The sequence below is a fragment of the Phodopus roborovskii genome, unplaced genomic scaffold (genome assembly GCF_943737965.1).
Source record: "Phodopus roborovskii unplaced genomic scaffold, PHOROB, whole genome shotgun sequence".
Taxonomy (NCBI): Eukaryota; Metazoa; Chordata; class Mammalia; order Rodentia; family Cricetidae; genus Phodopus; species Phodopus roborovskii.
In genome coordinates, this window is record NW_026126769.1 from 91,668 (window position 1) to 163,756 (window position 72,089).

Consider the following 72,089-nt stretch of genomic DNA (forward strand, 5'->3'; position numbering starts at 1 on the left):
GAATTTCCAGAAGACTTGACCTCCTGGACGTGCCATAAATGAAAGCTTCTAACTTTCCACATACTATAACTGGTTAAAACTCACATATTACTCACTAAGATGACTTCAATGTTTTTCTTGTTTCATTCTATTAACCTATGCACATGAAGGATGATCCACTACAAACAGAAAATGGATTATGTCATACCTCTGCCAGTCTACTCACAGAGCCCCAAACTACTGAAAGCAAAGGAAACATTATATTGTCCTATCAAGGTACCATGACATGAATTTGCAAAGCCTCTAGTTCTCTCCTGGGCTCATTCAAATCCATTCTGAGATCTGTCCTCTTCCTATCTACACATAGCAGGTTGTATCTGATGTTTCTGATGCTCAGAAGGACTGAAGCCTAGTCTTCTCTAGGCACACCTACTTGCTCACTAGTTCTGCCTAGTTCTTCAACTTTTTGTTATGCACCAGCTATTCTGTATGAACCCTTATTACCCAATTGTCTGCATGTTTATTACCCATTCACATGGGAATCTCTTCTTCCTTTCTGTCATTTTCTCTACAGTACTAATCACCATCTAAAACATTACATGTTTGACTTATTAAATTATTACTTGAGTCTGTACCTACATATAAATTCCCTCCTTATATTCCCACAACGTTTGAAGCTGTCAAAAAGCTCTTTGGTAATTAGAATATTTTTGAATGGGATGTTCAATGTTTTATCCATCATCTGTTTGATACTTAGTTTTACATTGCAAATGTTTGACATATATAAATTTAAAGAAGGAAAGATTTACTTTGTTTCATTTTCAAAAGTTTCAGTTTGTAGTCACTTAATGCCCTTTCTATGAGTTTACAATGAGACAGTAAATCATGGCATAGAGGAAAGAGCAAGGTAGAACTTACTTCCTGGTGGCCAAGTAGAGAGAGCCAAGTAGGTCCTGGGGTAGCGTGAATATTTCCAAGCCATGTTCCCAGTAACTGAATTCCCCAGCAAAACCTCACCTTCTCTAATTTCCAGCATCTCCTCAAAAAGTATTATCAGCTGGGGTGGATTTCAAGACACAAGCCTGTGGAAGACTATGTACACATATGCAAATGTAGTGTCTGATTCTGTTGCTAAGCATTAATGCTTTTTAAAACCCTCCAGCAAAGGCCTTGGTGAGGTGCAGCCTGCTGTATCTACAGGGTTAAGGTCTTCTGCTTAGGAGAATCAGAACTCTACTTACTGCTCTGTTGTTGGAGGACTCATATTCCAGTGTATTTGCCGAGATTCACTTCTCTGAAGGAAATTCCAAACTCCTGATGTGGGGATGGGACATATTCTTTGCAGGGTAATATGGGAATTACCACGGCATAGGTTTGTCAGTGAAATGAGTAAAAGGGGGGGGTGGCGAGTGTAAGACTGAAGATCATGTCTGAGGGTTATATTCATGGAATACTCCAATGTCCTCTTTATTCACTTAATTCAGTAGAAGCGTAACCCAGGGATGGCATCTGGCAAGAGGAAACAGGAATCTCTTCAACTTCCTCATGGACAACTGATGACTGGCTTTCTACATAGACAGAGAAAAAGACATGGAAGCCCTAAGTTTTCTCTTCCAAAAGAGAAGATGTAGGCTAACGAGGCACACAAACATTCCTTCAAGACTCTTTACTTGACTTCTCTTCTTCCCACCACAACAGATGACAACTCTCATTGTCTCTTTAATATTCACTGATTTATTTCCTGAGCCTGGCACCCAGTAGGGATGCAGTAATGATTGCAGAATAAATGCACAATTAAACACTGAACATGAGCATAAAAGCAGAGATGAAATCAAACTTACTTAAAGACAAACTGTCCCCAGATGAGTTCAAAGTGGCTTTGAAAGGAGGAGAAAACAAAAGTTACAGTATAATTTGAGAAGAGCAGCAGACAGGAGCCAAGGAACATACCTGTTCAGAGTTTGGTTTTGAGCAAAAATCTGTACCCATGAAAGCTTATTCAAGAAGTACAAAGATGGATTCTGACAAGCTAAGAAATAAAAGAAGGAGAGACACACACGTTTTCTGTTTTCTTAGTTCTGTCAAATGATCTCTTCCTTATTGTCATTACTGACTCACATAAATATGATTTCATCTTGATAAAGGAGCATCCCAGAGATTACTATTTGATCCTCATGCTTTCTAAGTATTTTGTTCAATTAGTAGAGAACTATCAAGCCCCCACAATGACCAAGGAATGAATAGGGTAGAGAAGGAATTTACTCTCTGTTATGAGAGGAAAGAGAAACCAATAGGTATATCCCAAGATTAATGAGTATACTGTGGTCTAAGCTCCTGGAATGCGATTTCTCCCTCCAAACAACAAAGAGTAGAGGTAGAGAGATTTTCAACAGGAAAGACCAAGTATTACTCAAATAAGAATAGAACTAAAAATTAAATTAAAAGTAGGAGCCTTACTACCAAATTTCTCTCCCAATGTATTTGGACAGAATGTGGAAGAAATTGAAAAAGCAGAGATCAAGAAGACCTCTAGGAAAGTGATATTAAAATAGTCTACAGTCTGTGTTAATGTGATATTTCTCTCATGTATACACCCTCATGACTTGACCTTAGATAGTTTCATATACTGTGAAGTAATGACCGCTGGCTCAAATAACATTTAAGAAGAGGGTCTTGTGAAATGGCTCAGTGGGTAAGAGTATTTGGTCCAAAACGAAGATGATTAATAATCCTCAGCACCCACTTAAAAAGCCAGGCATAAATGCATATACTTCAGCATTGAGAAGCAGAGAGACAGATGCGGTGAGCTCTGGCCACATATCCTAAAAAAGGCAGTTTTCATATTCAAAAAAAGATCCATTTTCAAGACAATAAAGTAGAATATTGTAGAAATCAATTGATGACCTGTTGTGAACTCCATGTGTGTATGAACAGGTGTGTCTATCTGTACACTTGTGTTCATGTACCTCACACATTTACAAATATAATAAAAACCTAACCAGACTAGAAGAGAAAGCTACAAATCCAGCTTTACATACATGCTTAAAATATTAATGCATAGTACTACTGACAGCAAAACCAAGAAAATGGTTCAAACTTTCCAAAACCCATAGTCTTTTTACTACCTCCCAGATGTTCTCAGCAATAAAGTCATCATTTGTTACAAAAAGGAAGACAAGGAGGGAGAGGAGGAAGAGGAGGAGTTGAAGGACGAAGAGGAAGCAGCAGCAGCTTCGTATGTGCATATCTCTACATATCTATATCAACATTTGGGAACTGGAATGGAAGGGATCAAGTAGGGATGGAAAAAAAGTGACAATGGAGAGATACAAAAGGATACAATAAAATCAAAGACCATATGAAGGGCAGTATAGAAGCACAAAACAGAAGAAACATCCTAAAATACATGAAGCCAAAGAATGGCTATATATTCTCAACAAATGAAGCCTCCATTACCATGAATGTGTTACATCTAACTGTGCTGTTGGCCCCACGGGGAAGCCACACACAACCCAGACTGTTGTCAAGACTATAGGTTGTTCTTCCCATCATGACAGCTGGACCCCACTGAACATTTACACATAGAGCTACTGCCACCATAGAGCCTTCACCCCAATGAGCTAATGACTTTGGTGCATGAAAGTACTGAAAATATTCTGCAAACTACCCAATGAGAAATATAGACATCAACCCAGCTACAAACCATTTGATCAATAATGGTGTCCTGCCTTCAAACAATGTAAGTACAATGGTGGTACAAAATTTGTGGGGGTAACTAATCTAAACTATATCTGATTTGAATTAAGGTCCTTCTCACAAGGTGGAACCCATATGCGGTACTGCCTGAGTAACCAGGAATCTGAGACTAGACAGCCCAGAGACTGAGGGTAAAAGCAAACACTACTGTTCTCCTGAAAGAACATGACAAAATGACTCCTGGGGACAATTCGTTCTACTCATTGATCAGTGCCTTTCTCAGCTATTATCAGAGAAATTTTTTCCTGAAGCATATGGGAACAAACCCAAATGTGCAGAGAGTGTGAGATCTTGTAACACTTAGCGCTGGATATGATATCAAATCCCAGGGCTCAGAGAACCCTGCAGAAAAAGAGGGGCACATAATGTCAAAGCCAGAGCAGAGGGAGGGAGAACACCAATGATACAAGGCCTCTAAATCAAGACAATGGACTCATATGTGAACCACAGAGACTATGGCAGCATGCACATAGCCCGCACAATGTCTGATTGATAGAGTCGAGCTGAAAAGTGAAATAGACACCTTCCCTATCCCATCCCATCACTAATCCAGCCACTACCAACAATTGATGAACACTTGTAACTGAAGGTTTGGTGTTCTCCAAGGGAATCCCACTAGAGAAACCACACTTAATGCCAAGCACTAGTTGACCAAGAGGAAACAAATTCAGTGGATGATACTTTTCTCATAACAGCCCTGTATCCAGGGCTGTTATTTGTTTGTTTTCTATTTTTATACTTTTTCTATTTGCTATGGTTTCCCTTTTGTATGAAATCCCTGAGTGTGTGACCAATTGAGTCTATGCACCTTTGTCACCTGAGCATTTTCTTGTGCTCTCTACCTTACGTTTGATTTTATTGTCCTATTCAAATATGACAGTTTCTGTTCTATCTTGTTGTGCTAGTTTTAATTTAATTATTATCCCTCAGAAGACTGTTTTCTCTCTAAGAGAGATGATAAGGTGGTAGATCTCGATGAAAGTGTAGATGGCAAGGAATTGGTAAGAGCACAAGGAGGGGAAACCACAACCAGAATATAGTATATGTGAAAAAATAAAAAAATCATAATAATTTATCAATACAAGGAAAAATTAAAATTTAAAAATATACATAGAAAAAGCATATCAACATTTGATCATCTGCACTCGTACAGCCATTTTGCAGATCAGTATGGCGGTTCCTCAAAAAATGGGAATTAGTTAACCACATGACCCAGAAAACCCTCTCTTAGGCATATAGCCAAATGATCCGCATCCATGCAACAAAGACATGTGCTCAACTAAATCATAGCAGCATTATTTGTAATAGCAAGAACCTGGAAGCAACCTAGATGCCCCTCAACTGAAGAATGGATAAAGAAGTTGTGGCACATCTACACAATGGAATACTACTCTGCAAAAAAAAAAAAAAAAAAAAAAAAAAAATGGAATCTTGAAACTTGCAGGCTAGTGGATGGTACTGAAAGAAACCATCCTGAATGTGTTAACCCAGTCACAAAAATAAGAACATGGTATGTACTTGCTCATATATGGATTTTAGACCTAGAACAAAGGATCAGCAGCCTATAATTCACACCAACAGAGTAACTAGGATACAAGGAGTATTCTAAGAGATTCATATAAAGTCCTTCACATAAGGGGGAAGGGACAAGTCCCCCAGAGCACATGGGAAGTGGGGGGCATTGAATGGAGAGAGATGTAGGAGAAAGAGAAGGGGAGGAGAGGAAACGTGCGACTAGGAAGATTGAGTAAAGGTAGGAATTGAAAACAGAAGAAAGAGAGAGAGAGAGACAGAGAGACCCACACAGAGAGAGATAGAGAAAAAACATAAAAGAGGGAGCCATTATTGGTTGAAGAGAAAACTGAAACTAAACAAAGGTCTAGGGATCTATAAGACTGACCCCCAACTAACAATTTGAACAACTGTGGAAAGGCAACCATAAATGCTCTTCCCAGATAGTGAGATCAACAACTAACTTATCCACCATCATGGACCCATCATCTAGTACCTGTCAGAAACAGAAGCAAACACCCATAACTAAACACTGAGTTGTACTAGAATCCAGATGCAGAGGGAGAGGACAAGAACAGGTTGCAGAAACTGCTGACCTGAACAAGGAGGATCTAATGGGCTCCCAGACTGATAGCTGGGAATCTAGCATGGGACTGACTCAGGCCCCCCCTGAATATGGGTCTCAGCTAGAAGGATTGAGCAGTCTAAGCGAACTCAGTCAGTGGAACCAGGGTGTATTCCTAGTGCACAAATAGACCTTGTGGACACATCCCCCATGGATGGATACTGACTGAACCTAGAGACAGGAGAGAACTCCTAGTCCCTACTTCAAATGACTTGACAGATCTACAAGACCGCACCTGGATGGCATTGCACTACCTGTGGAATTGGGGTGGGGGAATGGGATGGGAGGTTGGTCAAGGTGCACATGAGGGGGCAGAGAGTGTAAGAGGGAGGAAAGGTAGGAGGAAGGGAGGGAGGGAAGGAGAGGGAACTGTGATCTACATTTAAAAATTATACATAATTATTTGCTAACTATGAAGTCTCCTAAACTTGGTTTTTCTATGAACATGCATTCGGTCTCTTCAGTTTCTAAAGTAAAGCAATATTTAGTTTTGCTTAACTACTTTGAAATTAGAGCTGACTTTCATTTTTGTGATTTCTTATTGACACTATCATTAAGCTCATATGACACTATCATTAAGCTCATATCCAGACTATCGCTCAATGGCATGTGCTTGCCTGCCACATAGAAGGCTCTAAAGTCAATCCCAACATCAACATTAAAAGCAAACTAACACTGGCTGAGAAAATGGCTCAATGAGTTAAACTGCTTGACTTGCAAACCTAGTCATCTGAGTTCAACCCCTGCTATTGAAAGTGGAAGGAGAGAATTGACCTCAGAATTTTTCTGATGCTCGCATGCATACTATGGTATATACATGTATACAAACACACACACACACACACACACACACAAACACACACACACACACACACACACAGAGATCATGGTCAGGAGCTCTGCTATGTCGGTTGCAAATGTGATGTCAGTGTCTAGGACAATTACTCTCTCTAGGTTGGCAGGAAGAGTCTGGTCAGAACCCACTTCATCAGTCCATAAAGCCCAGAGTAGAGTTTGTTGGGTATTCAGGACACTTCAGACTAGACAGGACAAAATATAAAGAAAAAAGTAGAGTGTTGTGCCCACCCTCGACCATCAAGGAATACGCAACTCGGGAGATCTTCTTCTAGCAGTTTAATCAGGATCCTTGAACAAGCTTCTTCTTCTAACACCAGGGAAATGCCATGTGCATCCTGCAGATAGGCTGCTCTTATATGGAAGCAAGCAAGCTGAACAGGCTTAGCCAAATAAGGACTTGGTTACCACAGAGAGAGCTCACCATCGGGAAGGTGGAAGGCGGAAGCCAGTGCCATCTTTAAGGCCTGGCACTTCGCAGCTCTCTACAGTAGAGAAGGAGGGAGGGAGGAGAAGGAAATACAGGGGGAAGAATATGGGTAAAGAGAGGGGGGAGGGATAGGGGAAAGAGAGGAGAGACATGGTAAAATAAGAAAAAGGGGAAAACAGCCATGTGGATTCATTGCTTAAACATTAAAAACCATGCTGAGAAAGAAACATTATCCAATTTTACAAACTTTTTAAATAAATAAATGAATTTTCTTTAAATATTTATTCATATAACTTTGCCACATTAAGTTTTTTTCTGGGAATAAAAATGTATTTGAATCAATGCAGGCATAAAATCCTAGTTGTGATGTAATTATTAAATGTAAATTCTATGATGGCTTTTGAAAAGACTTTATTATTATTAGGGAAATTATATAGGTCCAGGGAAGAAAATAAGTATATGAAAACAAAACAACCCCCCCAAAAACAAAACAACAACAAGCTAGCACCTCATTTTTTTATAAGTAGAATCATTTCTTTTATTCACTACATTTAGGTGCCATTAAACATCACTACATGTTTTGGTGACTATATAACCTGGAGAAACTGCAGAACCCAGAAAAAATGGACAACAGTGTGGAAAGCAAGGGAGGGAAATGGCAAGGCATAGCCACATAGAATTAAACCCTGGTCAGAGTAAAGCATAATACCTCACAGATCATAGGGGCAAAATTGAAAGTTGTGTCAGGTGAATGGAGGGCATTAAAGGAGAACAGTAACCATCCAACCATCAACCCCACTTTACAGCAGGTATTATGTAAATCTGTGGTTGGGATTGCTAGAGGAGGAGCTGGCAAGATAGCTCAGAATAAAGTATTTCCTGTACCATCAGGAGGACCAGAGTTTGGACAATAATAAACAACACAAAAGGAAGGAAATAGACCCTATGCAGACACTCATCCCACAACATCCAACAGAAGCAGAGTACCTGGCAGAGACACTTGCCACAGTGGATAAATGACAAAGGGTCTACATAATAATGAACACATTACCCTCATTGTAATGGACAGAACAGTATTCCTATAGTGACTGTTAGTAATTCTAAGCACATGTGGCAGGAGCTTTAATTAGCAATAATCCAATTGAATCCAAGATTTCTATATATGGCACATATATAAGGGAGCAGAAATAATCGCAACTTACAAGTTCCTTCTCAAGTGGTTGATGGAGGTCACTATGAGTTAGAAACTCACCTTGCTGAAGCTATGACACTCTGGGTATTCATGGGAACTAAATGGCATTTCCTCAAAGCTCTCTAGCTGACTTGAGCATACTGAATATTCGGTAGCCTTGTAAAAATAACCTAGAAAACCTGAGTTAGTGTAGTGATATGAGTTTGAGGACACTCCTGATTTATCTTCAAAAGTCAAAAATCCCAAGCCAGGAAATGAAGGACAGTGGTGTGTCAGTCATAATGTCAAGTTTTTGGACTTTGACAGGTAATACACAGGCAGTTGAGGAGGCTGGTTTGGGCAGGAAAGGCTGTCCACTTCTCATTTGGAAATGCTGATTTTCAGTAGTCTCTAGGCTACTGCAGTAATGATAGCAGGGACAAATGTACTATCCTTCACTGAGCGTCAGAGATTGGGGGAGAGTTTGCTACCATATTAAACTCCTTAGAAGCATTCCATCAGTTGTAGTTAGCCATAGTACCCAAAGCCTGAACTAATACCTTCCATGTTCCTTTTCCCTGCAGAACTTCTACATTTCTGGGTTCCTGTAAGGTCAGAGGAGAACTCTCTATCCATATAAACAGCTTAATGAACCAGCAAGCCAAGAATGTGTGCACTATTGTGCATGTGAGTGTTTGACTGTGGAGAGTACAGTACAATGTCAGGTATCATCTTTAAGAATGTCTTCCATGCCTTTTGAGTCAATGTCTCTTTGGCTTGAAGCTCATCAATTGGGCTAGGCTAACTGACCAGTGAACCCCAAACCTCTGCCTTTATTACAAGAATACACAAGTATGCCTACACAACCATCTCTAGCATGGTTCCAGAGATCAAATCACATCCTCCTGCTTAAAAGCCAAATAATTCATAGGTAGAACAGTTCTCCCCAGTAAGGAAGACACTGATTTCTAAATATATTAATTAATTTAGTGTGTGTATATTTGTATACATTATAGTGTACATGTGGTAGTGGGAGGGTAACTTATGCAAATTTCTCATCTCATATTACCATGTAAATCTCAGGGATCAAACTAAGGTTTTTAGGACTAAGCAGCAAAGACTTTAAATGCTACAGCTATTTGATCGTCCCAGGAAACCATTTTTCTTCCTTCACCTCTGCCTTCTTCCTTTTCTGCTTTGTAAGTTAATTACATTTAGGCATCACTAGCTTTTAAATGTTTAAATAACCCTGGGCCTTAATTTTCTCACCTGTAAAATAAAATTACTCCATTATAACAACAAAGTAACTGTATTTATAGTCTGTAAGCTTTCTCTCACTACTAAGGAAATATTTACTCGTGAAAAATAGTTTCCTTACCAATTTGAACCTATTTCTCTAAATGAAAAATCACACTGACACTGCAAGTGTGGATAAAAATATGTGGTCAGTTTTACAATGGATTATTACTCGACTATTAAAAAAAAAAAAAATGACACCAGGAAATTTTCTTGCAATGGGATGAAACTAAAAAAAAAAAAAAAAAAAAAAAAAAAAAAAAAGAAAAAAAAATCCTAAATAAGGCAGCCCAGACCCAGAAGACTAACATGTTATGTACCCACTCATATTGGATATTATTTTTTAAATAAAGGATAACCATGTACAATCCACAGACCAAGTGCAGTTAGATAAAGGGCAGGGATGGTACAAGGATATCCCTGGGAAGGTGAACTAGAATAGATTTTGTGGGTGGATTGGGAGCAGGTTGAGAGAGAGACTGATGGAAACAGTACAAGGGGCAGAACTGGAATAGGTGAGTGTTTGGGGATTAGGAGACAATGTTGAAACTTTCATGAGCATGAGCCTTGTGCACACTCCTTGTAATGGATTATATGGAGCCTGTACTGGCTATGTTCTGTAGTCAGACTAGGCTCCCAGTAGCAGGTCTGAGACACCAACCTAGTCAAAACAAAACAAAACACTAACAACAACAAGAACAACAAAAAAGAAAAACCCTGAATACCCATAACCTGTCTTGCCTGTAACATGCACTGGGGTAGTGGTGGGTGGTCCAGAGCTTGTAGGAGTATGGATGACTGTTCTCACTTCAGACCCGAGCCACTAGAGGGAGCGCTTCCCCAATCCTGCCTGAATGGCCAGATCCAGATGCTGGAAGGTGAAGAAGGAAATATGGACTAAAGGAGGTGGTTGGTGGGAGGGTGGGAGGGAGGGAGGGCAGGAGGAATAAGAGTGAAATTACTCCTAGTGATATTCTGCTATACACATAGATTGAGGCCTAGCCTAATCACCATCAGACAGGCTTCCTCCACCTGATGGGAGCAGAAATGACACCTACAGTAAATATGAGGCAGAGCTCAGGACCCCCGTCCCCTCAAGGAGAAGAGTGGAGAAAGGATTGTAGGAGCCAGAGGGATGAAGGACACCAAGAAAACACAGCATACAGAATGAACTATTAGGAACCACGGGGACTCAGAACAGAGACTAAAGTAACCACAGAGCCTACAAGGGTCTGTGCTAGGCCCTAGCAATATATGCTGTATTTGTTTACCCTGGGGATTTTGTTGAACTGCTAAAATTTAGAGTAAGGTGTCTATTACTCTCTTTTACCTGCTCGTGAAACCGACTTGTTGCTACAGGGTTACCTTGTTATTTCTTGATGTGAGTGTTTATGGTTAGTATAATTGCATCTTGTTATGATGTGTTCAGTTGATATTACTGGGAGATCTGCTCTTTACTGAGGGAAACAGAGGCAGTAGATCTATGGGAGAGATAAGCAAAAGGGGACTGGGGGAAGGGGAGAGGTAGAGTCTGTGGTTGGGATATAATGTATGACAGAAGAATAAAGAAAAAGAAAAATGTTTTGACACATAGAAAAGTCATTTAAGTTCTGGGTGGTTGTTCTGGCAGTGTTCTGGTTCTGTGTAAAACCACCTGAGCAGGAACTGTATCATGCAGTCATAGGGTGGGGGCACCTGAAGAGGCTTGTGAGAACCAGCTAGGGAGTCCTCTGAGATGAATTCCAAAACCTGTGTTCCTCACAACCACTCTGGAAAATTTACCTTCTTTGACTCAATCTCCTGACTGACAAAACAGGGGGAACTAAGTGATAGACATGACACACAATTGAGAGAAGCATTCAATGAGGAAGGAGAACAAAAGTGGCCAGCAGAATGTGTGCCACAAGATATGGGACAAAGATGAGCTTTTAAATATCAATCAATACATTCTGAAGAGCAGCTGGCCTTGAGTCTAGCCATGGTTAACTAGGTGGTCTCTTTGGCAGAGTGGCTAGAATTTTGGGTATATCAGTTAGATGACGACACACTTATAGTACACCCTCTCCAGTGTGTGAACATCCTGGTGCTTCATGGTAGCATGAGTAGGTATGCTCCTTCTACCTACAGTGAGAGCAACAGAAGTGGCAAGACCCATATTTATTTCTCCTTGCTATTAAAAAGGAACATTAGGAGGTTTGGGAAATGGCTTAGTCTAAGAGCTATACATATAATACATATGAGAACCCGAGTTTAATTTTTAAGAATTTGATAAAAATCTGATGAGACACTATACATCATGAGGCACAGACTGAACATTTCCTGAGGCTCAATATCTCCTTGTTCTAACTGAAATCAGTCACATCCAAGATCAATGTGAAATGTTCTTAAAAATAACATATAAAGTGGCTGAGGAAGATCTTTAAAGTGAATTTTAGCCCTCCACTGACACATGTACATACTCCTGTACACACACGTAAATATACCGCTTATGAGTTCCTGGGGCTAAGGAGAAGCCAGAGGCCAATATCAGTGATCTGAGGTATCAACACCATCATTACATAGTGTCACTGTATGAGACACACGCTCCACATACAGGAATAGCTATTTATCATTTCACCTGGTGTTTGTATAACAGAATTAGGGAATACATCTGCCAGATGGACTCTTTGTAAAATTATGTACTAGTGGAATCTCTAGTCACCAGAGTCTGGGATTGGGCTTAAAAATCTGCATGCTAATAGAAAGACTCTGTTCCTCAAACCTGGGTGACTCCAGAGGCTGTACAAGTATCAAAATGGCAGCTGCCCTTTCCAGAGTCCACGAGAGATGTGGAAGTCATTATGTTTACATGTAGCAGAGCAGACCTCAGAAGAGCACGGTGCCATTTCTTCACTCTTTCTCTACAGCCACACGGGTGTTGTGTGGAAAGGGTATGGGCAGTACATACTAGACGGTTTAATGGTAGCCATTTGGTAATAACCTCCCACATCTGTAATTACAGAATACAATGAACTCTGCTGGTATAAATGATAAGTGGGTGCACAGCATCCATCTGATAGAATGACAATTAAAAGGAGGGGGGAGAATATGGACACAATCAGATGGAAATGTCCAGTGGAGATTAACTTTCAATTTGGTCTGCAAAACAAGTAGGAAGCGGAATTTCTCAAATACCTAAAGGGAAAAAGATAGAAGAGGTGTCCATATATATAAACAGACTGCCAAGCATGTGCACACACTATGCACACCTGACTGTATGTGTTTTTGTGAAATAAATATAGCCTGAAATCTTTCTAATATTTATGATTACTCTATGCACTCATGTGTACCACCATGTGCATATGAATGCTAAAGGTGAACTTGTGAAGTCAGTTTTCATTCCCTGTTTAGATGTGCCTATTCTTGTGAAGTCAGCTATAGGTTCAAAGGTAGGTTCAAAGGTTGGAATTGAAGGAGGTTCATATCGAAAGAGCAGAAGGTTGCAAAGTATGTATAGCCTACTAAAGAGACTGGGGAAATCCCTTAGAGTGGAAAAATAAAAGAGTTTTTAATACGAGATTGATCCAATCTCAGATGTGTTTTAGGAATGCATGATATATGGAGGTTGGAGTAGGAGAAGGCAACTTCAAAGCAGTAGAAGGATCATAAGGGTTTATTATCCGGGGGTAATATACCACAAATTCAAGTTCTGGTGCTCATTCTAGATTCATTAGGTCTGGAGGAGGGTTCAAGAGTCTGGAGTTTTCTGTCAGCATTTGCAGGTCATATTAAACTCCGCAGATTATAACTGAAGTAACATTAAAAACAAACGACATCCCAACATCAACACTTCTCCATGTCTCCTTGGCTAGTTTTCTCATGTAGCTCCCAATTAGCTCATTTCCAAGAAACATTCATAGACATCTCTGAGCAACAGTGACCACTGACAGCTGACAGTTTCCTGAGAGTACAAGGATAGAAGATCTTTCTCGATATAAGTAAAGACCTGACTATTTTGAGAGAGCCAAACATGGGAGTTGCTTCCACATCTCTTGTGATATTGGAAACTTAGAAATTCTGTTCCCATATACATAGCCAAAGTTGTAGTGATGTACTTAACCAACATTAGCTGCAGTGCTGAATTCTAGGACTCCCATCTCCCAACATCAGCATCTCTGAAAGAAAGTTTGCAGAAACTGAAAGCTGGTCTGTATAGGTAGTAACGCATCAAGGGAAACTTGTTTAGTGTGTGATCATAACCTAACTAACATACTTGCCTTATTCCACTGAAAAAGCCACAGAAACCTACTTACAAATCACCTCTGTGAATACAAGTTACTGTGGAAGGACAGAAGCTCAGTGAGGCAGAGGAACATGATCCCAGCCAGATCTACCTACAGGAGAAGAACCCCATCCCATCTTTGCAGTACCTTCCTTTCATCATATCACATCTCAGAAGCAGATTCTGTTTAGATGCATGGAACTTAAGGAGACTGTCCACTGGAGCATTCCCTGACTACTTGCACACTCTTCAGAATGTCACACTCTGAAATGAAACTCGTCTCAGCATCAAGCATTCTTCTTTGTGAACTGGGCTGTTGTAGCAATTTAGTTTCCTGAAATATTACTGCCTTAACAACTATTAGATTTTTCAGTGCACTGAGGGAAAAATTACATTAGATCCCACATCGTGTGAAATTAATAATGTTTGAAATTTCAGTAATTGATATAGTTTCAATATATACTTATATATGTATACTTAAAACTGAGCTGTAAACAGAGAGAACAGTCTGGGAAGAGTTTAAAAGTTAAACAATACAGCAACACAAACAATGCTGTCTAAAAGGACATGTACTCAGCTCAGTTAGTAGAGTACTTACCTAACATGCAGGAATCTCTAGGAATAATGCACACCCACCACCACGCCTACGAGATATAAATAGTGGCTCATTCCTGCAATACCAGAATTGGCGAAGTAGAGGCAGGAAGGCCCAATGTTCCAGGAAGTCTTGAGTTATACAATAAGTTTGTGGCCAGTCTAGGCTACAAGAGCCCGTGTCACACAAATACCCAAAGAAAGAAATCCACTGCTTACTGTGTACCTTACCTACCAATGAGTAATGGACTGTTGAACTAGATTCAGCATGCTTTCAACCAACACTCAGTTGGGTCTTTGGGATTCTGCTCTAAGGGAGGAATGACAGTTTCTTGACACCTAAGAGTATTTCAGGAGATGATGGCTCACCTGGAGTGGTATGGTACTTCTAAGATATAGTTCTAGTTCTAATTCAGGCACATAGTCTTTGGTCAGTCTACATCAGAGTTTTCTTTAATCACCAGAGTGGAGAGGCCTGACATGGCATGTGATCTATGGACAAGAGTGTAGCCAACAGAGAAAGTGCTCTAGTTAAATTGCCTTCAGCAATGTGAACTTTATCTTGTACCCATGTTTAATTTTCTAAATTACAGTGCCAACAGAACAAACAGATTGTGTATCCGTATGCCTGTGATTATGTCTACTTCTGATATATAACTCACTTTTAAAATTATACTTACCTCTTACTATGAATAAAGATAATTACCTTTACCTGAAGGGAGAGAAGTGGGGGTAGGGGTGGGTATTTTCTCAGTTTCTTGGAGAGCATCAGAAGGGCAGAGACTGCATCTTCTGAAGCAGGACCGTTTCAGGGGTTCTTTACTATTAGCTGTATAAGTTGTTCACCAAAAAACTGTTTATCATTTATGTTTGGTCTAATGAACTCATTAATAACCCACATTCACATGGAGGTAGAAAAAATAAGTTATTCCAATGGTTTGAAATTAAAATCCTATTGAAGAATGTAGTTATTGAATTAGTAGGAAAACTAACTCCTTATGACTGGACAGATCATTTCAAAAAAAAGCTGAGAACTGATCTCTGTTAGATTACAGCACACTGACTTAGCCCTGACAGGGAGGTGGGGGAAGTAAACACAGCAAAGTCACAGCACAGAACTACACAGATGTGTTTGTCATTATGGATTTAATCACAAGAAAGCAACTTCTCTGTCCTGGGGTCATCTGCTGAATATTATTCTCATCCAACTTCTCCTTTTTAGTTGTCCCTCAACTCACTTGGAAGGACCACAAATTAAAGGGCAGCCATGTATGTGAACACCAGACACATGAGTGGTTAAGGGAAAAAACCCTAGTTGCCACTTGGTTAATTTCTGGTTGTTTTAAATTTGTTTTCTTTCACAACACATGGAAAGCAAATCTCTCTCATGTGGCAGTCTGAATTTCTTCATCTCACTGACAAAATGACCCTCCTCAGTGGTCACTCACGAAAAGAGTATAACTTCATTCTATTCATGCAAGACATGCAACTAACATTAACCAAAAAACTTCAAATATTTTGATCCCGACATTGAGGCTTTTTTTCCAAACTAGTTAGAATATGGTTATATTGACATCCACCCTCCATTACAGGCCCTTACTATTTATATTATGGTTGGTAAGAAATCCAGATATTGAGTATAGCTAAGTGTCTATGTAGGGAATTTACCATCCCAGAGAGTGCAAAAAGGAAAAGAATATCATCCCTAGATAGTAAAGTAATAAAACATAGCTGTGAGTGTAGCTCATGTTAAAACACACATGGTTCTTGATCCTTTCTGTAGCGCGCACACACACACACACACACACACACACACACACACACACACGGCCAAACAGACAAGTAAAATAGGAAAAATAATTCTATTGTTCCTTCATTTCACTTAAATTTGTTCATTTGACTGATAAAATAAAAATAATAAATCAAATTCTTATGATCTGATTCATTAGGCCTTGAGATAGCCTTGTGGGTAAAGATGCTTGCTGTCAAAGCTAAAGGCCTAAGTTAAGTCTTCTAGACTTACACAATTCAAAATTAGTAGGGAACAATTCAAATCCTAATTTGGCCTCTGACCATATGTTTACAATGGCAAGGGTTCACCTGCCCACACAGACACTGACAAATAAATAATTAAAATTGTAGAAAGAGTTCACTTAATTCTTCAAGACAATATCTAAACATTTGCTGTGCTCGCAAGTTTTGTATATCAGTGAAAGAATTCCAAAGGTGGAGTGTTCCTGGGACTCAGGAGACCATCTAAAAAGAATAGGATCTTCTTGTGTTTATGTGAACATTGACGTCACATTTGAGAAGTGTTTGTTAAATAAGAGACACTATTGTGAAGCAATTTGCAAATATTACGCCCCCTCTACACAATAATCCTGAAGCACACACCAAGGAAATAACAGAATTATGAAGAGTTTTGAAGAATTATTGGAGCTGGATTTGAAAAGTCATATGTGCTTCAATGTGTAGCTCTTGATGTTTGTGGAAACTGATTCAAATAAGATGTTCAAGTGAACACTGAGAAGTGAAAACAATAAAGAAGTTAGTAGTGCAATTCTTGGGATGGAGTAACAGATTGGAGATGGTAATTCAAAGCAGAAAATATGGAGGTCAACAGAGCTTGTATTTTAACGTAAATGAATACTCCCTGGGGTAATACCAAAAAGTACTAATAAAGAATAACTTTTTGTGGTATATATCATCATGGCTCCATCTCCAAACTAAAGGATTATAACAGCTATTGAAAATCTATTAAGAACCAATCAGGAGTGTCGCAGGCTTTTAATCCCAACCTTTGAGGCTGGGGTATGCGGATCTCTATGAGTCCAAGACCTGCCTGGTGTATAAGAGCCGGTTCCCAGGCAGCCTCTGAAAAACCTGTTCCAAGAAACAAAAAAAAAAAAAAAAAAAAAAAAAAAAAAATTCTACTAAGAAAACTATGAAAATGAGTCATCAAGAATGAAACCAGATCCAAATTATAAAGGATCTCAGTCTGTTCTTCACTACCTTGCCAATATGCCATGTTGACATTTTCTGCTTAGTGTATTTGAACAGTGTCACTACTGGCCTACAGCACACATGCACTGGAGTTTAAGGCTTCTTCTGCATGTAAGAAAGCTTAGTTGGGGCCAAAACCCAACTCCAGTCAGCTCTGTCCTAAAACCACATGGCCCAAAGTGATAAACTAAATTTGGGCAAGTACAGTGGTACCTAGTTTTGCAACTTGGTGTGGTTCAGTGAGCACAGCAAACACAGGTAGCTCCCAGAACTTCCTTGAGGGCAATTAATACTTACCAGTTGATCTTCTGTTCAATCACCCTGAAGGTAACAACTGGGGAAATGAACTGACACATCAGCTCTAACTTCCAATTTAGGGAAAAACAAACCAAATTTCTGATGCTTAAAAACTTTAGATGGTCTGTTTTATTTGTTTGTTTGTTTTTGTTTTCTTTTCCAACATACTTTGCCAAGTTCCTACATAGTTTTCTTGGAGGAAATTCAAAGCAGTCATTACTTGGAAGCACATGGAGCAATGAAATGAGATCTGACACTGAAAAATAAAAAGACATTTCAGAGCAGTGACTCTCAGGTCCTACATTTGAGATACACAAAAGCATCAGCTTATTTCATGAGGCCTACAAATAGGATGCTAAATAGGGCAGTGCTGAGCAGAATGTCTCCATCTCCAGGAATTAGTACACACACACACACACACACACACACACACACACACACACACACCCCACCCACCCACCCACCCACCCACCTACCTGCTATTAATTCCGAGTCAAGAAAGGATATTTCTTAGGAGTCAAGTGGTATAACTGGGCTGATCACAGTGAGTTCGAAGTGTGAATGCGTCATCGTCTCTTACGTCAGAGGCCGTTTTCTGACACTGATTATGACGGAGGACGACATCTCTGCGTAGGAGCGTTTCCCCCTAGCTACTACAGTGTGGCTTTTGGACTGGAGAGGATAGGACAGAGCGTGATAGTAGCTGTAACTTGGGGGCTGAGCTTTCACTCTGGGGCTGTGCCAGCCCTCGGAGTGTAGGGCTGTAGCCCCAAAGTTGGTGCTTCAGCTTTTAGTGTTCCATAGGGGAGTATTTTTTTTTTTTTTTTTTTTTTTTTTTTTGTTTTTTTTGACTTGATAGGACAGAGTGCGATAGTAGCTGGGGATAGGGGGCTGAGCTTTCACTCCGGGGCTGTGCCCCAGGCCTCGGAGTGTAGGCCTGCAGCCCCAAACTGGGTGCTTTAGGTTTTCTTGCTCCAGCTCTCCAGGACTCTGGTGCTGGAGGTCAGAGTGCCAGCGTTGACGCGTCAACTGAGATAAGGAGGTGGAGAGGGCAGTGGTGCCAGCCGGCCCCAGAAGCCTTCCCTTTCCCAGTGTCCCACTGACTGTGCTCTGCTCTGCTGCTGTCCATTTGTCCAGCCGCAAGGCCCCCCATGGTGGGCACAGGGATGGCGGTGCCTCGTACTGCCACCGTGGTGTGCCCATGGAGGATTTTTGAGCTGCTGCCAGTTCTAATTATCTTCATGTTCTGTGAATTTAAAGTAAGTAGTGCCATACTCATGGTTCATTTGCCCATGAATAAAAATGCTCTATGGAGGTTCTAAATGAAATAAGGATTTTGGTCATTTTCATCATGTTGGCTGTTTGGGGAGAAAATACACAAAATTAATCCACAGTTGAAGTCTATTGCCTATAGAAGTACACATGCAAAATAAGGGAAGGGAGTGATTGTTTTTCCTTGGGTTGCTGGCAAAGTCTTTAGACTGAGCAAATAAGTTTCAGTAGATGAGGTGTGAAAACAGCATACACAGGAGCTCACAGCATAAGTGAGCCAAGGGCCTGATGTGACATGATGCTCACTGTAGACCAGTGGGTCTCAAGGATTGCTGTGGGGTGTGAGATCCAGCACAGGCTCATCAGTGATGAGACCCATAGAAAAATGTATAGATATTCCTGATAGTATGAGAATCAAATGTCAGGGGGAAAAAACACAGGAAGGAGAATTGATAGGGATAAGGATAGAGAAGTTGGTCCTAAATGGGGCAAGAAGAAATAAGAGCTAAAATGAGTGTGACTTTCTTGATTAGCTGCAGAGAGGGGTGGGATGTGTGAAGAATCTGGAATAGTCCCAAGTTCCTGGCTCTGTCAGCTAAGTTACTGAGATGGGCCTTATGGGAAGAGAAGCATATTGTAGATGAGAGATGATTTCAGATCACACACATCTCCCTCAGAATCCACAATCAGGGCCTAGGGAGATGACTCAGTGCGGAAAGGAAAGTGCTTGCCATGATCTGGAGTAGGAGCCCTTAAGGCAATGTAAATGCTGGGTGGAGGTATGAATAGAGGAATCCCAGGTTCACTGGTCATCAGTTTATCAGAGAATGTGTGAGCTCTAGATTCAGTGAGAGACTCTGCCTTAGAAAAATTGAGGTAGAGAAGGAAGACATTACAACAGCAGCCTCTGGCTTTTCACATAAAATACACAGGCACCTAGCAGTTACCAACACTTATTTTTGATAAGGTTGGGGGTGAGGAACACGGAGGGATTTTGCAGACTTGGCTGGATTTTCTGTGGTTCAGTGGGCTGTGTGGATGTGTGTTGCATTTTGTAAGGGAACAATTCTCTCCCCTTCAGGATGGTGTTAGCTATGAGTCTTCTATTGGTGCTGTTTGTCAGATTGAGAAAAGTAGTCCTAGTTTGCAGTCTCCTGATGATTAGACGGTCGATTTTCTTACATGTTTTATTACTATCTGTTGAGATCTTCTTTTTCTTCATTTCTTTTACTGTGGATTATGACATTGATTTTTTTTAACTGAGCATTACATTCCTTTCTGTGTGTATAGGGTGTGTGTGTGTGTGTGTGTGTGTGTGTGTGTGTGTGTGTAAATCCAAAGCCCCAAGAGTCGGTTTTTTCCTTCTACCACATTGGTGATGGGGGTCAAACACAGGTCCTGAGGATTGGTGCCAAAGTTTTTACCTGCTGAGCTATCTTCCTGGCCCAATAATATTTAAAATTTTTATTTAGATTTATTTATTATATATAGTGTGTTCTGTCTCCTTATATCCCTGCAGGCCAGAAGAGGGCACCTCATTGCAGATGGTTGTGCGCTACCATGTGGATGCTAGGACCTGAACTCAGAACCTCTTGACAACTAGCTAATGTTTTTAACCATTGTGAGATCTCTCCAGCCCCTGCCCCCACATATTTTTTTTTTACAAAGTCTTTTATGACTATAAATTTTCCTGTTACACACTGAATTAGTTGTTTTGTGTAAGTTTTATGTTTCATTTTATTATTTTTTTTAAAAAAAACCTTTTATGTTCATGGATGTTTTGCTCGTGCATGTATGTCCATGTGTCACATGTTTGCTGTGCTTAAAGATGCCTTAACGGGTGACATATTTCCCTGGAAATGGAGTCATAGATAGTGGTGAGCCACCAAGTGGATCCTGGGAAACAAACATGGGTCATTTATCTACAAGAATGACAAATGCTCTTAACTGCTTAGCTCTCTCTCCAGCCCTTCCTGTTTTTTTGATAACTAATTTTAACCCGTTGTAATCAGAGACGATGCTTCTTGACATGGGAATTTTTTAATTGAATTTTTACTATTTTAAACTATGTGTATGTGTGTGTATATGTGCTTGTAGCTTCAGCTGCCCAAGGAAGCGGCAAGAGGGCATCAGATCTCACAGAGCTGGAGTCATGGGCAGGCACTTAGGGACTTCTTGACATGGATTGCTGCAAGAGCAGCAAATGTTTTCAGCTGCTGAGCCATTTCTCTGGGCTTGGCCATGTGGTTTGATTATTTAAAGAAACAAAACAAAAAACAAAGAAAACATTGATGTGTGTTTTAGCTTAATGCCTGGATTTTTTCTGAAGAATCTTCCATGTACATTTGAGAGTGAATGTATTTTCTGCTATTATTGCATAGTATTTTGCTAGTATGATAGTCTAATTTATTTGTTGTGTTTTTACCATGTTCTCTTTTCATGCTGACTCACTGAAAATGAGATCTAAAAATAACTAACTACTGTTGATGAACGGTTTGTTTTATCCTTACTTCAACAGATTTACTCCATTTTATTGTTCTCTTGCATAAAATCCTACATCTTAAAGACTGAGCTACCCTTTTCCATCACATCTTTGTTTCTAGTAACAGTTTTAGTCTTAGTCTTTTTTATCTGCTATCAGAGGAGTCTACTTGTTTATGATCAGTTAGTATTGGGACCTGGTGATAAAGACTAGAATAACCCACTGAGGGAAGATGGATTCAGGAAGAGGTAAAATATGCAATTAACTGCAGGCCTTACTCTGTGAGGTGTGGAAGAATATTTTAGAGGGTATGTGGAGGGCTTGGATATACATTCATAGTCTCTGGAGTGAGATAATGGAAATATTTGCCGTGCCTGAATATCTATTCTTGTGATCCTAGAAGCAAATCGTTATCATTGCCTTGCAACATGATATCACACTTGTTTGTATGTGGCTCAGGTGAGAAAGAGAGAGAGGACCAGGATAAAATATTTTCAACCCTTTTCTGAGCCCTTGTAAGGTCAGTCCTGTACCTTAAGGATCTAAAACACAAGGTTAAAGGAACTCTCCATGAAACCCAGAGCAGAGGCTGTGCACCTACACTTTGGATCCTTTCTGGAGTCACAGATGTAAAAAGGAAAATAAAGATACAGGGAATAAAAAAAGAGGATACTATTGCATGTATTTTTTTTTTTGGTAGAAGTTAATAAGCTGTAGATAGCAGCTTGTAAAAGGTCCTTGTCATGTACTAGCATAAAACAGGTTTTATAGATAGTAATTATCTAAGGATTTGTTGTTCATTTTGTCAGACCCCAAGGAGAAGACAGCTGTGGAGTTTCTAGATGGTGTATGTTGATGCCTGGAAAGAGGCAAGCCCATCATTTCTAGGGTTGTTTTTGAAAGAGCCATTTTCTTTTTGGGCTCAAACTGCATTAATTTAACTCAAGAGACAGGAAGGGAGGGTTTACATCCCAACTCTGAAGCTCTGTCATTAGTTTCTTATCACTCTCCCTTCCTCAGAGGACAAGCTGCAGTTCAGTGTTTTTCCTCTGCAGGAAATGTTTTTTCAAACCCAGTGCATATGGATAAATCATGAACTTGAACTCAGGGAAAAGAACCCAACCCAGATCATTGATACTTTTTTTTTTTTTTTTTTTTTTTTACTGGATTTTAAAAATCTTTGGTAGGGACGGTGTCCCTCACCCATCTCCTAAAATAAATACATTGAGATTTATTCTTACTTACGAATGGCTGGCCTTAGCTCAGCTGTTTCTAGCCAGCTTTTCTAAATTAAATTATCCCATTTCTCTTTATGTGTTGCCTCTGAGCTCTTTTCCCTTTATTTATTCTATATGCCTTTCTTTCCTTCTTACTCTATGACTGGTGCCCTTGGTGTCCTCCTCTTGTCCCTGGATATTCTCTAGGTCTCTCCTCCTATTTATTCTCTCTGCATGCCAGCCAGCCCTGACTATTTTTTCCTGCCTAGCTATTGGTCTGTTCAGCTATTCATTAGGCCAATCAGGTGTTTTAGACTGGCAAAGTAATGCAGCTTTACAGAGTTAAACAAATGCAACATAAAAGAATGAAACACATATAAAATATTCCACAATGTTCTTTTCTTGATACTATATCCTTATCCTTTAACTCTCCTGGAGTTATGCTCTGTGGAATCTCCCCATAACTTCTGTTTGAAAACTACTGTTTCACCACACTTAGCCCCTCAATAAGAACAATTGTAATTTACTAGAAAACATGTTTGGAGGCATTCTGCTTTGTATTTTATGGTAGCCCATTCAATATGAATAGAGTTGGCCACAGCCACCTGTGCCTGTCTTTGTACCAGTACTGTTGAAGAAGCATGCTTATAAGTTTATTTTCTTTGTCTTGAAGGTTGTGGCAGCAGTGCCTGAAGATATGACAACAAGCTTTGATCCTAGTGAGCCATCATTAGAATCGCTGATATGTGTGGTTGCCATTGGACTGGTTACCATTTTCTTATTTCTTTGGAGAGGATACCGATCAGTAAGTAACCACTTATAGTAAGTGAATGGTCATTCTAAGTTTTTTGTTTTTGTTTTTTAAGTTTATTTCCTTTTATGTGTATGCTGTTTTGCTTGTATGCATGTGTGTGTGGTATGTGTTCCTGGTCTACAGAAGTGATTAGTGGGCCATTGTTGGATGCCCTGGAGCTGGAATTACTGATGACTGTGAGCTATAATGTCGATGATGGCATTTGAATCTTGGTCCTCTACAAGACTAACAAATGTTCTGAGCCATTTCTCTCTAACCTTCATTTTGTGTTTAGATTGAACATCTAATTGGAGAAACTTGTTATTTCAGGGAAATGAGTTAGGTCTTAGTGTTCTGCATTATGCTAACAGGTGGTTTTTAAAAACTGAACAGAGATTAACAGAAATATTTTTATGTAAGTGTATTTTAAAGGATTTTATTGTAGGGATACTACACACTAGTACTAAAGCCCCAACTTTCTTTCTTTCCCTTTTCTTCTTTAAATTTGGGGTGTCTGTGTTTGTTTTTAACAATATTAAAAAGTTTGCAGGTGTATCTACTTCCCAACTAAGAGTAAAAATCGCTACTTTCATGGCTCTCCTGGATCCTATTTGCTCCTGGATCCTATATTGCTTTTTCCTATGCTAACTGTTTTTAAGGAGGGAGTCATAACATAGCCTTTTCTTTCTGAGACTTCTTTTTAGATGTTGGCCTTTGTGCTTCTGACTGACTTCATTTCTAATATCTTCATGGTTTTTTCTTCCTTACCTTCTGCTTACATATATCCTACTGTTTTTTTTTTTTGTCATTTTTTTTCTTCCAGTTTTCTGTCTCTGTTTTCTAGGTGGCATGAGTGTTCTTGTTTGCATCCCTTGATCACTTTACCCTATCCCCACTGTTCTCAAGGGTGGATTTATCCCTTCCTTATCGAAAGCTGAAGTATGAAGAAGAAAAAGACTAATGAGTTTTTTTAGTCAGTCAAGGTCTAGAGTCCAATGATATTTCATATATTTTTATTTTGATTATTAACCGTAGGAGATTTAATAATGGTGGCTCCTTAAAATACTTTGTTTTAGAGCCAATATATGCATGGGAAACATGGAGTTAAGTGGAATTATACAGTTTTCTTTAGAATAAGACTGTTTCAGAGCCTTTAATATGGTAACACACATGATACCACACAATGGGAGATCTTACTATATAGCATTGTTTTCATTTGAAATAGAAGGCTTTTGGGTAATTTATTTACCATAAGGCCATAAGAAAGTTGGCATCTTAAAGCTGGAAGTAGAAGTCAGATAGATTTGCTTGAAGATATATTTGTTTTAATGTAATTTTGTTAAATTTTTTTTTCAGATTCAAAGCCGACTTTATTTGAGTAAGTAGTCTTTTTTGATTTTAGATCTTGTGATTGTATATAATTTAAAGTGTTTTCACACTTTAGTCATAATAATTTTTTCTTTGCTTGCTCAGTAAGAGAGAATAGACTGGCTGTGGCACTTGCAATGGAAATCAAAAAGAAATGTGATCTAATTGACAAAGTGTGCCTTGCTCAAGAGGAGGTAAGATGTGTTTGAAAATACCATCCATCACAGTGTGGAGCTTAATTATTCTCCATGGGTTATTGCCTGCCATCAGAGCTTTGTTTCAGACCAGAGCTCTGTTGCTGCTCAACTTCATCACTTAGCCATTCTCTTTGCAGCCACCCTGGTGATGTGTAGTGTTTACCTTCCCTGACTAATTAGTCAGAGCACCTTGATTTGCTTATTGCTCATTTAGATATTGTAAAATTGCCTTTTAAGTCTTTTCCACGTTAAAAGATGACTTTATTTTTATTGTGTGTGTCTATTTGTGTAGGCGTGTACCAAGAATAGGACATGGAGGAGTCACTTTCCTCTTTTTATTACGTGGGTCCCTAGGATTGAACTCAGGTTATCAGTCTTGGCAGCAAGCTCCTTAACTACTTACTGAGCCATCACACTTGCCCATTTCCATCCTTTTAAATGCACTCATAATCTTTCTCAGTTTATGCCATATAGATTAGGGCCTTTGCTTTTACTATGTTATGTCATATATAAGAAAGAGTTTTGTCAGATATATGGATTGTAAATCTCTTCTACTCTGTGGCTTACATTTCTGTTTTGTTCAGTGTCTTAGAAGGTAGAGGATTTGAATTACAATTTAATGTAGTGTAATGTTTCATGAGATTTTTTTTTTGCTTATCATGGATGTAAAGGTACTTTTACTTGTTATCATGTAGAGACTTTATTTACTGTTTTCATTCGGGCATGCTAGGGCTACTGTGACAAAATACCTTTAGCAGCAGAAGTGAATTTCCTTACAGTTCTTGAAATGAGTCCATGAAGATATAGCCAGGCTTTGCTTCCTCTGTGACCTGTCCCTTGACTTTAGATATTGCTGTCTGCTTGTTATGTCACTCTCTGTCCTAGTGCTCTCCACATAGGATACCAGTCATATTACGTTGCAGTCATCTTAAATCCCTCATTTTACCTAGCTGTATTTAAAGGCTTTGTCTCTAAATAACACAAATTCTGAGGTGCTGAGACAGGGTTTCTCTGTGCATCACTGGCTGTCCTGAAACTCACTCTGTAGACCAGGGTGGTCTGAAACTCACAGATTTTATCTTCCTTACTTGCCTTATTTATCACATGATATAAATGTCTGATAGCCAGTTACCACATATTGTTCTACTGACAGACTGGAGAAGCCATTAATCTGTTCAGGGGATAGTAGATGACTCACTTCTTTAGATCCACTTTAGTCACACTTGCTGTTAGGGTTTTCAGCCCCAGCAGATGTGGAGCAACTTTGGTAGTCACAAAGGAAACGTTCTGCCATATGTTGCCTAGGCTGGTGGTTGTGGCTTGTTTGTAGACTTGGCTTTCCTCAGCACAGTGTTTAGATTGCAAAACTAAGCTCATAAAAGCCAAGGGTACTTTACATGGTGGATATAAATTCTGTTTCCTTCTTTGGTGTCTATTTAGATACAAGTTGAGTTAAACTTTGTATTTTTTTCCCTCATGTGTTCCCTTGTTTTATTCAGTATGAAGGCTTAGAGTCATCCTTAAAGGAGGCCAACTTTGACAAGGCATCAACAGAAGTACAGAGTTTGAAGGTAAAAAAAAAAGTATGATGTAAAAGCTGGGGAAAAGATTCTTATTAGAAATATCTTGTCTCCTCAAAAACAATTATGTCAGAGAAATATGAAATTGTGTATCTGGATCTTACAATGTACAGAAAAAGTTAGTGGAAACAGAATAGTTGTAGGTGGCATAAAATATTTTAAAACATAACAGTTTTATCTCTTGTCATTAACTTGTTTTGAGGGATACAAAATCAGTTTATCAGAAGCTATAGATTTATAGAAAGAAAGAAATTCTGCATTCTGTACTCTGGTGAATGGATTGGAAAGACAATTCCTACTTTTGACATAGTTTGCTCCAGGAAAGAGACATAGAACTCTCACAAATTTAAGCATAGTAGCAGACAAGTAAGTTGTGACCATATTGTTTTTTCTTACCATGGTAGTAGATATTTACTAAAATTAGAATTGAGGTTTACATTGTAAAGAGTGGCATGGTGATAAATATTTAATCCCTTTCTGTGCATCAACCCTTGTCCACACACTCCATCACAGCCAGTTTTCAGTCCATAACCATGATTTCACAGAATGGAGAGTTTAGGAGAGATGGACAGTTAACTCTCCTGATTCAGAGGACACAATGACTTGTCTTAACAGACAGAGTATGATGTGATGAAGTGCCTCAATACTCTTTGCAAGTGGAACGGTTATTAAAACTGAGTTGTGAGCCTGTAGAGTAAATAGAAGTAGCCTGCTCCTACCAATGATAAAACAGAAAAAAAACTTTGTCCCTTAGATTATGTGTTCAGTCCAGTATGTCAGTTCTGTCATCCTCTGTCCTGAGTAGCAAGTCTGTGTCTTATGATTTAGAATGCCCTTGTAGAATCTGCAGGGAGTTTAGACTCCAAATAAACTCATTAATTTTTCTTTATTTTTACATAAAAGTTTTTTTGGAATGCAACTGTTTTAATTCCTTCAGGGGATATTCATTGTTTGCCGTGGTTAACTGGTGGGCACCTAAAATACTTACACTTTTTTTTTTATAGAAGTTGCTGGCAACTGTTAAACCTGCTGTTATTTTAATATTTGAGAAATGAAAAAATGTATAAAGTGTTTATAAATTTGAGTATACTCATCTGATTTTTACCCTACAATCATCTGATTTTTACCCTAACTAAAAATTCTTATGTTTGGCTTGTTAAAGTTAACTTTCTATTTTAGGCAACTTATAAAAATCTAGAAAGAGATAAATCTAAACTTGAAGAAGAAATATTACTTATAGGGAAGAAACTAGAAGAAGAGAGAGCTAAGCATTATGAAGAAGAGAAATTGGTGAGTCTTATATATTCCAAGAGAATTATGAATCTTACCTATAAATTAAATATTGATTAAAATATTATATGTGAGCCAACCATAGTGGCACAAACTTATAATACCAGCACTTGGGAGGAAGAAACAACAGTTCCAAGCTATCCTGCCCTGAACAGGGAGGGGATATACTATCTTCAAAAATGTAAATAAACTCATGTATATAAAAAATGGAATGCAGGCTGGGCATTCTTGACAAATGCCTTTAATCTTAGCACTCTGGAGGCAGAGGCAGGCAGATCTCTGTGAGTTTGAGGCCAGCCTGCTCTACTGAATGAGTTCCAGGAAGGTTCCAAAGTGACACAGAAAAACCCTGTCTTGAAAAATCAAAAGAAAAAAAAATGATGTAGAATAATATGAGAACAAAATTTTTCACATCTGATCTGATCTTTTCACCTCTTTTATTTATTTGTTGTTATGTTTTGTTTTTTCAAGACAGGATTTCTCCATGTAATAGCTCTGGCTGTTGTGAAACTCACTATGCAGACCAGGCTGGCCTGGAACTCACAAAGATCCACCTCCCTCTGCCTCCTGTTTTCTGGGATTAAAGGCATGTGCCAACACCTCCCATCAAACTTTTACTTTTTAGATGTTATGATGAGTGGCTTGTGCATATTCCTGTTTTCTTATTGTTTATATTCATTGACATAGTATTAGAATATAGTCCTGTATGTATAAGTGAGGCTGGCCTAAAACTCATGACCTTCCTGCCTGTGCCTCTTAAGAGCTGGGGTTACAAGTGTGCACCCCCACACTTGGCTCGCTTGTTATTTTAAATGGAAAATTTCAATGTTTACGTTGGAAGTAACCATAAAGAATATAACTTGAATATTCATAGTGAAAAATATATAACATATATATATATATATATATATATATATATATATCATTTATTTTACTTTAAATTCTGGATTAAGCAAAATCTTGATGTGTGTGAGATTATTTAACATACAAATTAGTGGGTTCACCTTAAACCTGAAAAGTTCTATGATGTATTGCTTTTTTAAGGACATCATGTGATTACATAATTTTTAAAATCCTTGTGAGCACTTGGAATGCAAGCTGACAAGGCCTCCTTATCTGGCCTCTCCCTTTTATTAACAGTAAATTAACAATGTACCTCACTAATGCATGTTGTCTTGGAGCAAAATGAACTTATTAAATACTTACTGACTGATACTGTCTTTTCAGATGAGTGACCTTTCAAAAATGATCCAGTCTCTAGCAGATGAATCACAGTCTGTCAAATCACAGCTAGCTGAAGTAAGTTAAGTTGAAATAAATTAGTCTGTCACTTCTGAAGACCATTTATGTTTCATATTATTATTAGGTATATTTGTCAGAGTTTTTTAGAGGAACAGAACTTATGAGATGTCATCTATCTATCTATCTATCTAAATAGATATCTATCTATATATCAGGTATTTATTAAAGCGATTTCCAGGCTGTGTTCCACTCAGACCAGCAATGTCAGTCTACCAACAGAGAGTCCAAGAATCCAGCACTTTCTCAGTCCATGAGGCTGGATATCTCACCTGATACTCAGTATACACTGGAATACCAAAGAAGTAGGCTGTAATGCCAGTGAGGGTGAGGACCAGCAAGCTTCCTCTTCCATGTCCTTTAGATAGGCTGCTGCCAGAAGGTATAGCCTGGAATATAGGTGGATCTTCCCACCTCAAAAGATCCAGATTAAATGTGGGTCTTGCCACTTGAAATTATTTAATTTAGAAACAGTACTCACAGCTTCCTTGGGTTTTAGTTAATTCCAGTTATCATTGATAACCAAACAGCCATCACATTAGGTAATAAAATATTGTTAGTATTTGAAATGTAGCCAATCTTAAATATGCATTTGTTTTAATGTGTTACTTTGATTGAAATTCATTTTCCTCTAGATATATTTAACCTAGGAATGTATCTGAGCACTCTTGAAGTTGTGTAACATGTATCAATAATAAATAGATTTGCTTCCTGCTGTATAAAGTTTAGGTCAGGAGACAAAGTGTAAGGAGTGTGGGGTCTTTCTCTAATATCTACTCCTACACTAGTGAGCATGGAAGAGAGAGGTCACCAGTGGACTGTCCTCCTGAGACCTCCAGAAAGCCTTCAATTCTAGTTAGAGTTTCTTTTCTAAAATCACAAAGTGGGCAGGCAAGCAAGCAAATTTTTCTGAAGTGTACATGGCAGTAGCAGGTTGCTAAGGGTGACAACCCATTCTTTCAGCGATTTCTCCAGGTTATTCCCTTCCTGGTAGCAAGTGAAGCCATGTTTGGCAAATAGGCAGTAAAGCAGTGTTTTAAGTAAGCCGCTAAATATACCAATAATTCTGTAACTAATAATTGTTCTTTTCTATTTCAGTAGTTAACAAAATGGTCTGCATTGTACATGGAAGGTTCAATAATTTGTTCAAAGTCATGTGGCAAATGACTTTGTCTATCAAAGTAGTGTTGATACTGCCTCTGCTGTAAATAGTGGAATGTTTTGGCTTTTGCTTACATTTTTTATGTTCTTCAGAAAAGACATAATCAGGCGGCTTTCTGCGAAATTGTTATAAACGGTGTATTTCTCTTACTTAGGCCAAAACCACACTAAGAATATTTGAAATAAATAAAGAACGACTTAAAGGAGTAATAACAGATACCTTGAATGAAAATTCTCAACGTCAGGAAAGTGTGCGTCAGGTTTGTAGACTACAGATATTTTTTTTAGATATGAATATAGCCTTTGATGTTGTGGGTACTCACATATGAACCATGTGTGGAGTTGTGTAGTGAATGAGTAAGCTTATGAGAACAGGAAGTCTCCCCTGCAGACTCCCATAAAGGATTTAAAAGTGTGTTCTTCCATCTGTCTTCTCCCCTGATAGAAGGCAGTCAGAATTTTTACTCTCACAGGAGACATCGGCTAACAGGATTCCTCACAATAAAGACTGCAGTAAGAGTTAACAGATTACCAATTGGGGTGCTAGAGGAGGGAGGAGTTCTTGGGTAATGTAAAGTGAAATCTTACCTTTTATCCTCACCCTCTTCTCTCCTAGACACTAACCCACAAATGCTCTCGCTGCTGTTGTCATAAATCTGTTTGTCTTCCCAGGTCCCAGGCCCCTTCCCCTCTGTCTCTTTTCTTCCTTCCTTTCCCTCCCTTGCTGTCTCTCTTTTCCTTCCTTTCTATAGTGTGCATATTGAGATGGGGGTGTTTGTGGGGGTGTGGTGTGAGAGTTTGACTGTGCACAGGTGTGACATGGTGTTTGTCCTTACCTTTACTTTGTTACAGACATACTGTCCTTTTCCTCTTGTGGAAACGCCTTTACTATCTTCCCAAATTACTAGTGTGACATTTTCTTCTTACAGTATTATGGATCTCTGAATAGTAGTCTGTCTGACTTGACTATATATCCTGAGTTGCCCGATATTTTATTTTACTACTTGGCTTCCTGTAATGGATATTTGTAATCTATCTCAATGGAAATGCCAATCACTCAACTACCTTGGCTAATTTGTTCATTTACAATTCTATTATTGTCATTATTGTTATTTTTTTTTGAGAGTGTCTTGTATTGAAATTCAGGGTGACCTGGAACTTACTGAGGTACTCAGTCTCCTAATTGCTGGGTTCAAAGTTATGTGTGTGCCTACTGCCAGATTTTTCCTGTTCTATTTTTTATTTTAATTATGTGCATGTGTGTAACTTGATTGTAGATATGTGCACACAAGTGCAGGTACCTTTGGAGGCCACAAGCATCAGATCCCCAACATGGTCTGTAAGGGGAACCAAATTCAGGTCTCGTGAAATAACCATAGATACTCTTGGACTCCTTCATTTTCTTCTGGGGGCCATTTTTCTTGGAATCTTAGATTCTCCTAGTCCAATAAGAATGTGTAATGAGTGGCAGTGGTGTCACATACCTATTTATCCCAGCACTGTGAACAGAAGCAGGTGGATTTCTGTGACTTTGAGCCCAGCCGGGTCTACAGAATGAGATCCTGGATAGCCAGAGAAACCATGTCTCCAAGAAGGAAAGAAGGGAGAGGAGGAGGAAGGAAGGAAGGAAGGAAGGAAGAAAGGAAGGAAAGAGAAAGAGCAAAGAAAGAAAAAGAAAAATGTGTTCTATAGATCTACTGGGCATTTTTGTCCTGATACTACAGTTCACTCAGCAGCCAAGGATTCTTGTTTCCTTATCTTAAATGTTCTGTTTCCTGTTTCAAAAGAGAACATTTGTGATTAATTAACTTGTTTATCTTTCAGATAATAAGGTACAGTAGGTAATTTTAAAAGGCAATTGCATAGCTGTAAAGGTCTTATTTTCCATTTTTAAAAAGATTTTATTTCAAAATTAATTATTATTTTTTTAATTTTGTGCATGTTATATTTGTGTGCATTTGTGTTCATGATTAAGGTGCTCTGAAAGGCCAGGGAAGGATGTTGAATCTCCTGTACTTGGAGTTATAAGTGGCTGTGATGAGCCCGATATAGGTGCTGGGAACTGAACTCAGGACCTCTTGGAGAACAGTGCATGGTATTAACCACTGAGAAATTGCTCTAACTCCTTGTTCTCTTTCATGTTTCTGATATTTCGATACTTATTTGCACTTCTTGGTGTTTTGATTCTGCTTTTGTTGTTGTTAGTGTGACAGGGTTTCTCTGTGTAATAGTCTTGGCTGTTCTGGAACTCACTATAATCTCATGCAGGTCTCAAACCAGGAGATCTTTCTGCTGTGCTGCATTTTTTTTTAAATAAAATTTTGATATTGCTGCATTGTCTTCCCTTTCCATGTTTGGTTTTGAAACTTGAATGATGTGTTGATTATGGGACCTTCTTTGCTTGCTGCCCTTTTTTTCTTCTCGAACATTATCTTTCTGTTGTCTCTGGCTCTCTGAGATTGTGTGATGATGTGTCACATAGGGTTTCATTAATATGTTGGATTCTTACATTCTGGAAACTCTTGAAACTGTGGGTTACTAGAACTATTTATTGTGACAATTTAAATTTTGTTTTTTTTTTTCCTTTTTATTTAAATTTGAAAAAATGTTGTTTTACATGTCAATCCCAGTTCCCTCATGTTCCCATTCACCCCTATAACCCCCACCAAAACCCACCCTATCCCCTTTCTGCTTCTCAGGGAGGGTAAGGCCTTCTGTGACCAAATAGCAATCCAAGATTGGAGAGACTAACTTTAAAGCCCTTCCATATAATGATATTGACGACTACCTGATTAGTTGAGTGTGTGTGTGTGTGTGTGTGTGTGTGTGTGTTCATTTGTTCACGTGGATACATATGTGTAATTGTGTGTAGTGACTAGAGGCCTTAATAGTGTCAGGGATGGTCCAGTTTATTTTTTTAGAAAGAATCTCTCTAAGTAATTCTGTCTATCCTGGAGCTCCCTATGTAGATCAGGATGACTTTGATCTCACAGAATTCCCCCTGCATCTGCCTCCTGAGCACTGAGGTGAAAGGTGTGCATTGCTGTACTGGACAACATGTCATCTCATTGAGCTGGTTGGCCTTAAATCCAATTAGAAAGTGGTTGCTTACTTTAATAACACTTATGCTACTGTGGTACCATAAGCCACATCTTGCTGCTGGGTTGTTATTTCAGCTTGTGTGCTTCACAGGTAGGTGACATTGATGAATATGTTTGGACTGCTGTATGCATAACACCTTACAGCACTATTGAAGCTTGCCAGTAGGGATGAAACATTCAGCTATATGTATGCATAAAAGAAAAAATGAGATGAGTGGCAGAAAATGTGATGTGTATATGCATGTTTGAGAGAAGACAGGTACAGGGAGGTAATAGGAGAGATATCAGGAGCATGTGTATACATCTGTGTGTTGGTATGTGGGTATATGTTCAGGCATTTGTAGGGACTAGAGGAGGACATTAGATCATTTAGAATTACAGGCACCTGTGAGCTACTCAGTGCAGGTGCAGGGAATTGAGTGTGGGTCCTCTGCAAGAGCAGTATGTGCTTTTAACTACTCTACTGTCTCTCCAGTTCCCTAATTCTTCCCTTTTGGTTTCCATTCCTCCCTCTACTACTACTGCTTTCAATCATGAGCCTCTCTGGATTGTGTCAAGTCATCTTATTTTAGGATTTTCTAACTGGCCTATGTTTCTTTTATTGTCTGTGGATTGTTTGGTCTCACGTGTTCCTTCTGTTTGTCCATTTTCTTTTGGGGTTGATGCCTTCTCCTTTCACATCTTTGTTCTATCATCTCAGGCTTTAGAAAACATTGTGGTGAGGACTCCTGTGTTGATTGTCCTTACTATAATAAAAACTGAGTCATCCTCACTTCAAAGTCCTACCATGTATACACCTGGGAGGCAGAGGCAGGTGTATCTCTGCTGTGAGTTCCAGGCCAGCCTGGTCTACAGAGTAGGTTCTAGGACAGGCTCCAAACAATGCAGAGAAACTCTATTGGGAAAACAAAACAAACAATCAAACAAAAGTAATGAGATGTAGCAGAGTATTTAGGGTACAAAGATAGAAAGAATTGACTAGATTTTTCATACAAGTATGTGTCAAAATCGTGTACTTGATTAAAATTTTCCTTGTAAATGAATTGAAGAATATTTCTTATTTTATAGTCTTCTGCTTTGAAAGTTCTTTATAAAAAGGAACCACATCTGAGTCCCTATTTACGTAGCAACCCTATCTTTTTTTAATATCATTTAATAACACATTTAGTATCTTTTAATGATATTGAAAAAATTCTTCTAAACATTGTGCTATCTTTCACATCGTTGTTATTGTTTTCCTGTCAGTATTTAGAAGAAGCTAAAGTCATGAAAGAACAAATGAATCAACTCAATAAACAGAAAATAGCAATCGAAGTATCCAACGTACAGGCAGAGCAACTCCTAAAGGTTAAGGAAAATCAGATGAAGGTAATGGCTTGTTGGGTTTAGTTCAAATTATTTAGTTCAAATAATTTTAACAGCTTTTATTTGCTATTGTGTCTTTTTGTTACATTTCAAATGCTTCTAGAACATACATAGATTTGTAATATATATGTTAACACTCCATGTCTTTGTTCGCCAGTATTTTAGCCTAGTGTTCATGAATAAAGAAATAAAATAATGATTTTTACCTTTTTGTTATTTTATATAACCAATTCCATTTAAATGAAAACAAACATTAGACAATATTTGGCAATTTGGGCATCATTCTTTCCAAACTACTTCCTGCTGGTAAGGGGCTCTGACAAGGTAATTCCAAGAAGATGCAGAAATCCTGGCTGTAGTCTGTAAGGATGCTTTGTCCAGCTGTTTTGAATGTAGGATCACCTGGTACTCTGTTTCAGGCAGTCTGGCTTTATCAAACCACATTAGTCTGGAAGGAATCCACATCTTTTCATTTTCTGTGGAAACAAAAATAGAAATCCTTTTCCCCAGTAACTTGTCCTTGAGCTTAAATTTTGGAGTCAAAGCATTTTTTTAATTTAATTTATTATTTTACATGTCCATCCCAGTTCCCTCTCCCTCTCTGCCCTCTCACATGCACTCTATCCACCCTCCCCTCCTATCCCTCCCACCCCAATTCCATATGTAGGGGAATGCCATCCAGTTGGGGTCATGTAGATCTGACACGTCATGTGAAGTAGGGACTAGGGATTCTCTCCTGTCTCTAGGTTAAGGCAGTTATCCCTCCATGGGGGATGTGTTCACAAGGTCCTTTTGTGCAACAGGGATACATCCTGGCTCCACTGTCTGAGGTCCCTTAGACTGCTCAGTCCTTCTGGCTGAGAGGCATATTCAGGAGGGCCTGAGTCAGTCCCATGCTGGCTTCCCAGCTATCAGTCTGCTGGCCCATTAGCTCCTTCTTGTTCAGGTAAGCTGTCTCTATGTGTTTCTGCAGCCTGGTCTTGTCCTCTCCATCTGCATCTGGGTTCTACTTCGACTCAGTGTTTATGTATGGGTGTTTGCTCCTGTTTCCATCAGGCACAAGTTTAGTACTACATGGATAAGTTTGTTGTTGATCTCACTCTTCGGGAAGGGCATTTATGATAGCCTTTCCACAGAAGCTCAGATTGTTAGTTGGCAGCAGTCTTGTAGCTCTCTAGACCTTTCTTTGTGTTCAATTTAACTTCAAACCATTATTGGCTCCATCTTTTATGTCCTCTCTCTCTCTCTCTCTCTCTCTCTCTCTCTCTCTCTCTCTCTCTCTCTCTCTCTCTCATCTTCTACTCCTAACCGGGCTCAATCTTCCTGGTCGCGCATGTTTTCCTTTACTCCCTCTTGTTTTCTCCTACTTCTCTCTCCATTTGCTGCCCCCCCCCACTTCAACTGAGCTCTGGGGGACTTGTCCCTTCCCAGTTCTGTGAGGGACTTTATATGAATCTCTTAGAATACACCTTCTATCCTAGTTCCTCTGGTGGTGTGAATTATAGGCTGGTGATCCTTTGATCTAGGTCTAAAATCCACATATGGGTGAGTACATACTGTGTTCCTCTTTTTGTGACTGGGTTACCTCATTCAGGATGGTTTCTTCAAGTGCCATCCACTTGCCTGCGAATTTCAAGATACCATTATTTTTTTCTGCAGAGTAGTATTCCATTGTGTAGATGTGCCACATCTTCATTAACCATTCTTCAATTGAGGGGCATCTAGGCTGCTTCCAGGTTTTTGCTATTACAAATAGTGCTGCCGTGAACATAGTTGAACAGATGTCTTTTTTGTGTGGATGTGGATCATATGGGTATATGCCCAAGAGGGGGGATTGCCGGGTCCTGTTGTAAACTAATTCCCATTTTCCTGAGGAACCGCCATACTGATCTCCAAAATGGCTGTATGAGTTTGCGTTCCCACCAGCAGTGGAGGAGTGTTCCCATTTCTCCACATCCTCTCCAACATGAGTCATCATTGGTGTTTCTAATTTATCCATTGTGGCAGGAGTAAGATGGTATGTCAAAGATGTTTTGATTTGCATTTCCCTGATAGCTAAGGATGTGGAGCATTTTCTTAAGTGTCTTTCAGCCTTTTTGATTTCCTGTGTTGAGAATTCTTTCTTCATTCTGTAACCCATTTTTTAATAGGGTTATTTGGTGTTATGTTGACTAGTTTCATGAGTTCTAAAATTTGCCCTTTGTCGGATACAGGATTGGTGAAAAATCTTTTCCCAGTCTGTGGGCTGCCATTTGGTCTTGTCCACTGTGTCCTTTGCCTTACATAAGCTTTTAAGTTTGAAGAGGTCCCTTATTAATTGTTTTTCTCAGGGTCTGTGCCAATGGAGTTATTTTCAAGGGTACCTCCTACTTTCTCTTCTAAGAGGTTCAGTGTGGCTGGATTGAGGTGTTTGATCGATTTGGGCTTGAGTTTTGTGACAGACATGGGTCTATCTGCAGTCTTCTACACACCCTCATCCAATTGTGCCAGCACCATTTGTTGAAAATGCTGTCTGCACCCCATTGTATAATTTTAGCTGTTTTGTTGAAAATCAGGTGTTCATTAGGTGTGTGGGTTAATATCAGGATTTTCAATTCCATTCCATTGATCTGCCTGTCTATTTTTATGCCAATACCAGGCTGTTGTCAGAACTATAGCTCTGTAGTAGATTTAAAAATCAGGAATGGTGATGCCTCCTGAAGTTCTTATATTGTATATGGTTGTTTAGGCTATCCTGGGTCTTTTGTTTTTCTATATAAAGTTGATTATTATCATTTCAAGGTCAATGAAGAATTGTGGGGGGATATTAATGGGGATTGCATTGAATCTGTAGATTGCTTTTGATAAGATTGCCATTTTTACTATGTTTATCCTACCTGTTCAAGAGCATGGGAGATCTTTCAATTTTCTGGTGTCTTTCTTAATTTCTTTCTTTAGAGCCACAATGTTCTTGTTATATAGGTCTTTTATTTGTTTGGTAAGCATTACACCAAGATTCTTTATGTTGCTTGAGGCTATTGTAAAGGGTGATGCTTCTCAATTTCTTTCTCTGTCTCTTTGTCGTCTGAAAAAAGTAGGGCTATTGTTATTTTTTTGAGTTTATCTTGTATACTGCTAATTTTCTGAAGGTGTTTATCAGCTGTAGGAGTTCCCTGGTAGAGTGTATTGGGTTGCTTATATAAACTATCATATCACCTGCAAATCGAGACAGTTTGAGTTCTTCCTTTTCAAATTGGATCACGTTGATCTGCTTTTGTTGTCTTATAGCATTAGCTAGATCATCTAGTACGATATTGAAGAGATATGGAGAGAGAGGGCAGCTTTGTCTTGTTCTTGATTTTATAGGAATTGGCTTAAGTTTCTCTCCATTCAGTTTGATGTTGGCAGTTGGTTTGCTGTATATGGTTCTTATTATGTTTAGGTATGTTCCTATTATCCCTGACCTCTCCAAGACCTTTATCATGAAAGGGTGTTGAATTTTGTAGAAAGAGTTTTCAGCATCTAGGGAGATAATCATATGGTTTTTCTTTTTCTGTTTGTTTATATGGTGGATCACCTTGATAGATTTTTGTGTGATAAACCATCCTGCATTCCAGGGGTGAAGCCTACTTGGTCATGGAGTATGATTTCTCTGATGTATTCTTGAATTCAGTTTGCCAGTATTTTATTGAGTATTTTTGCATCGATATTCATCAGGGATATTGGTCTATAGTTTTCTTTCTTAGTTGTGTCTTTGTGAGGCTTGGGTACCAAGGTTATTGTGGCCTCATAAACAGAGTTTGGCAATGAACCTTCTGTTTCTATTTTGTGGAATAGTTTGAGGAGTAGTGGTATTAGTTCTTCCTTTAGTGTTTGGTAGAATTCTGCACTGAATCCATATGGCTCTGGACTTTTTTGGTTGGAAGGCTTTCGATGACTGCTTCTATTTCTTTGCAGGTTTTAGGTCTATTTAAGTTGTTTTTCTGTTCTTAATTTAATTTGGTAAGTTATAATTATCCAGAAATTTGTCCATTTCCTTTGAATTTCAATTTTTGTGGAATGCAGATTTTCAAAGTATGACCTGAAAATTGTCTGCATTTCCTCTGTTGTTATATTCCCCTTTTCGTTTCTGATTTTGTTAATTTGCATATTCTCTCTCTGCTTTTTCGTTAATTTGGATAAAGGTTTGTCTATCTTGTTGATTTTCTCAGAAAACCAATTCTTCGTTGCATTGATTTTTTTTGTATTGTTTTCCTGGTTTCTATTTTGTTGATTTCAGCCATCAAGTTGATTATTTCCTGGCATCTACTTCTACGGGTGAGTTCACTTCTCTCTGTTCTAAGGCTTACAGTTGCGCTGTTAATTCTCTTATGTGACTATCCTCTGTTTTCTTCATATGGGCACTTAGTGCAATGAACATCCCTCGTAGCAATGCTTTCAAGGTGTCCCATAAGTTCGGGCATATTGTGTCCTCATTCTCGTTGAATATCAGAAAGTCCTTAATTTTTTTGTTTATTTCCTCTTTGACCTAGGAGTGGTACAATTGCACATTGTTCAGTTTCCTTGAGTTTGCAGGTTTTCTGCTATTTGTGTTGTTGTTGAATTCCAATTTTAAAGCATGGTGGTCTGATAAGATACAGGGGACTATTCCTATTCTCTTGTATCTGTTGAGGTTTGTTATGTCACCTAGTATGTGGTTGATTTTAGAGAAGGTTCTATGTGGAGCAGAGAAGAAAGTATATTCTTTTTTCTTTGGATGGAATGTTCTATAGATGTCTGTTAATCCCAGTTGAGACATAACTTCTGTTAGTTCTTTTGTTTCTGTGTTGAGTTTCTGATTGGTGGTCCTGTCTAGTGTTGAGAGTGGTATATTGAAGTCTCCCACTAAAAGTGTGTGAGGTGTTATATGAGCTTGGAGTTTTAGTAGCGTTTCTTTTTCAAATGTTGGTGCCTTTGTATTATGGGCATAGATGTTCAGAACTGAGACTTTGTGTTGATGGATTTCCCCTACGATGAAAACGAAATGACCATCTTCATCTTGTTTGATTAATTTTGGTTTGAAGTCTAACTTGTTAGATATTAGGATAGCTATGCTTGCTTGCTTCTTGGTTCCATTTGATTGGAATATCTTTTCCCAACCCTTTACCCTGAGGTAATGTCTATCTTTGGAGCTAAGATGTGTTTCTTGTATGCAGCAGAAGGATGGATTCTGTCTTCGTATCAATTCTGTTAGCCTGTGTCTTTTTATTGGTGCGTTAAGGACATTAATATTGAGCGTGAGTAAGGACCATTGATTGTTGATGCTTGCTCGATTTAGGTTTGTTGTTGGCAGTGGTATTTTGAATATATTAGTTCTTCTTTACCCTTGGTTTCTGGTGTAGTTGGATTATCTGTTGTCTACATTTTTGTGGGCGTAGTTACCTTCTTTGGGTTGGAGTTTACCTTCCAATAATTTCTGTACGGCTGGATTTGTAGATAAGTTTTGGGAAAATCGGGTTTTGTCATTAAATATCTTGTTTTCTCCATCTATAGTGATTGAGAGTTTTGCTGGATATAGTAGCCAAGACTGGCATTCATGTTCTCTTTATATTTAAGAACATCTTTCTAGGATCTTCTGGCCTTGAGGGTTTCCATGGAGAAGTCAGGTGTAATTTTGATAGGTCTGCCTTTATATGTTACCTGTCCTTTTTCCTTCACTGCGCTTAATTTTCTTTATTCTTTATGCTAGGTGTTTTGATTATTATATGTGGAGGGGTCTTTTTTTTTTTTGGTCCAGCCTATTTGGGGTTCGGTATGCTTCTTGTACTTTCATGGGCATGTCCTTCTTCAGATTTGGAAAGTTTTCCTCGATGATTTTGTTGAATATGCTTTCACCAACTTGAGCTGGGCTTCCTCACCTTACTCTATGCCTATTATTCTTAGGTTTGGCCTTTTCACGGTGTCCAACATTTCCTGTATGTTTTTTGTTAAGGATTTGTTGGATTTATGATTTTCTTTGGTCGATGAATCTATTTCTTCTAGTTTATCTTCTGTACCTGAGATTCTCTCTTCGATCTCTTGAATTCTATTGGTTATGCTTGTGCCTGTAGTTCCCGATTTTTTGCCCAGTTTTTCTATTTCCAGCATTCCTTCAGTTTGTGTTGCCTTTATTTTCTCTATTTTAGTTTTTGGTCTTGAACCATTTCATTTACCTGCTTAATTTTTTATTTATTTATTTATTTTTTTGGTGGCTTTCAGTACTTTCTTTGCTTTCCTTAAGGAATTTGTTCATTTCTTCCACTTTTTGTTTGTTTTTTTCCTCCATTTCCTTAAGGGATTTTTCTCACATCTTCTTTGAGGGCCTCTATCATTTTTATGACAGAAATTTTTAAGTCGTTCCCTTCTGCTTCCTCTGCTTTGTTGTTGTGTTCCATTCTAGTTGGTGTAGATTCCTTAGATTCTGGTGGTTTCATGCTTGTCTTTCTGTTGTTAGGTGTTTTCTTGTATTGCCGTCTTCTCATAGCTTCTTCCAGTAGGTGTTGATGGGGTCTCCCCTCTCTCTATGATACTTCCCCAGTGGGATTTTGTGGTCAGTGAGTCAATATCTATATCTCTGGGTAGTCCAAGCTCTATAGGAGGTCTCTCCACAGACAGGGACCCAGGGATGGGGTCAGGGCTGAGGATAATGTAGAAGATGCCACTAGCCAATGGCTCTAGACAATGGCTGGGGGAGGAGGACAGAGGCTGAGCTGAAACTTGGCAAGTTTCTGCATGATAGTCTGATCTCACTGGAAACTGGGACTCTCCAGCTGAGGCCTCTTTCTTTAGTAGAGGCCCTGCTTTAGGGGTCAAGGATCTTGCTGGCGGCAGGAACTCAGAGTGGACTCTCAGATATAGGCGGATTTCCAAAAAAAAAAAAAAAAAAAAAAGAAATATCAACAGCAGCAGAAAAATCAGTTGATGGTCTTCCAGTACTCCTTCAAAATATTTTACAACGTGTCTTTGTTTGTCTCAGTTGGACTCTCCAGCTAGTTACTTCCTTGTATAAATCAAGAATCTGTATTTTAGTTTTTTGTGGGTATAATCATGTGAGTTTTTTGGCCCTCAGAAACCAGAAAGGTTGTAGTCCCTGCAGCTGAGGTTACAGGGAGTTGAGAAATGCTAGATATGGGTAGTGAGATTGAATTTGGGCCTTTGTCAAGATAATATCTGCTCTTAACAGCTGAGCCATCTCTCCAGCCAGAGATGTTAATTTTTTAGTTGGTGTGTATTTGTATGTGCCCATGTATAGGAATGTGCATCTGAGTGCAGTGCCCAAGATGTCTATGATGTTTTCATAGATTTGTATGAATCTTTTTTATAGCTTTTGTATGTCTCGGAGATAGATGAAACACCACACAACATATCCCACTCCATATGTTATTGGCCACTGCATGCTTCCCACAGAGGCCAGAAGAGACCACTGAATATCCTGGAGCTGGAGTTACAAGTTACCCATCTGATGTGGGTGCTGGGAAAAGAGCTTAGATGCTTTAGTAGAGTAACAAGTCCCAAACTGCTCAGCTATCTCTCAAGTCCAACTGTAAATTAGTAAAAAATATAAAGAATGTCAAAAGAAAGTATTTTAGGGAGTGGGGAGATGGTTTAGTGGGTTAGTGCACTTGGTCTGCAAACATAAGGTCTTGAGTTTGAATTCTAAGCACCCACATAAGAAGATCATGGCTGCACATGCCTGAGAGTCCCGCACAGGGGACAGAGACAGTGGAGATTAGAGCCTGTTGAGCAGCCATGCTTTTGAGATAGTGGAGTTCTTATTCCATGAGAGGTCCTGTCTCCAGGCAGTAAGGTAGAGTATGATGGAAGAAGACACTTGCATCTTCTTGCCTCATGCTCTTGCAGCTGTATGTGCACCTGCATACTCATGTGTGTATGATACGCACAAAAGAAAATATTTTATTGCTTTGTAGTTAACAAGAATGAACCATTATAAAACACTGTATTTGATTTTGTTTTCTCTTCTTTCTTTTCCTTTTTCTCTTCATCCTTCATTCCTTCCTTCCCTCACTACCTCCCCTTCCTCCATCCCTCCTTTCCATAATATCCATAATATTTATTTTTGCATACAGTGTTTCAAGAGGTAGTGTTTTCTTACCAGAACTCACTTTATTATATCAGGCTGGCTCCCATCTCACATAGATCTGCCTGCCTATTCCTTCTGAGTGGTGGGGTAAAAGATGTACCATGTTCAGCAAGTTAGTTTTTCAGGATTAATAGTCCCTAAATGTGGAGTTAGAAGATAAAACCAACTGTTTACATATCTCAATTGCAGAGAGATACTTAGGGTACAAAAGGATTTATTTATGGGGATTGATTTAAAAAATTATAATATTTAAAAATTTACTTGTGTATGTATGTGTCAGGTATGTGCATTCCATGATGTGGGTATGGAGTTCAGAAGACAAATTTTGGGAGGCAATTTTCCTACCATGTGGGTTCTGGGGATTAAACTCAGATTATCAGTCTAAGTGGCAGATGCTTTTACCTGCCGAGCCATCTCATTGGCTCAGGATTGAATTTCAGATGAGTTAAGTTCTAAATTGTAAAGCTATTATCATGAGTCATTACCTTCTCTTTTTGTTTTCTCTTTTTACTCAATATCCAGTCTCTGATGGAGAGCCTGCTAAGGATGAAAGACTGGAATTCTGTGCTTGGGGAAGATGTAACTGATGATGGTAATCTGGATGTAGAAGTGAACAATGACTTAGAGAATAACGTGCACTGACTTGTGGCGACTGGCTCCTTGTTTCCTCTTCATTCCACATGTGTATCGAGCTCCTCATATACTTAGACTTGGCACATTTTGTCTATCTTCATGAAATACCACGCTCCCTTTCCACCTTATTTAGCTAGTCTTTTGTGTAAATATTTCTTTACCTCTTCAGAGTTGTAGACTTCTTCTCTTTTGTTCTTCTCTATAGCCTATATTTCTTCATTATAACAACACAGCTCTTAAGTTCCATAACAAAAGGGGAACTATAGTAAGGTATAGTAATATAAAATATTTGTATTTTTCATTTTTATTTTATAATAGAAGAAACATAAATTCTATTTATGTTTAATAGTACTTAACTGGAGCCATGGTTCATTAATAATTTTAGTGTTGAAGCCACGGTTGACTAATTAACCTGGATGCTGTAATGCCATAAGAATCTAAGCATAGTTAAGTCCATGGACACTGTTTAGGTAAATATTCAGTTCTTGTTGGGTCTCTGTAGTACACTGTCTATCTTCCTGAGTGTAGATCACTCTACCTTATATAAATTATTATTTTATTTTAATTACTCTTTTTACTGAGACAACATCTTGCTGTAGGTCAAGCTGGCCTGGAATTCACCTTGGAGTCCAGGCTGGCCTTATCCTCATGGGAATCCCCTTGTCTTAGCTGTGAAATGTTGGAATTAGAGTCAAGAGCAAGTAAGCTCAGCCTCAAATTATTTAATTTTGGCCAGAAGAGGGGTTGCAAGACTAGATAAAGAACTAATGTATTCATTTGGATGTGTTCACTAAGTATGGTTTTATTTTTCACTGTAGGTAATCAGCCTAAGGGAGCTTTGAGGAAGCTAATATATGCTACTGAGGTTTGTATTAGTATGTAAAAATCTAGATGAGAAGGAGCAGGACCTACAGCAGACATGAAATCTGTGTGTCCTTAGTAACTAATTTAAAGATTGCTTTAATTTTTTTTGTATAAGGTTATATGATAAATGATGAGAATTTTCTTTTTCTTTTGATGTATTAATTTTCTGTGCATTGGTGGTTTGCCAGCATGCTTGTTTTTATGAGGGTTTGAGATTCCCTGGAACTGGAGCTACAGACAGTCGTGAGCTGCCATGTGCGTGTAGAGACTTAAATTCAGGTCCACTGGAAGAGCAGCCACTGTACTATCTCTCCAGCCCCTAGGATTTCCTTATCAATTTCTTTTTTTATATCAACTTTAGAAATTTTTATAATTATAGTATTTAGAAATGTTCAAATTGTACACTCATTTCTTCCATTAAAGATATCTTCAGAATATTATTGTTTTATTTAATCATTCCCCATGTGCATTCTTTTCTTCTGGTTCCAATGGTTCTATATACTCTTTTGAGAAATAAATAATAGCTGTGTTTTCTTCTGGTTTATTCCCTCTGTCAGTTCTTAGTTAATCTGTGTAAAAAGTCCTGATTGTATAGGGTGAAGGCTGCTTTGGCAGCTGCACTGATGTCTTTATGTTGTCCATGATAACATCATCACGGGGAAAATAACTGCAGAACAGTAGTATGGGGTATATTGGGGATGTGTGTTTCTTTTGTGTAATTGATAATTGCTTTTCTTATTCTTTTCCTTCTTTGAAGTTAAGTGCTTCGTTAAAAACCCTAGAAGGAGACAGAAACCAAATTTATACTCAGTTATCTGAAATAGATGCAACAAATGATGATCTTACAGGTAAGGGTTCTTGACGAGCACGTCTCCTTAAAGAGAATGAATTACTTCTGAGTTTTACTGTCAGTGGTAAATGTATTCCATTATCTCTTATATTTATGTAAATTATTAAAAGTATGTAAGAATGTGGAGTATGGTGCATCTTTGTTAGGGTTTCTATTGCTATGTAGAGACACCTTGACCATGGCAACTCTTATAAGGAAGACATTCATTGGATCTGGCTTATAGTTCAGAGTTCTAGGGCCTGCAAATTATAAGTATACCATAAAGTAGTATTCCATAGTAATTGCACTGCAGAAGATCACACAGGCAGACATGGTGCTGGGGAAAGATCCAGGAGTTCTATATCTAGATCTGCAGGCAGCAGGAAGAGTGCCCCTGGGTCAGTCTTGAGCATCTGAAACCTCAAAGCTCACCCTCAGTGACAACTTCCTCCAACAAAGCAATACTTCCTAATAGTGTCACATCCTCTGAGCCTAGGGTGACATTTTCACTCAAGCCACCACAAGGAGTACAATGTTGGATATAGTTTTAGATGTTAAAAAGTTTTAAATTTAATTTTTTCCTTACATTTTTTAAAATTGAGAAAGTGATCTTCAGGACTTGAGCTTGTAATGTCTACTATTTTAATATATTCATATAATTTATTAGCATACACAAGAGTGGCTTTACACCTGTAAAAATATATTTTTTTATGGAAAGCATTAAAAAAGTTTGCTGATTTTGTTCACATTGAAAAATAGTTTTTGCCAGTTGTGTTTGTGCTGTAAAAGGTATATCACATCTCACTGTGTTAATGAAATAAATTCATATTTTTATATCTGAAAAGAATGGATGGACATATTCAAATGTCTGTGCTGGTTAACTCAGAATGGAACCACAGGCATCTTTTTTTTTTTTTTTTTATTTCTCCTCATCTATATTTTCTTTTCAAAACAGGCTTTATTGATCCTGTTACACTTGCTTAAATGATGCAACATAAGACAAAAACTTCTGCTTGTAGAGCTTCATTTTTACCTGCCTGATGCTTTTCCTGCCTGTTTCTAACTCTACACCTATGATCACAGGCAAAGCCCCTTCACTGATTACACAGCTGAATATAAACCTACCAGAAATCAACATCAACAAAATAATCCTCTCAATGAATACAAGAAACGTCAATATGTAGTCAACCATTGCCACGGCTGCCCAGAACTTCACATTTCTTCCTTTTCATTCTTAACTTATTCTGTCTTCCAAACGATAGCCAGAACCATTTGAATCTGGACCTATGCTCTATACCAGACTTCATCGTTGTGAGGCCAGCTTCAGTGTACTTTATCTTCTTTATAACCTTCAAGACCAGGGTTGAGATCTGATGAGAAAAAGACCAAAAGGGTCTCAAAGGCCTTTAAGACTTTTAATGAGCAAAATGCTTAAAAAAGATTGAACCATTGGATTAAATTGCCCTACTCACTGATTATACTAATTGTATTGTTATTAGACCTGAAAAAACATTAGTCTAATTAAAAAAATGCTGCTATCTGAGAATAGTAGTAACAGTGTGGAAGATACAGAGAGGAATAGGCACTCTGTTTTCAAGGCAGCTTTATCGAGGCATACATTAACGTACATGTATCTTAGTAGGAAGTACCAGTGTAGCAAGCAATTAGTTCACCAGTTATTCCATTGTTTACTCCTTCTCTTGGCCAGTCTTAATCCCCCCCCACCAAATAATATGGGAAACTCTTGTGTGTGTAGAGCGTTCCTCCAAATCCACCTTTTCTTTTTCCATGGTGTTTTAAAAAATTATTTAATGTTTTTTATTTATTTACTTTATTGGGAGTTTGCTCACATATATGTCGGTGTGAGAGTGTCAGATCCTCTGGAACTGGAGTTACAGACAGTTTTGAGCTGCCCTGTGGGTGATCGGAATTGAGCCAAGGTTCTCTGGAAGAGCATTCATTGCTCTTAACTGCTGAGCCATGTCTCCAGCCCCAACATTCTTTCCTTAATGCGTCATAAAATTTTTCAATAATTAATTTTTAACATATGGGAGCATTTTTCTCTAACCATCTCTCATCTCCCATAGATTCTGGCCTTTTTGGTAATTTATAGTGTCCTTCCTTTAAATGCATGTTTCTATGTAACCCCAGGCTTCTTGAAGTCCTCACATTTCTACCTCAGCTTCTCACATGTCTGCTTTATATAGGCTTAAAATTACTGCACCTGGCCTGTACAGTGCCCTATTATAGTGTCTGGGTTCAGTGCATAAAAGCCCCTTCTTCTGAGCCTGATGGTCTGAATTCAGTCTCCAGTGGAAGGAGAGAACAGACCCCTGCTAGTTGTCCTCTGACCTTTGCCCACCTGGGCATGCAGGCTGAGGTGAACACACACACACACACACACACACACACACACGTTTTTTGAATTGAGCTATACTTTTTCCCAGTCCCCTTCCTTCTGAGCCCCTGCCCTCCACGTCTCCCAAACACTTAGTTTTAAAAGTTTTAAAATGAGATAAAGTAAGACACTAGAAAAAAGAGCTTGAGTGTATAATGGTAAAATAATCTGTGTTGTTTTTTAAGGCTTCTTTGCATTAGTATGATTCAATTATATTACAGCTTGTATTGACCATTGATTTCTTGATAAGTGACTTGTTAGATCTGGCAGACAGCATGGATGGGCATTTTTTTTTTCTGATATAGCTTTACAATTTTTGCAGAAGTCAACTATTCATGATTTCCTGTACACGTTCCCTTTGCTATTACTGTATCGACACAAACTTTTCTTTTGGTCCATATGTTTATTTAGCTTGCATTTTAGAATAATAACATCCCATTGCACATAGTTACTAAACTTTTCCTTGTTATGATTTTGAAACGGCCCTTTTGAAGTATAGTGCATTTTTTTCTTGTATTCGATTGGTTCACATATGTTTTGGGAATGATACCTTAGAGCAGGTCAGAGTTGAGGTTCTCATTTTAATATTAGAGCTGTGTAGAGTTGTATTAATCATAATGAAAGAAAACATGAGTTATGTAAAAATAATGGTATGCTAGTTCATACAGAATTCACAATCACTTATAATTGTTAATCCATTTTGTGTGTGTCTGTATTCATATGTATATAGAGGACAAAGGTAGATATTCAGGCTTTCCTTCAATTGCTTTCCCCCTTATTCATTGAGAAAGCTGTCATTAAACCTGGATTGTGCTGCTCAGTAAGCCCTAGGGATCTTGTTTTTTCCCTTTTCAGCACTCAGACAGGTCTTATATGGGTGCTCATGACCCAAACTTTGGTCCTCATGTTCGTTTAGCCAGTACCTTACTGACTGAGCTATCTCCCCAATTTTGTGGGTGATTCAGTAGTATAGCAGTTGAAATAATGTAAAAGTCATTATTCTTTCCAGTCTTCATTTTGTTTGAGTCTTGGTCTCTCAGGAAACTGGAAATGAACACTTATTATCAGCTAGTTTGAATGACAGCACATGAACAATTTAGACTGAAAAAAAGACTGATTTATTATGGTATTAGTAACTGAACTGTTGTGTATAGTAATTGTCTATAGCTGTATGTCCCTGGGCATGTCCAATCTTGTCAATTATCTTTTTTTTCTTTAAGATTTATTTATTTATTATGTATACAATTTTCTGACTGGATGCACACCTGCAAGCCAGATGAGGGCACCAGACCCCATTACAGATTGTGTGAGCCACCATGTAGTTTCTGAGATCTGAACTCAGGACCTTTGGAAAAACAAACACTCCCCTTACCATCTCTAGCCACTAAATTTTAAGACATATTTTTAATTGTATATTGTCTGAGTGATTCCATATACATTTAAAAAAACCCTAGGCATGTGATTAAGGATTTTTGTTTTCCAGATAGGCTTCTCTGTGTATCTTTATAAAGTAGGTGGGTTTTGAAGTCACAGTGATCTGACCAACTTTGTGTATCGTTAATATTTTTAATATGTTTTTAATTGTATGAAATTCCTTTAATTTCTTTATTAAGAACTGAAGAATTTCTTTAATTCCTTTAGTTTCTTTATGATTTTGTACCTTTGTCTAGAGCATATGCGAAGTCTCAAGTCTGAACAAGTGTCTTTGCAGTCAGGTAATACACAACTTGAAATCGAGAAACAGAAGCTTCAAAGGAAAATCACAGTGATGAGGGAGCTGTACCAAGACAATGAAAGGATGCTTCACAGGTGAGAGGTGTTTGGTAACTCCAGTGAATGGCAAGTGAAATGTCTTTAAATGCATGTTATGTATTAGAGGCTTTACACATTGATTATTGGATGTTATCAATTACATAGAATCATTCATGTTGTTTCTTTTTTTTTTTTTAATTTGGTGTTTGTTTGTGTTTTCAAGACAGGATTTGTCTGTGTAGCTTTGCAGCCTATCCTGGAACTCACTCTGTAGACCAGGCTGGCCTTGAACTAAGAGAGATCCACCTGCCTTTGCTTCCTGACTGCTAGTTTTAAAGGAGTGCCCTACATCACCTGGCTACATCATTCATTTTTAAGAATGTTATTTTGTCTTGGACGATTTTCTTCATGAACAAAATGTAAATATGTTGGAATTCCCAAGCTACCTTTCTCAGTATCTGGTAACATTTATCAGATTATTGCCTTAAACTCATGCTGACATACAGGGTCCAGGAATCTGAGCGGTGTCTTTGGATGGAACTTCCTATTGTATATAAAACTGACTCCTTTCTTCTGCGCAAGTTAGTCTTGCTTAATATTCTTTGATGTAGTTACTAAATGGCAGTATCATTGTATTTGTGAACAGGGCAGCTGCTAGTCATCCTTCAGTGCCCCTTTTGTGTCCCATATTTGTTTGTCTTATCATCAAATTCTGTCAAATTTCTTAACCTTTAATCTGATGGCTTTTTATCATCTACCAATACTCTGGTTAAAGCCATCATTAGCAGTAGTTGGTTCATTACAGTAGCCCTATGAATGTCTTTATATCTTCCTACACTGTCTTTTCTCTGTAAACTCAGAATAACTCCTAAAACATAAATTGTGCATACTGTCACAGTCTTTCCTGCACCCCCCCTCAAATGTTTTAAACAGACTTAAAACAAGATTCTCAGAACCAAGTTTACCATACCCACCTTGTGAGAAGCTATAGACTATTCTATGTCTCTTTTCTTTGTTGCTATCTATTGCCATTGGCTTTCTTCATTTTTGGTGTGCCCAGCACATCTGTATGGTGAGGTCTTTCATCTTTCAAGCTTTTTCTTTCCTTCTTTTTATTTTTTTCACTATGTGGTGTTCTATGTGCTTGCATTTTTGAATCTTTGTTTCATTCAGATGTGGGGTCCCGCTGTCATCTTAAAGAAGGCTTTCTCGGTACCCTAACTAAACCAATATCTCTTATTTTGTTCCGTTATTTCTCGTCACATCTTGTTTTGTTCTCTAAACGTCCTCCGCTTCATATTAATTTAAACTCTGTAAGAAGTATGGTATTTTTATTTATATTCCCAGTGCCTAAACTGAAAGGAAAATAGTGGGTTTCCAATCAATATTTGTGCTCAATCAATTCTTCAATATCCTTGAAAGGATAATAATCAACTTTATACAGAAAAAGAAATAAAATCAGGATAGCTAAAACAATCCTGTACAATAAAGAAACTCCAGGAGGCATCACCATCCTCAACTTTAAGCTCTACAACAGACCTATAGTCCTGAAAACAGCCTGGTATTGGCACAAAAACAGACAAGGTCACCAATGAAATTAAATCAAATATTCTGCCATTAACCCACACAGCTACGGACACCTGATTTAGGACAAAACAGCTGAAAGTATATACCGTGAGGAGGAAAACATCTTCAACAAATGGTGCTGGCACAACTGGATGATGGTGGGTAAAAGACTGCAGATAGACCCATGTCTATCGCCATCCACAAAACTCAAGTCCAAGTGGATCAAAGACCTCATCATATGTCCTTCCACACTGAAACTCGTAGAACCTCATAGAAGAGAAAGTGGGAAGTACCCTTGAACAAACTGGTACAGAAGACTGCTTCCTGAACATAACTCTAGTAGCACAGACACTGAGATGTACAATTAATAAATGGGACCTCCCCAACTGAGAAGCTTCTATAAGGCAAAGGACACAGTTGACAAGACCAAACGGCAGCCCACAGAATGGGAAAATATCTTCACCGATCCTACATCTGACAGAGGGCTGATCTCCAAAATATACAAAGAACTCAAGAAACTAGTCAACAAAATACCAAATAACCCTATTAAAAATGGGGTCCAGACCTTAATAGAGAACTCTCAATAGAGGAAATTTAAAAGGCTGAAGGGCACTAAAGAATGTACTCACAGTCCTTAGCCATCAGGGAAATGCAAATAAAGGAACTTCGAGATACCATCTTACTGCTGCCAGATTGGCTAAAATTAGAAACACCAAGAACAACTTATGCTGGACAGGATGTGGAGAAAGGGGAACACTCCTCCACTGTTGGTGAGAGTGCAAAGTTGTACAGTTATTTTGGAGATCATTAAGGCGGTTCCTCAGGAAAATGGGAATCAGTCTACCACAGGCCCCGGCAATCGCCATCTTAGGCATATACCCAACTGATCCACATCCATGCAACACAGATTTCTGTTCTACTATGTTCATGGAAGCATGGTTTGTAATCACAAGAATCTGGAAGCAACCAACATGCCCTTCAACTGAAGAATGGATAAAGAAGATATAGCACATTTACACAATGGAATACTACTCTGCCGGAAAAGAAAAGAATAGAATCTTGAAATTTGCAGTAAAGTGAATGGACCTTCAAGAAACTATCCTGAATGAGGTAACCCAGTCACAAAAAGAATAAAATTGTATGTACTCAATCATATATGTATTTTAGACTGAGCAAAGGATCACCAGCCTATAATTAACACTGCCAAAGAAATTAAGATGCAAAGAGGATTCTAAGAGATTCATATAAGTTCCCTCACAGAAGGGGAAAGGGACAAGATCTCCTGAGCATATGGGGAGTGGTGGGGCAGTGAGTGGAGAGGGAGCTAGGAGGAAGAGAAGGGGAGGAGAGGAAAGCATGTGGGCCTAGGAAGATTGAGTCAGGGGAGGAATAGATGAGAAGAGAGAGGGAACATAATAGAGGGAGCAATTATATGTTTGAAGAGAAAAATGAACCTAGAGAAATATCCAGAGACCTTCAAGTCTCACTGCAAGTAACAATTTGAGCAACAGTGGAAGGGCTACCATAAATGCCCTTCCCTGATAATGAGATTGAGGACTGTCTTATCCACCATCATAGAGCTATCATCTAGCAGCAGATGGAAACAGAAGCAGACACCCACAAGTAACCACTGAGCAAAACAGGAATTCAGAAGCAGAGAGAGAGAGAGGACAAGACCAGGCTACAAATATACATTGAGACAGCCAACCTGAAAAAAGGAGGAGCTACTAGGCCCCCAGACTGATAGCTGGGATTCCAGCATTGGACTGACTCAGACTCCCTAAACATGGGTCTCTGCCGGAAGGCCTGGGAAGTCTAAGGGACCTTGACAGTGGAAACAGGATATGTACCTGGTGCACAAAAGGACTTTGGGTGCACATCCCCCATGGAGGGATACTCCCTTAACCTAGAGACAGGAGAGAAGGCCTAGTCCCTACTCCAAATGATGTGTCAGATTTAGATGACCCCTCCTGGAAGACATCACCCTACATGTGGAGTGGGGGGTGGGAGAGGAGTGTGGTCGGGGGCATGGGGGGTATGAACAGAGGGAAACAGGGAGGGAGGAAGGGGGGAACTGGGATTAATATGTAAAATGAAAATAAATAAATAAAATTGTACTCAGTGTATTTAAATATTGATGGCAATATGAGACATTGCCCTGACATGTCCAGATAAGGCAGAGAAAAGACCCTTGTGATACCAATCTTGCAATTGCAGATTTCCTAATAAGAATTATAGTTTAGAGTTTTCATTATAAAACCAAGCACACTTTGACTTTTATTGCCCTTTGGAAGTCCCTTGTCTGTCCTATTCCTTCATACATTAAGTGTGCATGTATTTATGTATGTGTGTGTGCGATGTAAAGTCCATTGTTAAATTTGTTTGTAACCTTAAAGCCTGTTTTTTTTTCCCCAGATATTTGCTGGCCTTTGATTTGTAAACTGAGAATGATGAAGATTCTGAGAGGCCCAGTGTGAGAACTCCTGGTTGAGGGCTAACACAGCAATTTCTTTCAGTTCTCATTCTGTAAACAATTGTCTTCTCTGACTACCTCTTCTTTTTAGAATTGTTTATTTGGTGAGGTACCTGTTCACATAGAACCCAAACATGTGCTTGAGTGCTGTCACGTGTTCTTGATGGTGAGAAGGCCATAATATACTTTGTGAAAAAAATGCCATGTATAAGATTAACTTTGTTTTGTCTTAACTTACAGTGCTGTTGGTTGGGAATTTACTTTAGGAAATACACAACTTATGTTAACCAAGATGTGTTTTATTTTGTTCGAGACTGTTTCATGTAGTCCATGCTGGCTTGACCCTGATTACAGTCAGCTGTGACTTTTAACTCCTGATCTTTCTGCTGTCACTTCCCAAGTGCTTGGAACAGATGTTTTCCACCATTGTAGATTTTATCTAGTTTTAAAAAATGATTTATTATGCTGGGCATGGATGGTGTACACGTTTAATCCCAGCACTCAGGAGGCAGAGGCTGCTGAATCTTTGTGAGTCTGGTCTACAAAGCTACATAGAGAAACCCCATCTTATCAACCAAAGCAAAATAAAGAAACAAAACTGTGATTTGCTCTTTTAAATTATGTATGATGTGTGTGAACCTGTAAAAATAAGTGCTGGTGCATGTAGAAGTCAGAAATGTTGGCCCTCCCTGGAATTGTAGATAACATGCTGTTATGAGTCACTGGATATGGGTCTTGGGAACTGAGCTCAGGTCCTCTGCAAGAGCAGGATGTACTCTTCTTAATGGCTGAACTATTGCTCCTGCCCATGGATATTTATTTTCATTTTATGTGTATGTGAGAGTTCCTGTATGTATGTCTATGCACAATGCCTGTGCCTGGTGCTCTCTAAGGCCCGAAGAAGGCGTTGGATCTCTTGAAACTGAGTTACAAATGCTTGTGAGCTGCCATGTGGTTACTGATTACTGAACTTGTGTCCTCTGCCAGAGCAGTTTGTGCACTCTTAGGTGTGAGCCATCTCTCCAGTCCCATGGCGAGTTTTAAATAAAATACACAGGATTCAAAGTTGTGTATTCTTTACATCATATGTTTCATGAAAAGTGATCAACAGAGAAGTAATCCTGTATTACGCCAGGAACCAGTGGCCCCAGTATTTGCTAATTTACCAGTTAATGGTTAATGAGTTAATGAAGTTAATGAATAATGCTTAAAAAATTCAAAGGTGCAACACATTTTTTTTTTGTCCATTTTCAAAGTAGTGGTGAAAATATGCATTGTGTTCTGTTTGTATGTGTTCACACTGTGATTTAATGTATTACTTTATTTTCTGTTGCTGTCCTGATCACACTGGTCATAATGAAAAGTCTAGGCACAACTGAAATTGAGGCCATGGAGGAGGACTGTTTATTGCGTTGCTTTCCATGGATTGATCAGCTTCCTTATATAACCCAGGGGTGGCACCACTTGCATTGGCTGGGGTCTCTCTTACATCAATTAGTCATGGAGAACATGCCCACAGGCTTGCCTCAAGCATGTCCTGGGGAGTTATTTTTCTCAGTAGAGATTCTCTTTTGCCAAGTTTCTGTAGTTTGTGAGAAGTTGACAAAAAGCCCAATGAGTATGTCTATTTTGAATAGTATTATATATTCTGCTCTGAATCAACTCACAGATCAAGCTGAATTATGCCACAAGCTGTTCTTCAGGGTAGGACATAGAAACTTTGTAAAACTGTATAAATATCAGAATAAGTTCTTGCCTCTATAGGCTATACTTTTGGTTAACTTATTTTCTATATTGCTTTTTTTCATTCACGTTATTTTCTTTTTTTTTTTTTCATGACTGATACATTATGTTCAGCTCTTTAAGTTTAATATTGGGAAGAAGTGAAATATTTGAATCTAGAAGTTTAGTATACTGCTTTATATATGTGATTTCTCTTCGAAGTTCTATCAGTAGAGTTTAAATTTCAACATTTAGGTTGTATTAGTTACTTTTCTGTTGCTGTGATAAAATACAATGGCAGAAAAGAAAACAAACAAACAAACAAAAGCACCTAAATACCAAACTATTCAGGTCAAGGCAACTAGTAGATGGGAGAACTTGTTTTGGTGTACAGTTCCAAAGGGAGAGCCCATGATAGTGAGGGGAGCATGGGAGCATGTTCTTAGAGCAGGAAGAGGAGAGATCATAACCCCCTTAAAGTTGAAGAAGACGGATAAAACTAGAAGTAGGAAGAGGCCATATGCTCCCAAAGCCTGCTCCCGGTGACAATCATGTGTCATATAATAACATGGTGGTACAAAATGGACCACAAATAGGACAATGCCACCCATTGATTCTTTGCCATCTTTGTTTCTTTAAGTATACTCTGATGTCCACACAGTGATGAAATGCCTTGTTGCTTCATTTCTCAGAGACTTATTGTTACATGGTATCTGACTGCTTTCTCTGTACCTTGTTTTCATTTTTATGCAATGGAAATAATAGTTTTGTATGGCTGTTGACTAGTTTAATTGCCCACAGAAATGTCTCGTAACAGTTCTGGCACACAGTAACTGTTCAATAATTTACCTGTTACTCGTTAGTAAAAGAACAAAAGTAGTGCAGGGTTAGTGCTAGTGCTGGGATTATTTATTCTCGTTATTTTTTTCCTTTTTAAAAGTTTAAATTAGAAACAATATTATTTTAGATATCAATCCCAGTTCTCTCTCCGTCCCATCTTCCCAAGACCCCATCACATCCTTCTTTTGCTGCATAGAAAGGGTGAGGCCTTCAATGGTGGATCATCAAAGTCTGTCACATCATTTGGGGCAAAGCCTAGGTCCTCCCCTTTGTGTCTAGGCTAAGAGAGTATCCCTCTGTGGGGATTGGGCTCACTCTCTTATTATTTTTGACTACCAATTAAAAATATTGGGTCTACAACCTTTACTTCAAGCACTCAAGAAGCAAACACAGGTGGATCTATGTGAATTAGAGGCCAATCTGGTTTAAAATGTGATTTTCAGGTCTACATTATGAGACACTGTCATAAAAACCAAACAAAACAACACAAGCCATAGTTGTAGTTATTGGCCCTCTTACTAACAAACATAGTGACTTACTATAATAAAACTTGATCCTAGTTCCCACTCCCTCCTTCCATAATGGCCCGCTCACACCCTCACATCCCATCCCCCCCCAACTCTACAGGGAGGGTGATGCCATCCAAGAGGGGACATCAAAATCTGTCTAATCATTTGGAGTAGTATCTAGAACTTCCCTCCTGCTTCTAGGCTAAAGGAGTATTCCTCCACGGAGAATGTGCTCCCAAAGTCCTTTTATGCACCACAGACACATCCTGGTATAACTGTCAGAGGTCCCTTAGACTGCCCAGGCCTTCTAACTGAGGTCCACGTTCAGGGATCTGATTCAGTACAATGCTGGTTTCCCAGCTATCAGTCTGGGGGCCATGAGCTGACCCTTGTTCAGGTTAGCTGTATCTGTTGGTTTCAGTAGCCTGGTCTTGACCACTTTTCTTATCACTCATCCCTCTTTACAACTGGATTCCAAGAGTTCAGCTCAGTGTTTAGCTGTGAGTTTCTGCTTGTATTGCCATCAGCTACTAGGTGGGGGCTTAATGATGGCATATAAATTAGTTATCTATCTCATTATCAGGGAAGGGAATTTAAGGTAGACTTTCTACGATTGCTCAGATTGATAATTGGGGTTATCCTTGTAGGTCTCTGAGTCAATTTTCTCTTCAAACTTATAATGGCTCCCTCTATTATATTCTCTTTCTTTTTCTCTCTCATGTATTAGTCTCCCAATTTAATCTTCCTGGTCCCACATGTGCTCCGCTCCTCCCCTTCTCTTTCTCCTGACACTCCACTCACTGACCCCACCCACTCCCAATATGCTCAGGGGATCCTGTCCTTTCCCCTTCTGTGAGGGACCTTGTATTATTGTCTTTGGTTCCTCCTTGTATACTAGTTTCTCTCGCGGTGAGAATTATATGCTGGCAATCCTTTGCTCTATGTCTCAAATCCATATATAAGTGAGTAAATACCATGTTCCTCTTTTTATGAGTGGGTTACCTCAATCAGGATGATTTCTTCAAGTTCCATCCATGTACCTACAAATTTCAAGATTCCATTGTTCTTTTTTTTTTTTTTTTCAGCAGAGTAGTAGTATTCCATTGTGTAAATGGACAACATCTTTATCAATTTTCAGATGAGGGGCTTCTAGGTTGCTTCCAGATTCTTGCTATTTCAAATAATGCTGCTATGAACACAGATGATCAGATGTCTCTGTTAACATGGATGTGTATATGCCCAAGGGTGGAATTGCCAGGGCTTGTGGTAAACTGATTTCGATTTTCCTGAGGAACCACAATACTGATCTCCAAAATGGCTGTACAAATTTGCACTCCTGCCAGCAGTGAAGGAGTGTTACCCTTTCCCCACATTCTTTCCACCATAAGATGCCATTGGTGTTTCTAAGTTCAGTCATTCTGGCAAGAATAATATGGTAACTCAAAGTTGTTTTGATTTGCATTTCCCTGTTGGCTAAAAGACTGTTAAGCACTTTCTTAAGTCTCTTTCAGCCATTTTTGATTCCTCTATTGAGAATTCTCTCTTCATTTGTTGTTTTGGTAACTAGTTTCTTGAGTTATTTGTCTATTGTAGAGATCATCCCTCTGTCAGATGTTGGGTTGGTGAAGAATTTTCCCATTCTGTGCACTGCCATTTGGTCTTGCTGACTGTGTACTTTGCCTTACAGAAGCTTCTCAATTTGAGGAGGTCCCATTTATGGATTACCAATCTCAGTGACTGGGCTACTGGTGTTATGTTCAGGAAGCTGTCTCCTGTACCAATTTGTTCAAGAGTGCCTCCCACTTTCTCTTCTAAGTGTGGCTGGTTTTATGTTGAGGTCTTTGATCCATTAGATATTTCTGTGAATTCTTCCTTTGCCACATCATCGTCTGTATATAGTAGACATAAGGTTTTTTTTTTTTTTTTAACTTAATCTTGTATCCTGGTAATTTGCTGAATGTGTTTTCCAGCCATAGGAGTTCCCTGGTAGAGTTTATCGGACCACTTATGGAAACTATCATATCATCTGCAAATAGTGACATTTTGACTTCTTCCTTTCAAATTTGTATCCCTTTGTTCTCCCTTTGTTTTCTTATTGCTTTAACTAGAACTTCAAGTACATTATTGAAGAGATATGTAGAGAGAGGGCAGTCTTGTCATGTTCTTCATTTTAGAGGAATTGCCTTAAGCTTCTCTCCTTTCAGTATGATGTTGGCTGTTGATTTACTATATATTGCTTTTATTATATTTAGGTATGTTTCTGTTTTCCCTGATCTTTCCAAGGATGTTCAATTTTTTCAAAGGCCTTTTCAGCATCTTAGTGGGATTATAATGTTGTTATTCCTTCTCCATTTGTTTTTATTGTGGGTCTCATTGATAGATTTTTGTAAGTTGAGCCATCCCTGCATCCCTGGGATGAAGCCTATTTGATCATGTTGGATGAGTCCTCTGATGTGAATTTGGATTCAATATACCTGTATTTAATATAGTATATTTGGATCAATGTTCATGAGTGATGTTGGTCTGTAGTTCTCTTTCTTATTTGTGCATTTGTGTGACTTGTGTAACAAGCCCCATAAAAAGTTTGGTAATGTGTGAGGTTTATGTGAGCTTTCAGTTTTATTAGTGTTTATTTTATATATGTGGGTGCCTTTGTATATGGAGCATAGATGTTCAGAATTGAGACTTTGTACTGATGGACTTCTCCTATGATGGGTATGAAATGGCCTTCTTTATCTTTCTTGGTTGATTTTGGTTTGAAGTCTAACTTGGTAGATATTGGGATAACTGCACCTTCTTGCTGCCTGGGCCCAAATGATTGGAAGTTCTTTCCCCAACCCTTTTTCTCTAGGTTAGTATCTGTCTTTGAAGCTTAGATGTGTTTCTTTTTTACACCGAAAGGGTAGATTCTGTCTTCAGGTCAATTCTATTAGACTGTGTCTTTTTATATGCAAGTTAAGACCATTAATGTTGGTGGAAAGTAAGGACCATTCATTCATTAATTGTTAATTCTTATTTGTTTTAGATTTCATTTTGTTGTTGTTGGCAGTGGTATTGTTGTGTATATTTCCTATGCTTTTACATTTGGGTTCTGGTGAAGGGGTGTTATCGATTGGCTAGTTGTTTGTTATTGTAGTTAACGTCCTTGTGTTGGAGTTTTCCTTCCAGAACATTCTCCATGGCTGGATTTGTGGATATGTATTGTGAAAATCTGGCTTTGTCATTAAATAACTTGTTTTCTCCATCTACAGTGATTGAGAGTTTTGTTGGGTATGGTAGCCTTGGCTGGAATCTGTGAACTCTTAGTACTTGTAGAACATCTATCCAGGACATTCTGGCCTTGAGAGTTACCATGTAGAAGTCAGGTGTAATTTTGATATTTTGATTGATAGGTCTGCCATTATAAATTACCTGGCCTTTGTTCTTCTTGTCCTTTATATTTTTTATTTATTCTGTATGTTAGATGTTTTGATTATGATGAGTCAAGGGGAGTTTTTTTTGTTTTGTTTTGTTTTGTTTTATGTCCTGTGTATTTGGTTTTGGGTATGCTTCTTGTATTTTCATTAGCATAATTTCTTCAAATTGGAAAAGTTCTCTTCAGATTGGGAAAGTTTTCTTCAATGATTTTTTTGAATATATTTTCTGCATCTTTGAGCTGGGGTTCTTCACCTTCTTCTCTGCCTATTATTCTTTGGTTTGGCCTTTTCATGTTATCCCACATTTCTACTACGTTTTGTTGGATTTAAGATTTTCTTTGGTCAATGAATCTATTTCCTGTAGTTTATCTTCAACTCCTGAGATTCTCTCTTCAATCTCTTATATTCTGTTGGTTACGCTTGTGTCTGTAGTTCCTGATCATTTACCCAGGTTTTCTGTTTTAAGCGTTCCCTCAATTAGGGATTTCTTTATTGTCTCTATATCAGTTTTCAGGTCTTGAACAGTTTGAATTGCTTCCTTCATCTGTTTTATTGTTTTTCTTTGCTTTCTATACTTTCTTTAAGAGATTTTTTTTTATTTCATTCATATATTCTGTGTCCTTTTTCTCTATTTCTTCCAATTTATTGTTTTTTTTTTGCATTTCTTTTCTTAATTTATTTTATATAACAAAGTCCATTTAAATGAAAACAAACATATATACACAATATTTGGGAATTTGGGCGTTCTTTCCAAACTACTTCCTGCTGGTAAGGGGCGCAGTTACGGGGGATTCGAAGAAGATTCAGAAATCCTGGCAGAAGTCTGTAAGGCTGCTTTGTCCAGCTGTTTTGAATGTAGGATCACCTTGTACTCTGTTTCAGGCAGTCTGGCTTGATCAAACCACATTAGTCTGGATTTCTTCCATTTCTTTAAGGGATTTTTTTTCATAGCATCTTTGAGGGCCTGTGTTATTTTTAAGAATTTTTTTTTTTTTTAAGTCATACTCTTCTTCATCTGTTTTGATATGTTTAGTTCTTTTTGGTGTCGAGTCCCTAGATTCTGGTTTATCATACTCTTATTTCTATTGTTGGGCATTTTCTTCTATTTCTGTCTTCCCATCACTTATTCCAGTGTGTGAAGGTGGAGTTTCTGTCTCTCTTTACGCTGCTGTCCTGGTGAATGTAGTTGGGTCAGGAGTTCGATGTCTGCAACCATGGATAATCCAAGTTCTCTTGGAGATTGCTCCCCTGGCAGAGGCCAGTTGGTGGGGTTCAAAGTGTAGCATCAAGGTGTACCTGAGTGGATAGGTGGGTCCAGTGGGTTCAGAGCAGAGCCAGGAAGTTCCACAGAAGTGGAGGGTTTGTTGCAACCACACTTTTTCCCAGTGCCAAATTTCATATCAGAGACACACAATTTTTTTTTCTTGTTTTTTTGCACATGGCCTTTGCTGTGGTGTATGGCAATTGCTTTGTGTGATACACTGTTTGTGATTGTAGTTGATTATATTGATTACATACATTAAAAGGAATGAAAAACTCTTTTTTTTTTTTAAGGAAAATAACAGTGGAGGAAAATTGTCGATTGGAGAAAGAGGAAGAACTTTTCAAAGTCAACAAGAGAACCAACCATGTGAACAAAGAACTAGACACCTATAGGTAAGACATCCTCTTTCTTATTTTGATGCTTGGCATCAGGAAGCAGTAAAATAAAATGGCTTTGTTGTTTTGTTTGATCTCAGACAAGGTCTCTGTATCCCTGACCCATCCGGAACTCTTTCTGGAGGCAGACTTGCCTTGAACTCAAAGATCTGCCTGCCTATGCCTACCAAGTGCTAGGACTAAAGGCTTGTGTGTCCTAACACAACTACTAAGTGAATTGGCATATTTTTGTTTCATTACTTTGTATTTGAATTTCGTGGAATTTTGTTGATATTCAGAGAATATAAGAAGGAAAATTTTCTTTTTGGGGATTTTGACATATAAGTATAAGCATATTTTATGTTAACATGAAGAAGTTTATAAATAGGTATGGATGTTGTGTGTGTTGGCACTGGGAGGTGGAAAAGAATGGTCACAAGATCAAGACCAATATTGGCTAAATCGTGAGCTTGAAACTAGCTTGACCTGCATGAGACCCTGTCGTCAAGAAGGACATGATGAGCAGTTAATTCAAGCTCATTCATGAATATTTTTTCAGCTGGGAAAGAATATACACAGTATTAGCATTCAGCAAGTTTGCCATGAAATGAACAAGCCACTCTTAGAATTTTAGTAAATGCTTAGCTAGTCTTTGGTTCAGTCCTCAGTGGACCTGAGGAAACACTAGAATGTCTGTTAGAGGATCACCACAGCAACTTGAGTCATAAGACACTTCTATCAACCTTAGGAAGGGTAAGTTTGGGCTTTGTCTAAAAGGACAAATTACTTTTTTGTTTCATAAAGACAGTAAGTTAGTTATACTTTTACCTCTTAAGAGTTCCTCTCCTGAGCTGAGCATTGGTGTCAGAGGCAGGTGGATCTCTGTGAGTTCAAGTCCAGCCTGGTCTACAGAGCCAGTTCTAGGACTGTTGGGGCTTCAGAGAAACCCTGTCTTGAAGTAAACAAACAAACAAACAAACAAAACAAAACAAACAAAAACGATTTCCTTTTCTGGGACTCTGTTAATTTTATAGGATCTGAGTTTATCTTTCATGATTTTGAGTCCTGAAAATGAAAACCAGATGATCAGGCATGCTTGCATGTGCCTGAGACTTTTGCACTTAGGATGGAGGCATGGTAAGATTGTAACTGAGCCCCTGAACAGGCTGCTTGAGACCTTCTGTACTGTGTAAATTTTTGTGACATCGTGTTAGGCACATCCAAGTAATAGTGCTCACATAGTTTAATTGACATTAGACTTAGGGGAGGAGAAGATGGTCTTTAATACCTGTCAGCATCTCTCAAAAGAGGAGTCTTGTGGTTATAATTAAATAAGGAAGAACACTCAGTAATATTCTTGTAGCCACATGCTGTTATTCTTTATTATATGTCAGCACAGTGGAGTAACTATTTGTTCCATGTAGACGGCGTGCCAAGGATATCGAAGAAGAATTGGAGAGAACAATTTGCTCCTATCAAGTGCAGGTATGTGTGTCAAGTGACAGCTGTATATGCAGTTAGAGCACTCTGACTGGATAGAATTGATGCAGGACTGTAGCTTTCATCACTCCTGAGGTGTTTTGTGAAACTGAAATATACACAGGGAGCCAAAGATGCTGAAATAAAAAACTTCTGCAGCTTTCCTTTCTTTTGGAATGAGTATTATACAGCACAGCACTGTCTGGCACCATCACAGTCCCATGTTGTGCTTGTTATCTGTTCCTTGGAAACTCTAGTAGTTGATCATCTTCTGCAGTTTGTTGGCATTAAAAACCTTATGTTCAGGTTTGTTTAAAATTTCAGGAGAGAAAATCATCTGTATATGTGAAATTATGCTTTCAAAATGGTTATAATGCTTCAGAGATGCCTCGGCAGTGGGAATTATGGTTTGGGCCATGAATTTTAGTGGTGGCAATGAAAGTTTTTTATTTATGAATAATTTTAATAACTGTTTTTTAGGTTATGGCTCATGAACAAAGGGAACATGACTATTGGGTAAGTTTTTAAGTCCCCTAACATATACTATTCATGTTATATTAGTTAAAGGTATAGACGGTATTTAAAAATAATCACTTTCTATGAATTTTATTAATTTTACCAGTATTTAAATCATATTTAGGCCAGACCATAGGAAGCACTGAGAATTAATCTTTTATTTCTGTGCTTTACTTGTACATTTCCCTCTGAATATAATTAGTTTTAAAATCACAAAGTCTTGAGAAGGAGTTTTGGGGGTTGGAGAGAGAGCTCAGTATTTCAGCTCAGCACTTGCTGCTCTTCCAGAGGACCAGAGCTGTGTTTGGTTCTGAGCAAGTCAGATGATTCACATTTGCCTGTCTTCTACTTCCAGGTGAATTTAGACCCTCTTCTGTCCTCTTAAGACACCTCCAATCACACTCATGTGTGCATGCACACACACCTAACATGTGTACATCTTCATATTTATGTGTCATACAGTGAGCACCTTATAAGTCCAGGTATATCAGAGTCAGGAGAAACACTTATGCACATAAAACTAAATAAAATTTTAAAACAGTTAAGTGAATTGTAACATTTTACTAGCTCAGGGTATTGTACTGAATTCCTTTTTGTTTAAAATTGATTTTTATGATTACAATTGGAAAATAATTACACACAGAGAAACATCCTTTTTGGAGCAGGGGTTTGAGGCAAGGTTTCTTTGTGTATTGATGGCAATCCTGGAATTAGGTCTGTAGACCAAGGTGGCCTTAGTGATGCACCTGCCTCTACCTCCTTTGTACTGGGATTAAAGTTGTGCACCACCATTGCCTAGCTAAAAAAATTATAGTAGTAAAATATATTTAAGCTATATTTACGGTGGATGTTAAGTGCATTAGTTGGCTAAAGTCAATTCTCATGTATATTGCAAAGTTATTGACAGTAGTGTCCCTTTTATTTGAAGAGTGTTAGTATTTGCTACTTATAAATGGTAAGCTTACATTTTGCATTGATCTATCTAATGTACTCTATATTCTATATCTGATCTGTAGAGTCAACAGAATGGGAAGCATGTAGAATACCATATGTTTGGCTTTTATTAATGATTATTTGAGAGTATTGCAGGTTCTTGGTATTTATTATAACTAAGTTGGGCATGGTGCTGCACACTACCAACAAATACACACATACAAATAATAACTGCTGCAATTGTGTTTGTGAATGGTCTTATACTTAATAGTAGTGTGATATGTACAGATTGTATTTAGTTATTAAAATTGACCTGTATTGTCATTCTGTGAAACTGTTTTAGACATTTGTAATTTCCAGTATTATGGACCTAAGGACCATCCATTTCCATTGACTTTGCTCTATGTTAGTCTGCTAGCCACTTATGATTGGATATTTTCATCATCAAATGATTTTAGGCTCTGATACTGCATTTAAACAGCAACATTAATTGTCAAGTACCAATAAAACTCCAGCTTTACATTTATGCATTTGTATGGCTTAAAACTCATTCCCTTTTTGAATAATTCCCAAAATTAAAAATGTTTTATATTGACTACAATAAGTGCCAATTCTCTTTTATTTATTTATAATATTTATTTATTTTTCTTATTTTATATATGAATCCCAGTTTCTGCTCCATCCCTTCCTGCTCCCTTTCTTCTACCCTCCCATGCCCAACCACCACCCTCAAATAACATCTCCCCACTCCACATGTAGGGTGATGAGTTCTTGGGTGGGTCATCTAAATCTGTCAAATCATTTGGAGTAGGAACTAGGCCCTCCCTCTTGCCTCTAGGAGAAAGGAGTATCACTCCATGGGGTACATGCTCCAAAATCCTATTATGGATCAGGGATACATCCTGGTTACACTGTCAGAGGTCCTTTAGACTGGCCAGGCCTTCTGAGACCCATGTTTAGGGGGTCTGAGTTGTTCCAATGCTGGATTCCTAGCTATCACTCTGGGACCCATTAGCTCCTCCTTGTTTAGGTCAGTTGTCTCTATGTGTTTCTATAGCCTGGTTTTGTCCTCCCTCTCTGCATCTGGATTCCAGTTTGGCTCAGTGTTTAGCTGTGTGTATCTGCTTCTATTTCTATCAGCTTCTAGATGAGGGCTCAATTATTGTACATAAGTAAGTAATCAATCTCTTTATCAGGGAAGGGCATTTATAGTAGCCTAGCAAATGTTGCTCAAATTGTAAATTGGGATGAGACTTGTAGGTCTCTGTACATTTCTCTGTAATCATTTTTTATAGAATCCTATAATGGCTCCCTATTTTATGGTATTTCTCTCTCTCTCTTTTTCTCGTCTATTCCTTCCCTGACTCAATCTTTCTAGTCTCATGTCATGTGTTTTCCTCTCCTGCCCTTCTCTTTCTCCTAGTCCCCTATGCACTTACTGCCCCACCACTCTGAATATTCTCAGGAGATCTTTTCCTCCCCCCATGAGAGATCATGTATGAATCTCTTAGAAATGTCTTGTATCCTAGTCTCATCACTGGCACTGTAAATTATAAGCCAGTGATCCTTTGCTCTATGTCTAAAATCCATATAAGTGAATAAGTACCATGTCCCTCTTTTTGTTACTGGGTTACCTCATTCAGGATGGTTTCTTCAAGTTCCATCCACTTGACTGCAAAGTTCAATATTACATTCTTTCTTTCTGGCAGAGTAGTAATCCATTGTGTAAATGTGCCACATATTCATTATCTATTCTTCTGTTGAGGGGCATCTAGGTTGCTTCTAGATTCTTGCAATTACAAATAATGCTGCTATGAATATAGTAAACAGATACCTTTTTGCATGGATGTGGATCATTTGGGTATATGCCTAAGTGTGGGATTGCTGGGTCCTGTGATAGACTGATTCCCATTTTTCCTTAGAATCACCATAATGATCTACAAAATGGCTGTACATGTTTGCACTCCTGACAGCAGTGTAGGGGTTATCCTGTTTCTTCATATCCTCTCCAGCATAAGTTCTCATGGTGTTCCTAATTTTAGTATTTCTGGTAAGATGTTATCTCAAAATTGTTTTGATTTGCATTTCCTTGGTAGCTAAGGATGTTGAGTACTTTCTTAAGAGTCTTGAAGCCTTTTTGATTTCCACAATTGAGATTTCTCTCTTCAGATCTGTGCTCCATTTTTAATAGGTTATTTGGTGTTTGGTGACTAGTTTCTTGAGTTCTTTGTATATTTTGGAGATCGGCCCTCTCTCCGATGTATGATTGGTGAAGATCTTTTCCCAGTCTGTGGGCTGTTGTTGGGTCTTGTCAAGTGTCCTTTGCCTTACAGAACCTTCTCAGTTTCAGGTGCTACCATTTATTAATTGTCTGTGCTAACGGAGGTATGTTAAGAAAGCAGTCTCCTGTACCAATTTTTCAAGGGCACCTCCTACTTTCTCATCTAAGAGGTTCAGTGTGGATGGATTTATGTTGAGGTCCTTGATCCATTTTGACTTGTGTTTTATGTATGGCTATAGACATGGGTCAATTTGCAGTCATCTACAAACTATCATCCAGTTGTGCCAGCACTATTTTTTGAAGATGATTTCCTCTGCTCATTGTATGCTTTTAGGTGTTTTATCAAAAATCAGTTGTTTGTAGGTGTGTGGGTTAATGTCAGGATATTTATTTGATTATATAGATCTACTTGTATATTTTTCTGCCAATACCAGGCTGTTTTCAAGAGTACATCTCTATAGTAAAGCTTGAAATCAGAGATGGTCATGCCTCCTGAAGTTCATTTATTGTACAGGGTTGTTTTTTTATACTCAGTCATTTTTTTCTCCATATGAACTTGATTATTATTGTTTTAAGATCAGTGATAAATTGTGTGGGGATTTTGACAGGGATTTCATTGAAACTGAGAATGTTTGTGGTAAGATTTCCATTTTTACTATGTTTATCCTACCTATCCAAGAGCATGGGAGATCTTTCCATTTTCTGGTATCGTCTTTAATTTCTTTCTTTAGAGTCACAAAGTTCTTATTATATAGGTCTTTTACTTGTTTGGTAAGCTTTACAACAAGATACTTTATGTTGCTTGTGGCTATTGTAAAGGGTGATGTTTCTCTGATTTCTTTCTCTACCTCTTTGTCGTCTGAATAAATTAGGGTTACTGATTTTTTTAAGTTTATCTTGTATCCTGCTACTTTGCTGAAGGTGTTTGTCAGTGGTAGGAGTTTCTTGGTAGAGTTATTTTGGGTCACTTATGTAAACTATCATGTTACCTGCAAATAGTGACAGATTGACTTCTTCCTTTCCAATTTGTATCCTCTTGATCTCCTTTTGTTGTCTTATTGCTTTAACTAGGACTTCAAGTACATTATTGAAGAGATATTGAGAGTAAGAGAGCAGCATTGTCTTGTTCCTGATTTTAGAGGAATTGCCTTAATCTCTCCACTCTGTTTGATGTTGGCTGTTGGTTTACTGTATATTGCTTTTATTCATTTAGATATGTTCCTGTTATCCCTGATCTCTCCAAGACCTCTATCTCAAAGGTTTTTCAGCATCCAGTGACATGATTACGTTGTTTTCCTTTTTCAGTTTGTTTATATTGTAGATCACATTGATAGATTTTCATATGTTGACCTGTCCCTGTCACCCAGGGATGAAGCCTATTTAGTCATGTTGGATGATTTCTCAGATGTGTTCTTGGATTCGATTTTCCAGTACTTTATTGAGTATTTTTGCATCAATATTCATGAGGAATATTGGTCTTTAGTTCTCTTTTTTGTTGTGTCTTCTTTTGGCTTAGTTACCAAGGTAATTGTGGCCTTGCAAAAGGAGTCTGGTAATTAACATTCTACTTCTATTCTGTGAAACAATTTGTGGAGTTACGTTATTAGCTTTAGCTGGAATTTATGGTAGAATTCAGCACTGAAGCCATCTGGCCCTGGACTTTTTTTGGTTGGGAGGCTTCCAATGACTGCCTCTATTTCAGTGGGGATTATAGGTATTTTTAAGGTGCTCATCTGTTCTTGATTTAATTTTAGTTAGTGATAGTTATTGAGAAATTTGTCCATTTACTTTGAGTTTTTAAATTTTCTGGAGCATAGGGTTTCAAAGTATGACCTGAAACTTGTCTGGATTTCCCCAGTGTCGGTTGTTATGTCTCCTTTCTTGTTTCTGATTTTGTTATTTTGTGTATTCTCTCTCTGCTTTTGTGTTAGTTTGGATAAAGATTTGTCTATCTTGTTCATTTCCTCAAAAAGTGAACTCTTTATTGCATTGAGTTTTGTATTGTTTTCCAAGATTCTACTTTATTGATTTCAGCCCTCAAATTATTTCCTTGCTTCTATACCTCTGGGGTGAGTTTGCTTCTTTTTGTTCTAGGGCTTTCAGTTTTGCTGTTAATTCTCTAATGTGACTATTCTCAGTTTTCTTCATATGGGCACTTAGCTCAATGAACTTCCCTCATAGCACTCTTTCAAGGTGTCCGATAAGTTCGCATATGTTGTGTCCTCATTCTTGTTGAATTCTAGGAAGTCCTCCATTTCTTTCATTATTTCTTCTGTGATCCAGGGGCAATTGTGCACTGTTCAGTTTCTGTGAGTTTGTAGGATTTCTGCGAGGTGTGTTGTTGTTGAATTCCAGCTTGAAAGCATGGCGGTCTGATAAAATACAGGGGACTATTCCAATTTTTTGTATCTGTTGAGGTTTGTTATGTGGTCGATTTTAGGGAAGGTTCCATGTGGAGCAGAGAGGAAGGTACATTCTTTTGCGTTTGGTTGGAATGTTCTATAGATGACTGCTAAACCCAATTGAGACATAACTTCTGTTAGTTCTTTTGATTATTTGTTAAGTTTGTATCTGGTGGAAATGTCTAGTGGTGAGATTGGGGTGTTGAATTATCACACTGTGAGTATGTGAGGTTTTATGTAAACTTTGAGTTTTAGTAGTGCTTCTCTTACAAATGTGGGTGCCTTTGTATTTGGGACATATATGTCCAGAATTGAGATTTTGTGCTGATGGGTTTCTCTACGGTGAATACGAAATGACTTTATTCATCTGTTTTGATTGATTTTGGTTAAACATCTAACTTATTACATATTAGGAGAGCCATACCTGCTTGTTTCTTGGGTCCATTTGATTGGAAGTTCTTTTCACTACCCTTTGCTATGGGTTAATGTTTGCTTTTGAAGCTTATCTGTGTTTCTTGTATTCAGCAGAAAGATGGATTCTGTCCTGCTATCCATTTAGCCTGTGTCATTTTATATGTGATTTAATACCATTAATGTTGAGGGAAAGTAAGTACCATTGATTGTTAATGCTTATTTGCTTTAGATATTTTGTTGGCCATGGTATTCTGAATATATTTGCCCTGTTTTTAAGTTGGGTTCTGATGAATTGGGGTCATCTATTGCCTATGTCTTCATGAGCCTAGATAACTTCCTTGTGTTGGAGTTTTCATTACAGAAGTTTCTGTAGGCCTGGATATGTAGATATGTATTGTGAAAATCTGGCTGATTCTTTTTTTCTGTCTATAGTGATTGGGAGTTTTGCTGGCATAGTATCCTGGGGTGGCATCCATGGACTTTTAGCACTTTTAGAACCACATATCCAGGACCTATGGTCCTTGAGAGTTTCCATGGAAAAGTCTGGTGTAATTTTGACTGGTCTGCCTTTATATGTTACCTGGTCTTTTTTCTTTGCTGCTCTTAAAATTCTTTCTTCATTCATATGTTTGATTATATGTGTCGAGGGGTTCTTTTTCCTTGGTCCAGTTTATTTGTTGTTCGATATACTTCTTGTATTTTCATGGACGTATCCTTTCCAACTTGGATAAGTTTTCTTCATTGATTTTGTTGAACATGATTTCTGCTCCTTTGAGCTGGGCTTTTTCAAGTTCTTCTATACATATTATTGATAGAGTTGGCCTTTTCACAGTGTCCAACATTTCTTGGGTGTTTTCTGTTAAGGAGTTGTTGGAGTTAAGATTTTCTTTGGTCAATGAATCATTTCCTCCTGTTTATCTTCAGTGCCCGAGATTCTCTCTTACATCTCTTGGTTTTTGTTGGTTATGCTTACATCTATAGTTCTTATTATTTGTGCAATTTTTCTATTTCCAGCATTCCCTCAGTTTGTGTTTTCTTGATTGTCTCTATTTCAGTTTTCAGGTTTTGAACTGTTGGAATTATTTCCTTCATCTGTTTTTTTCTTGACTTTTCTTACTTTCTTTAAGAAATTTGTTCATTTTTTTCCATTTTTTTTTTGCATATTTTTCCTTTCATTTCTCTAAGGGATTTTCTCGTATAGTCTCTGAGTGCCTCTGTCATTTTTATGACGATATTTTCTAAGTCCTCCTCTTCTGCTTCATCTGCTTTCAAGTCTTCAGGTCTAGTAGTTGGTGTAGATTCCCTAGATTCTGATGACTTCCTTCTTGTCTTTCTATTGTTAGGTGTTTTCTTGTATTGTCACCTTACCTTCACTTCTTCCAATGGGTACATGTGGGGTTTCTCTCCTGTTTATGCTACTCCCCCAGTGGGCTTAAGTGTGTCAGGAGTTCGATGTCTGTATCTCTGTGTGGTCCAAACTCTCTAGGAGCTTACCTCTCAGGCAGGGGCCTGGCAATTGGGGTCAATGATCAGGTAGGCAGGGACTCAGTTGTCCAGCATGGATAGTCTGGTCTCTGGCAGAGGCCTGGCTATTTAGGTATCAGGCAGAGGCCAGGCGATGGGATTCAAAGATTATGCAGGAGGGGACTTGATGTGGTTTAGTGTGCTCAGAATAGATCCAGGAAGTTCCCTGAAGTTGGCGGGATTATTGGACCTGCTCTGTGGTCCAGTGCTCAATGAAAGCAGTGGGACAGTGGCCTAGTTAGGGCACAGGTTGGGGTGAGGGCAGATTCTGGGTGGGTGGTTTGTGGATCAAAGTTCTAGGAGTGTTCTCGATGGCTACTGGATGTAGGTGGGAGCTACATTCAGGGCTAACCCGGAAGTTTCCAGGGAAGGGTATGGCAGGGATTGGACCTGAACTGGTCCCAGATTCACCTCCAGCAGGGTCCCGGTCATGAGGGCCAAAGATCAGGTAGGCGGGGACTCAGGGTGGTCCTGCATGGATAGGCATTCTGGGAGAGGTCTGGCACTCCAGCAGAAGTCAGGAGATGGGGGTCACTGAAAGAAGCATGGTGATGGGGGTGAAAAAAGATAAGTGCAGATTCTTAACCTGTTTTTAGTCGTGAAGTTATATGCCATCATGCTCTAGACATTTGAGATTTTATAGATATAGTTTCAAAATCTATTATTTTCTTCAAGCTGGAAGCTCGTGCTTTGGAAAGAAACGTCAATGAATTAAAGAGAAAAAATGCTCTGATGAGACAAAAGTAAGTATTCATAAGAATACTTTATTTGAAATAGTTTCTTCATTGTGTAATGCTTGTATAAATATATTTTTTTAAAATAAATGTAGTAAATTTCATAATGTTATAAAATATCTGGTCAGTTTTAGTACTCTGAAGTTTAATTTGTGTGAAATACT

General features: G+C 38.4%; 1 protein-coding gene and 2 non-coding genes across 3 annotated transcripts; 2 read left to right on the forward strand and 1 right to left on the reverse strand.

Moving 5' to 3' along the window:
• The first annotated feature begins 18,965 nt into the window (after positions 1-18,965).
• Positions 18,966-49,539, forward strand: LOC127214578 (melanoma inhibitory activity protein 2-like). The gene is made up of 14 exons (XM_051174944.1): positions 18,966-19,038; positions 23,424-23,555; positions 24,900-24,925; positions 25,021-25,105; positions 26,608-26,679; positions 27,868-27,978; positions 29,206-29,277; positions 30,594-30,698; positions 34,785-34,907; positions 43,525-43,635; positions 44,235-44,313; positions 44,454-44,500; positions 45,257-45,347; positions 49,397-49,539. Exons 1-14 carry the CDS (start codon positions 19,021-19,023, stop codon positions 49,537-49,539), a joined length of 1,215 nt encoding a protein of 404 aa, XP_051030901.1. The 5' UTR covers positions 18,966-19,020.
• Positions 22,041-22,162, forward strand: LOC127214582 (small nucleolar RNA SNORA26). The gene has a single exon (XR_007833867.1). It is a non-coding gene; the product is annotated as a small nucleolar RNA SNORA26 (small nucleolar RNA).
• LOC127214580 (small nucleolar RNA SNORA61) lies at positions 46,595-46,723 on the reverse strand. Its single transcript, XR_007833866.1, has one exon. It is a non-coding gene; the product is annotated as a small nucleolar RNA SNORA61 (small nucleolar RNA).
• Positions 49,540-72,089: the final 22,550 nt, after the last annotated feature.

Excerpts from the sequence above, each read along its gene's own strand:
- LOC127214578 (XM_051174944.1), top strand. Across the intron at positions 29,278-30,593 it reads TCAAATCACAGCTAGCTGAA|GCCAAAACCACACTAAGAAT; the intron begins GTAAGTTAAGTT and ends TCTCTTACTTAG. Across the intron at positions 44,314-44,453 it reads CCTTGTCTTAGCTGTGAAAT|GTAATCAGCCTAAGGGAGCT; the intron begins GTTGGAATTAGA and ends TTTTCACTGTAG.